Source organism: Cornus florida, unplaced genomic scaffold, assembly GCF_030987335.1.
Source record: "Cornus florida cultivar Cherokee Brave unplaced genomic scaffold, ASM3098733v1 CherokeeBrave_3.0.0_Hap2_Chr02, whole genome shotgun sequence".
NCBI classification, from domain to species: domain Eukaryota; kingdom Viridiplantae; phylum Streptophyta; class Magnoliopsida; order Cornales; family Cornaceae; genus Cornus; species Cornus florida.
In genome coordinates, this window is record NW_026775572.1 from 90,387,625 (window position 1) to 90,459,713 (window position 72,089).

The 72,089-nt window shown below is 35.6% G+C and overlaps 1 protein-coding gene and 1 long non-coding RNA gene across 2 annotated transcripts; both read right to left on the reverse strand.

The window, feature by feature from the left end:
- Positions 1-16,969: 16,969 nt before the first annotated feature.
- On the reverse strand, positions 16,970-18,942 carry LOC132295452 (uncharacterized). The gene is made up of 2 exons (XR_009478476.1): positions 17,635-18,942; positions 16,970-17,258 (listed from the first exon to the last, which is right to left on the reverse strand). It is a non-coding gene; the product is annotated as an uncharacterized LOC132295452 (long non-coding RNA).
- A 1,377-nt stretch (positions 18,943-20,319) lies between these two features.
- LOC132295453 (protein VAC14 homolog) lies at positions 20,320-51,643 on the reverse strand. The gene is made up of 20 exons (XM_059793721.1): positions 51,159-51,643; positions 50,935-51,048; positions 50,715-50,780; positions 33,616-33,705; positions 33,418-33,537; positions 33,284-33,312; positions 33,016-33,158; positions 32,810-32,904; positions 32,454-32,540; positions 32,123-32,230; positions 31,920-32,011; positions 31,584-31,665; positions 30,200-30,265; positions 27,964-28,079; positions 27,698-27,818; positions 24,861-25,022; positions 24,577-24,705; positions 21,791-21,859; positions 20,937-21,248; positions 20,320-20,777 (listed from the first exon to the last, which is right to left on the reverse strand). Exons 1-20 carry the CDS (start codon positions 51,246-51,248, stop codon positions 20,691-20,693), a joined length of 2,178 nt encoding a protein of 725 aa, XP_059649704.1. The 5' UTR covers positions 51,249-51,643; the 3' UTR covers positions 20,320-20,690.
- Between the last annotated feature and the right edge of the window lie 20,446 nt (positions 51,644-72,089).

Genomic DNA, 72,089 nt, shown 5'->3' on the forward strand with positions numbered 1-72,089 from the left:
AAGCACAAATTCTCAAAGTTAACATCTTGAAACTTAAAATGGGAAATCAAATAAGGAACAACAAGTTACAACATCATCTAGTTATCAACTTGGAATTGAAATGCAAAATCAAACAAGGTGGATACTTGGACATCACGCCGAATCAGACCGACACTATAGTTACTTTAGGGTTACTAGCCCATGGGTAACCGCCCTATGTGTGCACTAGACTCTAAGAGGACATTCCCCCGTACTAGAACAATGTCCTAACCGTAACCAAACAACGACATCCCAAGTTTCCAAAATCAACAAGTTGTGCAACAATGTATATATCAATATGTATATACAAGATAATCAACTATCAACTACGCACCACAAAATTTAGAAACACATACAATACATGCACTAAGTCCATAACTACTGTGGCATGAAAGATGTCAAAAACAAAGTGTGCAACTCATTACACAAGACAACAATATATTCCATAAAGAAAACATGTTCTTATGAATATAAATATAACAATAATGTTATCTAATGCTCAAAGCGTAACCAAGTAAGTATACAACAAATCCAAGTCCATGATTTATGGTCTAAGGTGAGTGGAAGGACCTCAAAAATCAAAGTCAAAGCTTAAGGCTTCAAGCTTCTCCAATGGTGGCTAGGGTTTGTGGTGAGGAAGAAAGTGATACAATGAGATAAAGTGTGAGTAGAGGAAATAGAAATCCTCCACTCACTATGTGATCCTACACCATAGTCAACACACACAACTTTGGTCAATAACACAAAAACCCCTCTTCAATGCCAAAATCCCAAAGTGACCGAAAAATATTTGGACAAAGGTCCACCTCTAAATATCTTGCAAACTTAATTACAAAATGGCCCTCAAGACAAAAATAATTACTTTAAGTAATTACACAAATATCCCAAAAGAAAGAAAAAATTCCAAAGAAGTGTGCATCCACACCCTTTACAAGAAAAGTAAACATCTTGCATGCTTTTCTACAAAAGTAAAAATGTAGATATCATGGAAATTAAATATCATGGATGTATGCAAACCCGGAATCAAATCTGAGCACAAAAAGTGAGGTTATGCAACGAAAAAGGAAACCGAGAAAAGACAAAATAGGGAAAAAGACAAAAAGTGAATAATGTCGAAAAATAAAAATAAAAATGTGAAAATGACTCGGTCCTTAAGGGTCCGTTTGGTTAGACAGAAATTTTGATGGAAAGTGAAAGTGAAAGAAAGTAAAAGAAAGGAAAAGGAAATTAAGTCTCCATCGTGCATTTGGTTAGCAAGAATTTTTTTCAAGAAAGTTGTGAGAAATCATTATTTTGTGAGTTTGGAAAGCATAAAAGTGAAAAGAAAGTGATTGTAGTTACCAAATCTACCCTTTTAGTTAGAAGATTACTTTGTACTCTTTTGAGACATTACTCTATCTTTTGAATTATGTACAAAATTAAAATTTTAAGTTCAAAATGAAACAATGAATATGATATTTAATAATTTGATATATGTGATTATAGGTACAAGTTAGAAAGAAAAAAAAAAGATTAAGTCTAAACAAAATATAGTGCTTCAACTAAATTAGTTTGATGCATCTAGTATATGTAGAATTAAAACTAAATTAGTTTGGTACATCTAGTTTACTTAGAATCCTAAAGTTGAGAGAAGTCTATGTATGAATTAAATTATAAATTGTAAACGTAGAGACACTAATCCTAGTTTTTCACCCTACATTCTGCTCCTAAATATTCAAATTTATATATATATATATATATATATATATATATATATATATATATATATCACTCTAAATCATTATTAATTATGATTGGAAAAAAATATAATAAAATTTTAATTTTATGAACACATATAAAACTATATACAATTAAATTAATATTATATTAATATATAAGCAATTTACAATAAAAGGGAACTGACTTATTAATGAAGTTTGTGGAGAAAGTACCATGGGCATAATAAGAAACTAAGATATGAAGGCACCACTTTTACGGGAAAGTAAAATTTCCTTGTGTTTTTTGCGAGAAATATTTTGAGGAAAATTAAGTGGTTGCGAGAATTTACTTTCCTAAAAATTTTCTTTTTCACGCTAACCAAACTATTAACAAATTTAAAAATTTTCTATTTCATTTCCTTTCTATCTACTTCATGCTAACCAAACGAACCCTAAAGAAAGTTGTCAATCCAAAGGAAAAAGTCTCGGAAACCATTTCTGAGCACTCAAGATGACATTAAGTGACGAGAAACCAAACACAGAAGAGAAAAGACAACGGAAAAAAAATTTATCCGTAAAAATCTGAGAAAAAGAAAAGGAAGAAAAATGATTGGGTCATTACAGCCTTCCCACCTTAAAGGGATTTCGTCCCCAAAATTCAGCCCCAACAAAACAAAAGGCGAAACTAGGGTAACTACGGAGTACATCTCTGAATATCCCACACAACATGCTACCAAAATTGAAGGAGAACCCACAAACCAATGTCATTGCACCACGTGCTCATGACAACCACTCCCATTGGATGATGACCACACGGCCACACGACAAGTCGAAACTCACACATGGAACCCAAGGTCAAACTAAGGAAAGGAATACAACAACCGTAAGCATCCCTCCTGACAAACCATTATACGGATCAGAAAATAACTACCAAAAAAAAAAAACTCCAAGATATCCATGTATCAAATCAAGGTACTGAACAAAGATGACATGGCAGTACGAATAGCGCCCAGAACCCGCTTACGACGTACTCAAATGTGTGGTAGCAATGACAGTGCCTAGTGCCCTCCCACACTTACTTGTCAGTAAGGTAGCATCAACGGCAACTAGTACCCGCCCACAGCATACAACTTGTACAGTAGCATGACAGTATAAGGCACCAGTTCATAACCTACCCCCACTAGGTCTACCCATGAAACCTCTCAATACAAATGACATCAATGTCGAAAATGATCATTACCAAAAGCACTACAAAGACCAACATTTTGTGAGAGTTGAGATATGGTCCAAAGATGTCCGATCGAACCATTCTGGCCAATCCCAAAACTCTGACAAAAATGCCATGGGTACCGCTACGCTTAAGGCCTTAAATCCTCAATACAACAAAACCAACAACTCCAACGTCTCAAAACATTACTATCAACAACATCAATCATGAATCCAAAGCCTGATAAGCAAAACAGCCTCTCCAAAATCCCAGATATCACCCTGAAACAGATCAAGTATAAGACTATTCACCTTAATCAAACAACGGATTAAAATCCCTATCTCTAATAACTAAATCCTCAAAATGCAAGTCCACCAAGTGACACACGCATCAAAATCCTGACAACTAAGATCACAAAACGAATCTCTCGAAACCATGCTTGGTAACACCAAGCTAAATCAAAATTCCTCAATTTCGATCCATAAACAATCACTAGAACTATATTTCCTCAAAACTATGCCTAGTCAAAACTATGATGAGAAAACTCCACAAACAAGCCATATCCAACAGCGATCCCCCAAAACTTCTCCTAAAAGTAAACCACATCTAGGTCTCCTAAATTGAAACAAGTCTCCAAAAGATATTCTCAAAAGAGCATCGAGCTCACCTCACGAATCAAACAAATCCTCAATGATATGGACACAAGTCCCCGTAAAATGATCTCACGCCATTCAACTCACTCTAAGCATATCAACTTCCGTCAACAACCACGGCAGAACTCCCCAAAGGAAGACACGAAAGAAAGGGAACCACCAGTTTTAATAAGGACAACACCATGACTTTGTCTCTAAAAGGAAAAATAATAAGGTCAAAGACTTCACCCCTACATAGAAGTAAGTCGACCAAAATCAATCAAATCCTCACCAAGGACTCAAGATAACAACAGTGATCCTCATGGACCGACTAACCCGAAAACCGTACACAAGGCGACGAAGAGAAGAGATTCACTCCTTATGAAGTCCCAAGCACGAACCAAGAAAAGGAGGAGAAACCCTATTCTCCCACAAGTGGCAACACAACGAATACGAAAATGGAGCATTCTTCCTACCTTAGGGAAGTAGACAACTCAAGACAAAACATATGTGACAACTCCTCTATAAGGAATTTCACAACGAAACCATTACAGAAACCCGTACACACACTACGTGCGACCGAGGGAAACAAAAGGAAGAACCAAACATGGAAGTCGTGCATATGACAAGGAATGCAACTACCAAATAAGCGAATCTACTCACATTGATAAAATTAAGGGTACATGCGGCACGTCTCCACGTAAACACAAAAGCATGTCATTAAAGCATGGTAACAACATGGCATCTCTAAGTATATAAATAAGGGATGCTAATACCACACAACCAGAAGACAAATGTGGATACACTTTCACCTATTCATGCATCGTAATAACATAAATCATACTACTAACATGGTAGTAAACAAAACTGCAAAAAATAAAATGATGCAACAATGAACCTTATGGACACCGTATTCTAGAGTGTCTAAATAAAAGAAAAGACCAGTCCTAGCCGTAAACTGACTCTAAAAACCAATGCGACCACAACCTGTCTCAAAGCAAATGTAAGCCCTCACTACAATGGTAAGACTCCAACAACCCATCTTCAAATTTAGAGGTGACACTATAAGTGACACTAATAGTGCAATGCTCTCTCTACTCGAAACATTAATCAATCAACTTGATCCCAAAAGCGTTATCATGCAAGGAAAACTCAAAAAAAAAATGGCAACTATAGCCATACCAACAACAATCAAATCAATCACCATGACTGATCCCCATCATCATCATCGATCAAAAGGATAACGCCTATCAAAACAAAACCAACATTTATTCCATCCGAACTGCACTTGTAGCTAGCCAGTACGGTAGCATGACAGTACCATGCACCCGCCCACAAACGTACCCGCCCATGAAAAACGCAATCCCAAAGGAATCTTCCATAACAACCAAGGATCCTAAGAGATCCATAACCTCATCATGGTCAAAAATTAATGAATCTAGCACTACAGCAACGCCAAATGACTCATCTCATGAGGAGCCTAAACAAACACAACCTATACTACCACAAAACTGTGACTACAATCACCAACAATCTCAAGGAAGAGTGCCTAAACAAAACCAAACACACCAACCATTGCACTAAGTGCAAACCCACCAAACAACTCAACCTCAACTCAAACATCCCATGACTAATCACAAGTCCTGCCAAAAATGCAAAACAAACATGCGTATACAAATCAAATCTAGTATACATCATATGCCATTCTCTTTACAATAGAATTAAATTATGCTAATTAAACGGCATACCACATATAGCACGTAAGCAAATAAACATGTTATCAAACCAAAATATGTTATCATGAAGTATATAAACACATAAACCATGGCAACACAAGCATGATATGCACCCAAAACCCGTCGTCCTAAGGTTTTTGAACGTATGAGCTTTGATACCACCTATAATGACCTGAGTTTTTATTCAACCCAATGCATTAGTGATAACCCGAAAGTTAACCTGATAATAGATCTAAAATGCGGAAGCAAAAGGTAAAATAATGGTCTTTAGAGACACAACGCGTCCCTAAGATGCCAATGCGACCCTCAATGAGGTCATGGAACCCAAAGAAAGCAAATGCAGAAGCGACATTTCAAAAACGGACAAGAATAAACCTAGGGGTAAAATGGTCATTTTTAAATAAAAGTGGGTGCTACCGACCACACCATTGGAAAAACAATGAAAAATTAATCAATACGGACTCAAGAATTGCATGATTCGGAGTCCGGACAAAGGAGAAACGGCAAGACGAAGAAAAACGAGCACTTAAGGCTAAAAGGGTAAATTGATAATTATCCAAGAATATCTAGGTATAAATTAGCACACCATTGGATAAACGACAAAAAATTAGTCAAGTTCAAAAAAAAGTTCACTCAATTTGGAGTCCGGACGAAGGAGATATAGCTAATGGAAGAATAAAGGGCAAAAAGGTCAAAAGGAGCCAACCCAAGAACATCTAACCGGTTACCAAACCTTCCTAACCAGTTAGGAGGCCAAAAATGATGACCACTACACTGCCCACACTCATGTAACTGGTTATGAGATTGAGCCCACCCGTACACTTGTACTTAAAGTCAGCAAAAAGCTGACAACATGGGTTTTTCAGGAAAAATGGCTTTTTGAGGCCCAGATGACATTTTTTTCAAACCCCCCCCCCCCCCCCCCCCCCCCCAAAATTGAGTTTTCTACTCGACATCATGGAAGGAAACGAAAAAAACTCACTGTGAAATGCCCAAAATGCCCTTCCATGAAATCAAGTCATGAGGGTCAAAAAGCTGCTAAAATGCAAAACTGAAAGCTGAACTACACGAGCGATTTCCGGTCAAGACGATATTTTTTGGAAAAACACGAAGAAGAAACCCCCCTTAAAATCACGTTTTCTAAGTGACTATGTCGAGAACTAAATTTCAAACGGCTGTGAAAAGTCTAGAATGCCCCTAGATCAGATTATGCATAATGCGCCAAAAATAAATCCATAGAGTACTCATTTTGTGAAATATGGCTCTAAACTTGAAAAACACGCACATATAACTTACCTTTTAGGATGGGCTACAATGGTCTATGGCTTAAAAATACTACTGATGCAAAATCCGACCCCCCAACGGCCAAAAAGGCGAAAATGCACATGAAATGATAAATTTGAAAACCAAAATTGACAAATGATTTCAAATTACCGTTTGGCCCTTGGCCACACTTCAAACATGATTAATGAGACCCTATGAAAGAATAAAAATGGAATTCCCACACCCGATGTAAGCATGGTGAAGCAATGACTTGGCATTTTTTAATATTTTCATAATATTTCATGAAGTTAAAAGTTATATAGGATACAAGATAATGGTCATTAGCCTCCGGCCTCATCTTATACATGTCAAATACATTGTAAAGAGTGTACTTATGTACATATTACATGTTTAGAATCAAATATACACATTTTGACATAAAAGACTACAAGTGGCATTTCAAGCCAACCTTTACAAGAGTCATGAACAAGATTACACTTAAAGAACTTCAATTCATCGAAACGATCCAAGGACATTGTGCATCCCAAATCAAGGCATCCGTACCTGACAAATCACCCGATAACTTTGGGGTGAGTAAACAAGTTTACTCGTAGGGAATGAGCATGCATAGACTCAACTTTTTACAGATTTTTACATTAACATGAAACAATTCAAAATGGACCATGCCACCTAACATCTATGTCAAAGTGAGACTCAGGGATCATCATAAGCTACTTCAAGGCATTTCTAGCATAAACTACAATATTTATGCAATCCAACAACATAGAAGAATGTTATACGAGGCAACAAGATATAGATTCTCAAAGCCATCAACTTGAAATCTAAAATATGAAAACCACTAAAGTGGGTCATGTCACCTAACGCCTATGTTCCAAATGAATCTATAGGATCATTCCTAAGCTACATTTGAACATTGAAAACACAATTCACCGTATCGATGCAACTTAACCAACATTAGAACTTTCAATACAACGCATAAAGCACAAATTCTCAAAGTTAACATCTTGAAGCTTAAAATGGGAAATAAAATAAGGAACAATAAGTTACAACATCATCTAGTTATTAACTTGGATTGAAATCTGAAATTAAACAAGGTGGATACTTGGACATCACGCTGGATTAGACCGACACCATAGTTACTTTAGGGTTACTAGCCCATCAGTAACCGCCCTATGTGCACACTAGACTATAGGAGGACATTCCCCCGTACTAGAACCATGTCCTAGCCGCAGCCAAACAACAACATCCCAAGTTTCCAAAATTAACAAGTTGTGCAATAACGTATATATCAACATATATATACAAGATAATCAACTATCAACCACGCACAACCAAATTTGGAAACACATACAATACATGCTCTAAGTCCACAACTACTATGGCATGAAAGATGTCAAAAACAAAGTGTACAACTCATTACACAAGACAATAATATATTCCATAAAGAAAACATGTTCTTATGAATATAAATATAACAACAATGTTATCTAATGCTTAAAGCGTAACCAAGTAAGTATACAACAAGTCCAAGTCCATGATTTAAATATAGAAACAACTTTTAAAATACAAATAGATCTATAAAGCTATTAGATAGAATTTAATTAAACAAAAGTAATTAAATTCTTTAGATTTCAAATAACCTCAAATTAATATATGTTAAACAACATAGCATACTCATTACATATATCAAATCAAAAGAGCAAAATGAGCAAGACATCATCATGTAGAATTTAATTAATTTAAATTAATTAGATCTTTAATTTTGAAAAGTTGTTCGAATGATCTCAATTTAATATAAAACAAGGACTAAGTCATGGCCATACCATATATCAAGTCTAAAATGGAATACGAACAATGTACCTTAAGTAGAATTTAAATCAATTCAAATTCATTAAATCTCTAGATTTGAAAACTCATTTAAATGGATCCAAATAATTATATAACAAAGATCAAGTCAAAGCCATACCATATACCAAGTCTAAAGTGAGTTACAAACAAGCCACAATTAATCACTAATTTCTCAAATTAATATAAAACATGCATGCAACTTGTATTTCATTATAAAAGCAAATAAAACCACTTATAAAATAAACTATAATACCCTCTATCTCACAAGAGGATTATTCCTCTTAAATTCAAAGCAAATCAACACAAAATGGCAAACCCTTCAAGGGCTATGTATAGGAGGATGAGGGGAATAAAAAGTATTCCAAGCTTTATGGTCTAAGGTGAGTGGAAGGGCCTCAAAAATCGAAGTCAAAGCTTAAGGCTTGAAGCTTCTCCAATGGTGGCTAGGGTTTGTGGTGAGGAAGAAAGTGATACAACGAGATAAAGTGTGAGTAGAGGAAATAGAAATCCTCCACTCACTATGTGATCCTACACCATAGTCAACACACACAACTTTGGTCAATTACACAAAAACCTCTCTTCAATGCCAAAATCCCAAAGTGACCGAAAAATATTTGCACAAAGGTCCTCCTCTAAATATCTTGCAAACTTAATTACAAAATGGCCCTCAAGACAAAAATAATTACTTTAAGTAATTACACAAATAACCCTAAAAGAAAGAAAAAATTCCAAAGAAGTGTGCATCCACACCCTTTACAAGAAAAGTAAACATCTTGCATGCTTTTCTACAAAAATAAAAATGTAGATATCATGGAAATTAAAAATCATGGATGTATGCAAAGCTGGAATCAAATCTGAGCACAAAAAGTGAGGCTATGCAACGAAAAAGGAAACCAAGAAAAGACAAAATAGGGAAAAAGACAAAAATTAAATAGTGTCGAAAAACAAAAAAAATGTGAAAATGACTCGGTCCTTAAAGGAAGTTGTCAATCCAAAGGAAAGAGTCTCGAAAACCATTTCTGAGCACTCAAGACAACATTAAGTGACGAGAAACCAAACACAGAAGAGAAAAGACAACGGAAAAAAATTTATCCGTAAAAATCTGGAAAAAAAAAAAAAAAGGAAAGGAAGAAAAATGACCGGGTCATTACAGTGGGTCAGGCACATGAATAAATTTTACTCTACTACATCCCAAACAGAGACCCGATACACATATACATCCTAGTCAACTCAACAATAACTGCATAGTCCGTATATATATAGATACACACTAAAGGACTCTCAATGGACTATAGGGCGGCCTCAACTTGAATAGTAAGCAACATGCAAAACGTACATATAATGGGCATGAGTGCCATGATCTATCAGGGCACATAACTATCTATTATATCCAGTTATGCATCCTAGGCAATATACACTCCCTAACCACTGATCCTGAGACTCAAGCTCATATTGTGGCACATATCCATATATATATAATTCATCATATCCAAAACATAAAATTAAACTATCAGCCATAATCTTTTAATGGCATATCATCCAACTAGTTCTGTGGCCTGACACGAATAGATTGGACTTAACTTAATAGTTAATCTATCCATAATATGCCCCCCCCCCCTTCTGACAATGGTGTATTAATCCATATAATTCAACAATTAATGCAATAATATAATTAAATATCAAATAATCCAGAAGTAAACATAATAATAATCATATATATACATGATCATATTATACTGCCAAAACATGATTAAAATCATATAAACATCTTTTGAAATTGCTAGAATAATTTTAAGCAATTAAATCATCTATTAACGTACAACTTATAAGTTAATAAAAATTACATATTGTCCAAGTCCTTAGCATATGAATGTATATTATGCATTCTAAGAGTTTATCCCCCAAGTCACATAATTCATCCAAAGTGGTCCCACTCTCAAGTTTCGCACGCGAATTTGCGATTTGGGAGCGAATTCACACAAAATTCGCAAATTCATTTTTTGCAATTCGCGAATTTGTTTTCCTAATTCGCGATTTTCATACGAATTCACTTTATATAGCTAAATTTGTTACAATCCAATGATATGGAACACCTATATTACCATATATACATTTATTAATTACACTATTACTCAATATATACATTAATTACTTAAATTGAACATGTGCCCAAGGCATTGCTATACTACGATATATATATATATACACTAATTATACATGTTTAGAAATATACCACTAAAAAACCTCGCAATTGGAGAATATTACAAATAAACCACACATCTATTTGTGAGAAAAATTAGCTTATTTATTACATACATATCATTAATGGAATAAATAATAATGAATATATTTGCATATGGATTTAAATAAATAAATTATATATATCATGAGTCTCATGACCTGATATAATTTTATTTAAACCTAATATACAGAAGTGATGACCCTGTGTGCGGGTGTGCCGTGAGCGGGTGCGAGACACTGACAGGCTACCACACTGGTGAGTTACGGGTGCACAATCCCACATAGCTTAGGAAAGGGAAAGGTGAAGTGTTTATATGTAGGTGTGTCACTTCAATTGGTACGAGGCCTTTTGGGGTAAAACCCAATAATAAAACCGTGCGGGCTCAGGCCCAAAGCGAACAATATCATACCATGTGGTGGAATGGGTTATTACAAATGGTATCAGAGCTTGACCCAGCCGGATGTGTGCCGACGGGGACGTCGGGCTTCTAAAGGGGGTGGATTATGATGACCCTGTGTGCGGGTGTGCCGTAGGCAGATGCGAGACACTGACAGGCTACCACATTGGCGAGTTACGGGTGTACAATCCCATATCACCTGAGAAAGGGAAAGGTGAAGTGCTTAAATGTAGGTGTGTCACTTTAATTGGTACGAGGCCTTTTGGGGTAAAGCCCAAGTGCAAAACCGTGCAGGCTTTGGCCCAAAGCGGACAATATCATATCATGTGATGGAATAGGTAGTTACAACAGACACTCTCGCTTTCAAATTTTTTAGACTTTGACACTTTCACGCTCTCGCTTTGACTCCCGCTCTTGCACTCGCTCCCGCTCTGTGTGACTTAGGTTTATCTAGTCTATATCAATTATTTAAATCACCTAATTCAATCTAAACAACCTTAGAAACTCCAAATATCAAAATCGAACCCCAAAAACCCATTATACACCTTTTCCACCGGCTCCCTTTTGGAGGGAGCCGACTTTCGCTACATGGAAGCCGGCTCCATCCCCAACGAAGTTGGCTCCATCCCCAACTGAGCCGGCTCTCGTCCTACTGGTCATATTTTTCTCTGTCTCTAGTGATCTTAAATCACTAACCACCTCCATTAAAGGTCCTAAACTTTTATACTAAATCCCAAACAATCCCAATTAATTATATAAAGCCATTGTGCATAATTTAGACAATTTAAAACAAGAAATCATGCATCAAGATTCAAAATCAAACAAATATGAATACATAAAAATTCTCTTTGTTTTTAATCCAATTAAGCATGCAATCATGTTCAATTTTACTATTTAATCATCCTAGAATCAACCTAGGCATGTATAGAACACGTGGTCAAAGGAGAAGAGTTAGAAGAAGAATTTGTCTTAAGGTTTCAGATTAAAAACCTTCTCTTTTTCTTCCTTAGCTTTTCTGGCGACCCCTTGGTTGCCTTCTCCGTCCTCTGTTGCTCTTGGTTCAACCCACAAGCAGACCTTCCTTCTCCTTCCTTGGTTCAGCCTTTTCCTTGGCCAAGACCCTCTCTTTCTCCCTCACGGTTCCTCTCTTTTTCCTCTCTGTTACTCTCTTTCTCTGCCTCTAATACTATGTACGTAATAATACTAAAGCTTCCCACATACTATACATATACATATATATAACCTATGTAACCCTAATCCTAGTTACATTATAACTCAAAGCAAAGGAGAATAAATAAATCTAATTATAGTAATATTAATAATAACTATAATCTGCCTACGTGTGGGTGTGTGTGTGTGTGTGCGCGTGGTGTGTGCGTAGTGTGTGCGTGCGTGGTGTGTGTGTGGTGTGTGTGTGTGTGTGTGTGTGTGTCTCACTAATATTCATGGGTCATAACCTTACCCATCTAGGCTTCCTATCTAAGTAATCCATGTGATCCATATGGTTGGTACATTACTACTATTCAAATCCTTCCCTTTTTTAAATTAAAATTTACAAATAAAATAACACAGACAATTAAACATTTAATTAACACTTAATTACAAACAATTACTCCATTAATCACATAGATTACATCACACAAATACACACCAATAATACACACAATACACATCAAACAATTAAATCAATTAAACACATAGCCACATAATCAAACGAAATGCAATTAAAATGAATAATTAAATCCAAATAATCCCAAATAAATCCCTTAAAAATTAGGGATATTACAAGTGGCCACTCGACTTTTGTGTTGCAATCCATAGTGTCATTTTTTATAAAACTTATAGTGCATGTATGTATATATATATATATATATATATATATATATCTCACTAATATCATGGGTCATAACCTTACCCATCTAGGCTTCCTATCCAAGTAATCCATGTGATCCATATGGTTGGTACATTACTACTATTCAAATTCTTTCATTTTTAAATTAAAATTTACAACACAGACAATTAAACATTTAATTAACACTTAATTACAAACAATTACTCCATTAATCACATTGATCACATCACACGAATACACACCAATAATACACACAATACAAATCAAACAATTAAATCAATTAAACATATAGTCACATAATCAAACGAAATGCAATTAAAATGAATAATTAAATCCAAATAATCCCAAATAAATCCCTTAAAAATTAGGGGTATTACAAGTGGCCAGTCGACTTTTGTGTTGCAATCCATAGTGTCATTTTTTATAAAACTTAGAGTGCGTGGACCAAGTGAGAGATTGTTGGAAATTTTTATATATAAATAATAAAAATTATTTTATAGTCTTATACACTACGTTTTCTAAAATAGGATTGCAATGCGATTATTAATACTTGATGGATTGGGTTGTACTTTCCAACTTGATGGTTTAATTGGGAGTATGATTTTATGCCGTTGGATTGCAATTTTTCAACTTATTTGGTACAATTTAATTCTAAGCATTGATATCTGAATTATCATGATAGGAAGGAAAAAATCATTACAAAACAATATGCTAAACCAATTACTAGTATAAAAATATATAAATACTTAGACCAATATTAGATTTAAAATATTGTTTGATAATACTTTCATTGAATATAGTTTTAGGTCCTTGTATTTTGAAAAGTTTTGGATGAAAATTACACCTACTATTACCTACAACATACGTTATACGTAAGTGCAAAAAGAAGAATTTTAAAAAGTAGGGGAAAAAAAATAAAGGAAATAAAAATGAGCACGGTTTGATCGAAGAATGAAAATTTTAATTTTATTATTATTATAATTTTTTTTTTTAATTTTTTTTTTTGGATAAGGAAATCAAAGGAATTTGAAGAGAAAAAAAAAAAAAAAAAAAGGGTAATTTTATAACTAAAAATTTTAGGAGGGCATTATATTAAATTTTATATATATGTGTGTGTGTGTAAAAATATAATAAAAATACATCATATATTATAATGAGCGGGTCAGGTCAAGGGAGGGGTACATGACCTCGTGCACACTGGCGTTGCCCTTGAGTATATTTTTTAACACTTTTATATATATATATTTATTTTTTAACATTTTTCTATATATTTATTTTAGATTCTTAACAGACACTGGTTAATTTTTTATACATATAATTAATTTAAAAAATTATAAAATAATAAACTTCTTAATTAAATAAAGTAAAACTAAAAAGTATCTATATAATTTATTTACAAATATTTTTGTGTCTATACACTCCGCGCACACAGCTTTTTTATTTGGAAAAGTATCACATGTTCTGCTTCATGAAGGATAGCTACAAACTAACGTTGCTTCAGTTATCGGAAATAATTTTGAGGTCATAAGGTCTAACACTCTTTTATTTATTTATTTATTTATTATTATTATTAGTAGTTTAACATAAAGAGGTTGTATTATTAAAAATTGGAAAATTTGTATTGATACCTACTCATTCGATTATTATTTTTCAAATGAATGCTTACTGATAAGAATGAGGAAAAACTTTTAACATGCTACAAGTAGTATGATATAGTGTCCCACGTCAATTAAACACTGATTTATGATCAGAGATTTATTGAAATATAAGCCCCTGAAAATTAAAATAAAAAAGAGTGTTTCATGGTCTTACATGTTGTAAAGGATAAATGTTGAAGCTTTATACAACTACCATTACCATTGTGCCATTCACAGACATTGGAACACAAAATTTTACACTATCACCACCATACAAAAACATTCAATATGCAAACACACCCCGCTTATTCTGAAGTTGGTTCTATATTTACTTGCAAACACCAGCCACATAAAAAATCATATACATAAATTATAGGGTTAATTACAACGACACTAGGTTTACCGTATTGATAGCCATATATAAGTTAGACGAACAACGAGACCCCCTAAAATTTGATAAAGTTGACAAAACACCCCCTGACACCATCTGGCACACTGACACATGAAAAATTAACCAATTTGCCCATTGACTTGTTTGTGGACCTTTATTACCTTACAATTGAATTAATTGGAATGGGTTAATTACAATGGAACTTGCTAAATATAACCAACATTTAACATTAATGGAACTTGTAATGGAACTTGCAATATATATTTGTCAAAATACAACCTGTGAAACAGAGGAGAAATAATATAGAAAATGGCAAGTGGAAGTTTCATGTCATTGTAAGTACAAAGCTTTGCACCAAAAAATAAAAATAAAAATGCAATGGAACTTAAGCTTCGCACGGGAAAAAAAAAAAAAAAAAATTCAAGCTTTGCAATTACAATGGAACTGAAGCTTTGCAAAAAAAAAAAAAAAAAAATATATATATATATATATATAGTAAGTACTTCAGTTGTCATTTGTATCATTGTAGCCAACAGAAGCTTTACACACAAAAATACAAAAATAAAAAAATAAAAATTGCAAGAACTTGAGTAGCCCACTAATACAAAATAGGTATAGAAATTGTAATGCAACATGTATACGATAGGATTGGTACTGACATAGAAAACTCTAACCCCAGATACACAGAACACACAAACACACATATACACACACAAAAGCTCACTCACACACACGTAATATAGAACAGAAGAACACACAAAGACAGATAGAAGAACACACACATACTGTGTGCTTCAGAAGCTGAGAAATCAGAGACGAAAAATAGGTTTTGCAGCCAAAAAATGCGAGATCCTCCCTATACCAACCACGAACAAGGGTCTCCGACGAAGAAGAGGAAAAAGTTCTATCCGTATGAGCAGATGGAGCAGGATTCGTCGAAGCAGAGGAAAAAGAGTAAAAAATTATTTTAGGGTTTTGAAAACAGGAAGTAAGGATCCAGGCAGTTCCTCCAAGTCGGGTGGGCTTGGATCCAGCTAATAATTGGGCCTATGACTGAAGCCCAATTGAGACACCATTGGATAATTTTGTTCAGGGCGCAGTATGCTATGCTAATCAAAGAATAGTGCACTATGGGCCTGTTGATGCTGCAGCCCAAGCATGTCAATTACTAAATTCTATGGCTGGGTTGGTTTTTAACTCTATAAACAGCTCTCAAGAATTCAGATAACAAAATATAGAACTTTAAAATTGTTTTCTATCTTCTGAAATTTTGAAAATTGTTTTCGGAGTTACAAACCAAACAAGTCCATATTTTCTTCTCTTCTCTTCTTCAACATAAAAGATATACATGTTTTACTCAAAATGTGAAACCTTATAGTTATAGAATCAGCGTTGTAATGTGTTCAAGCCTTTACAATGATGGATATATTTACTTGAAAATAAGAGGGTAGAAACACAACACAATACAATAGTTGGGGGATAAATGGAGGGAGGAACACTAGAAAAATATTTCAAAAACGATACCTAACCAATTGCATATAAATGCATACCATACTAACTTCACTTTTACTAATCTCAATTCCCATACTTTTTTATTTTACATAATTTCCACTAATATGATAAGTGCACACACACATATCATTATATGAAAAGACTAAATACAAAAAATTTAATTTATTTTCCACTAAGGTGCTAATTTGGCTGTAGAAGCATTTTTTGATAAATAAAATAAAATAAAATAAAAAAATAAAAAATAAATAAATAAAGAAAAGGATTATAGGAACGGAAGAAAATATGTATATTTATTATTTTAATTTAGGAACCTTTACGTAAAAGAAAAACGAGAAGTCCATCTCATCATCAATACAATAAACAAATGTTTATCTAAATATCAACTCCATTTAAGATAACTTTAATCTCACTATAATCACTTGTAACCTGAATATCTATAATTCATCAATTTTCTCATCCCACAGTTTTGTTTTACCTTTTCATGAATTGCTATTTAGTGATAAAAATACCTAAAAATGCAATGAATTACAAATATAAATAAATACAAAGTTCACAAATTAAAGAATAGAAAATCGAACATAACATAACTAAACAATTTACGTTCATATAGAAAAGTTTGAGAAAAAATTTAAATGAAAGTGGTTAGTTGTTACAAACGGTCTTTTGTCCCACATCCGATCAAGAAGGGAAAGTGATTAAATATAAATGGGTAAATAAACAACAATACCTGCAACTTAAACTTTTGAGTACTAAATGATCCCGGACTACTAAATAAGGCTCTTGCAGGTGCTTTAGAATTAATGCCCTGGTTTAAGAAGAGAAGGATTAATCACCTTCAAACTTAATTAAAACATGAATTTAAAAAGGTAATTAGATCTATCTCATACATAACTTAGTCATTGGACCCTTGAAATTTAATTGCTATTTTCAAAACAAATCCTTATTTATTGATACAAAATTATGTTTATAACGTGATGAGCAACTCATAAAAATTTAAAAACTGGATCTTACAATTAAGAGATCACACCTTCTTTCTTTATTTAATTAAGACTCCAACTCAAACATCAGTTTATGAAACCCCCAGATACACAGAACACACATATATACACAAAGGCTCACTCACACACACGTAATATAGAACAGAAGAACACACACAGACAGATAGAATAACACACACATACCGTGTGCTTCAGAAGCTGAGAAATCAGAGACGAAAACTGGGTTTTGCAGCCAAAAATGCGAGATCCTCGAACAAGGGTCTCCGTCGAAGGAGAGGAAAAAGTTCGATCCTCACTTGGAAAGAGCTTCTGCAGGGAAAAACCTTCAAATCACGTCCAGGGTCGGAGAGAAGGGTGAGAAACCTTTCCCAAATTGCTGTTTCTGCAATTTTACTTCTAATTCATCACATCGGGTACTTCGAATTCATACCAATGACTCTGAAATTTCCCTGACCTCGCATCAATCCTCTTGGTAGTGTCGCAACGCTTCGCATCGCAACCTCTGACATCGGCTCACATCGTCTGGTCCGTTCGCAACTGTTCTGTTCATCTTATCCCACCAAAAACACACATTAAGTCAGACATATCACGGCCACCATGAATTCGAAGACGCCGTTTTTATAGGTACGCTTGTACCTCGCGCCGATAGATCTTATTGCCTCGGCCTTCCACTTCTTACCACAAGTAAATAAAAAAGCTTCGTTGTAGAAAAGATGAACAGATCGCCCCCAACATTTTGGGAACGTAAAATGAATTTCATGATGGGAAAAAAATTCCATAAATTGAGACCTAAGCGACTTCTCGCAGGTGTAGCGCGACGCGTCTCACTTCAAAATCCGAATGTGGAAATTCCCCAATTTCGCTGATGACCCTTTTCTTACTAGCCTTCCACGTTGTCACCACTGCATGCATGAGTGGTAGATGCAAAAGATCACAATCCCCCAATTTCGCTGTCCCTTTCGCTATGAAAAGTGTCGAGATCCAGAAAGCCCTTGAGAGCTGAAAAGCGGTAACCCATTCCTTGAAGACGAATCCCAGGTCTGAGAGAAAAAAACTCACCAATATGGGACGGAAGAGAGCAAATCGGAAGAGGTTTACAGTAGAGAGAGAGAGAGAATGAAGAACAGAACGTACAACTCAGGTTTAGAAAGAGGACATACGGTTTGGGCTTAGGGCAAGAAGCTTATAAACGACAACTCGTTTAGGGATTTTTTTTTTTTTTTTTTTGATAAGCATACTCTCCCAGTTTTCTAAAAATTCTTTCTCAAAAACAAGTCCAAGCAATGCAAAAATGAGTTTTCTGATTTTTTTTTTCCTGTTTTCCGAGTGTCAATCCAAGCTGGGTCATATTTGCTTCTCTTTTTCAACATAAGAGATGTATATTTTACTCAAAATGTGGAACCTTATAATTATAGAATCAACGCTCTAATGTGTTCTAGCCTTTTCTTGAAAATAAGACGGTTAGAAACACAACACAATACAACTTTTGAGGGAGAAATGGAGGGAGGAGGAACACTAGAAAAATATTTAAAAAACGCATACCTAACCAGTTGCATATAAATGCCCCATTACTTCCGCTATACTATATACTAACTTCACTTTTACTAATCTCAATCCCCATACTTTTATATTTTACATAATTTCCACTAATATGATAAATGCACACATGCATATCATTATATGAAAAGACTAAATACAAAAAATTTAATTTATTTTCCAATAAGGTGTAATTTGGCTGTAGAAGCGTTTATGGATAAATACAAAAGAAGGAAAAGAAAGAGGACAACAATGGTTAGCAGAGTGAAGAAATGTATGATAAGAAAAAGGAAAAGGATTGTAGGAATTGAAGGAAAAATATATATATATATATTTATTATTTTATTTTAGGAACTTTTAGGTAAAAGAAAAAGATAAGTCCATCTCATCATCAATACAATAATCTAAGGTCTATTTGGCATGTATTTTGTTTTTGCTGTTTTTATTTTCGGACTGCTACAATATCGATTTTGATAATAAAAGCATGTTTGGTTAGACATTGTTTTATTTTACAAGATGCTAAAATACAGTGGTTCAAAACCAAAACACCAAAAAATTATTTTTTCTTGTTTTGACAACTGTTTATTGTCCAAAACCATAATTGGTCATGTTTTTATTTCCGATATTTTCATAGCAAAACATCGTTCCTTGACGTGTTTCCGATTTTTTTTCAAAACGCTTCTACATCAAAAACAATGTTTCTATTTTAGCCAGAAATAAGATGCCTAAAACAAAGAGCATGCCAAACGGACCCTAAATATCTAACTCCATAGTAACTCTATTCTAGATAACTTTAATCTTAGTATAATCATTTGTAACCTGAATATCTATAATTTCACCAATTTTCTCATCCCGCAGTTGGGTTTTACCTTTTCATGAATAGCTATTAAGTGATAAAAATACCTAAAAATGCAATGAATTACAAATATAAATAAATACAAAGTTCACAAATAAAAGAATGAAAGTGGTTAGTTGCTACAAAGGAGTAAACGTTAACATTAGTCCAATTAAATTGTTGATCACTCCACCAGTCAAAAGGAATTGTATTTGTAACTAGTTTATGATATGCAAATTCTTATTCTCTTTGTTAATACTAATTGCTTGATTAAGGATTAATATGAAAGCCGAAGCCGAGAAAAAAAAATTAAAAAAAGGAGGAGCTTTTTTATATACATATACATATAAACTATACTATATATTTAAAATATATAATTTTTGTTTTAATTTTCCCCGATTTGACAACTAAAACATAAACTATCATCCATTGGAAGATGAATACTGTCAAACAGATCCTAAGGGAACAAGAGGAACCGCGCAGTGTCCATTTGAAGATGAATACAGAAATACGACTATTCATTTATTTTAATTGTTATAACAGATGAACTAAAAACAAACTGCATTTCCTAAAAATAATGTCTAACCTCTGGACCATATGGTTTACAACAGAAAAAAATAAAATAATAGAACCGAATGAGCGCACCCAGTTCAAAAAGAAAGAATAGCCCGGGAAAACTCGAGCTCAATTTAAAAATCAATGCCCACAATCCCCTACACCTTTGTATGAATTTAACAAGACAAACTAATAGGAATATACAATTTACAAATTATACCAAATCTCATCAGGGCTTGCAAACACAGAGATTGGTGTATAATGACCCTCGATTAGGGGCATAAAGCAAAATAATTTAAACTTGTAATTGTCCTTAACCTCTATGCGACGATCTCGAAGGAGGCCTGCTCAGGTCTGGCACGGGTGAAAGTCGCCGTGGTTCTTCTGGTTTTTGAACCTCCTGCATAGACATCATATCACAAGCCTTCGATAAGGACCAACATAAGTCTTGTCTGGATTTGACCTAAAACCATATATCCTACAAGGAGTATTGAAACTAGAATGTACAATTCTCGAGGAGAACAGAAAAATAAAGTAGCCATATAGAAGCTCAACAAACCTTTGTTGTCGAACTAGAACTGATGCGTGACACTGCCAGTGATCTTGAATGTGCCAGTGATCTTGAATGCATTCGATGTTGCTGCTGTGTGTTCTCAAACTGATGCAGCCTGGAAGTGAAGTTTATTCCATTATTATTCTGTGAATCTCCATTCATGTCACCATCTTCATAGATTTGTGATCCACTTGACATGTGATGAATTTGTGAGTATGGGTTCCCTGAGGATGATGTCCACTTGAACTGCTCACTGTTGAAGGAGTATGAAGGTACGGTTTTCAATCGAGTCCGTAGAACCTTGAAGGCCTTACTTTGCTGGAGTAAAAACACCACATGGATGAGAAAATGGAAAAATAGTACACTAAAAGCACCATCAGTAGAATAATTGTGAGAAATATTAATTTGGAACTAAATTAAATCCTTGTCAGCAGAATACAAAACCCATCAATGTAAAACCATGGAAATTTCAGAACCCAAAAATTCCATCATATGAATATGACTGCAGACTAGGATTGGAAATCTAAGGTAAACCGGGCATACCACGTCATTGGTATTGCCCAACCAATCACAATGCACCATTCAAAGAAATTGATCCCACCAACATATAAAATCTGCCAACAACCAACTTGAATTGTGCATTTTGATTGGTTTGGCGTACCAATAACTTGGTATGCCTGGCGCCCCTTAGATCTATTCCAAGGATTGAAAGATAAGCACATGTCACAATTTTAAATAGTTTTAAATCCTTAGGTCAGAGAGAGATTTCCATAATCAGGTCATTTATTAAACAGAGCAAAGTAACAAATAATCCAGACTTGATTACCCAAAATACAATAAACCCAGAGTCCCAGACATACCTGGGGAAGCAGCATTAGAAGACCATATAAGGCTTTTAATAACCATATATACTTTCCAGGTTCGAGAAGCTGCAAGAAGCATAAAATGGCTGAGACACTTGACATAATCTTTAGATTGAGAAAAATATTGAATTCAGTGTAGATTGGAAGTTGGAACAATTATCACTCATCTAGTATGAATACAATAATAAATACTGTAGATTAATGATATAGCCATCAACCACCATTCAGCCCACTTACATCATTTTGCAAACAGAATGATCATATATCTGTGCAAGTGTTTAACCTTTGGTGGCATGAGATGATGAGATGATGTTCTATACACCCAAAAGAAATTTCAAGCACAATCAAAAAGTAAATCTGAATTATGAATAGATAATTATATGAATTTCTTGTCCAAGAAAAACAGCAGGTTGTATGCATATTCTGGAAAAGGAACAGGTGAGAATAACAACTAATTGGTAAGAGGAAATTATAGTTTTTGTGTGTGTAAAGAAAATATGTAAAAATAAATGAGGTTTTGCACTTCATGTTATTGGCTGGCTTAAAAGTTCAAAGGGACCAACATAGGTGAAATTGTTTTTAACAACCCAAAATAATTTGAAATATAACTCAATGGGTTTCATACAATCTTATCAGCTATTGCAGCTGGGGAAGTGGGTGGGGAGAAGGGCCACAGGCTCTCCCTTAAAAGCTGTGTTGGATCACGGAATTAGTGAAGAAAAGGAAAAACATATAAAGGGAAAACGAGTTTCTTCATAACTCCTCTCTAGCTTAAATAAGACAATATTTAAGATGATTAGGAATCCGGGGGGGGGGGGGGGGGGGGGATTGGGGTCCACTCCACTAATCACAGGAAACAAATTGGTGCTGTAAACTTGTAATAACAAACTGCCTTTAGCAGTTTCCTAGCAATATACTCATGCTAGAAGCAATTTTTTTTTTCTTTCCTAGTTGGTTCTCACACAACACCAGACCATAAACTCAATCACCTGACACTAACAGAGTTGTGAAAAGAAATTACAAAAACACATAAAGAGGGTAAAATCATGAAATCAATTCAGCTCGTGAGTAAGCTCAATTGAAGTGATAGCTGCATTGAAGAAAAATTCTAACTCCAAAATTGCCCTAAAATGGAAATTCCCCGCAGTTACAAATCCGAACCAAATTCGTTTCTAAAAGTTGTCTTAAATGCTTAAATGCTTTGTTGTGATGTCAATGCTCAAATAACCCCTCTATTTTTAGTTCAAGCCATGTTGCATATAGTAGTTGTAAAGATTGCTGATATAAAGGGTAGAGTAGAAACAACAAAGTACTAAAGAGTAGTTGCCTACTTGCATTATATTCTCACCTCATGTGGCCATCCTGTGGTTGGATGTTGTCTCACACTTCATACAGTTCAGTCTATTACTAATAATATGCTTTTGTTTTAATTAATTAATAGAAGACGACATCTAACTTGAGGCAGTGATTGGAAATAATTATAACAGCCAATACAAGAGTCATGGTGAAATTTGATCCCAAAACACACAAGTGAGATTTCTGGGTGTGAAAATAAAGGAAAAGGCAAGTGCTATGACTGATAAGAATTCATGAGGTAGGTCATATTGAGAATTCAGCTTACAGTCATAGAAACATCAGGAAGTAAACCGGAAGTCGATTAAGTAACTAGAGCATTTTATTTTCTTTCTTTAATGGATAAAGATTCTCATGCCCCAAAATTAATTGACAATTAATAGCCACTAAATGCATTGTGATTTTTTCCCTCAAAAATGCCTCTAATGACCTTCAAACCCTTGTAATGCATGATGCATCATATTTTACTTTCCATCAACCATTAATTACATACCCCAGGAAGATAAGTGCTTCAAGAAAAGAATGCGCAAGGAAGAGCAAGCAATGGCCAGAAGCTACAGGCTACAAGGTTAGACATACAAAACAACTTGCTTTTCTCCCGAAATGAAGGAAGTAAAACCCTATTCAGCCACTAGCATAGAGAGATCTGAAAAAGGACTTTCACCCACATGCTCATAGCTGACAAATGTTGCAACTTCCATACGTTAAAGGCAAGATGGAAAGTTTAACCAAATATATATGATCTCACTTTAAAATTAGAACTAGGTGAGTGGCATTTCTTTTAGGTCAGGCCTAAACATAGCAAGTAGATTTCAGCATGCAAAGATAAAAGAATCAGCTTCAGAATAACACAACTGAAGGAAGTAAAACCCTGGGCAAGTCGCATGGAAAAATTTTCAGGGGCAACCTTAAAACCACTCATCATACCCAATAGAAGAATTGAAAAAATCCTTGTTCCTTACAGCACTGGAATACCTATACATATAACTATAATATCCCATAAAAAAATTGGAAAAATTTAGTTCAAACAGGGAAATATAGAGCATCATAAAAACTAAGGTTTTCGAGTATCAATGCACTAATTCATCTAATAACCCGGAAGAATAATCTAGTTCAAACAACATATGCAAAGTTTGAGCATCAAGAATGAAGAAAATTATGTAAAATTAAGATCACAAGATAAGACAACTATATGAGAAAACAAATGCATGCAAGCAGACAAAATATTTGCTTCTCAAAAAAAAAAAAAAGTACTTGGAGAACACAGCAGTCATTAATCAATGTGTATATACGAAAAAGAATTAATACCATTTATATTTTTTCCCAGTGACAACAAACATATAATGGAAACAAACCAATACAAACTAAAATTTAACCATGTGGAAGTTTCAAGATAAAATACTAAATAAAGAGATAAGAAGTTAAAGCACCTGCAACCTAAGATAAGCAAAAATTGGAGTTTCCAGTAGGTGGATCAATTTGTCCAATTGGACCAAGAGTTTGACATTGATATCTTCCTCGACCAGAGATTGAATGACAGAACTTGCATGCTGGTAAGTCTGTCAAGAGAGATCACAAAAGGCAACAAAAGTTTAAGGACTGGGCAAATGCACATGAAACTTATCATACTTTAGTCATAAAGGGAGGGAGAGAGGGAAGGGGAGAGCTTCAAAAGATAAATTGGGCTACCATAACATAGTCGTTAGACTCTTGCCTGAGCTAAAAAGCAGAGACTTATTATTGCCATTGGTGAATGGCACCATGAAGCATACAAAGAAAGAAACAAATCTTTCCCAGCAGTGTTGACCAGTGATTGTTTCAAAAGATCTCGAAGCACAGATAACTCAGACGAAGTGAGCAAAATCAAATTTAAAGCCTGAAACAGAAAAGAGAAACATACAAAATGAGTTGCTACAATTGGAAAATAAGAACAAATTTACCATAAACTGGCATGGGTGATGGCTTTAAAAAATTACGAAAACGGATTTGCCTATTCTACAATGTCTCTGTGAGGTATTTGAGTAATATGTTGGCAATTTCCTACTCAAAACTTGTGTTGTAATGTGTCAAAGCGTCTTGAGTCATTCGAGTACATCTACTGAAGGCAACGCAGACAAAATTGTAAGGAACACAGCGTGAAATCCGCATCCCCAATCACAATTCAAGGGCACAGGTAATATGACCTTAGAAAGACCTAAAATGATCTAGATTTATCTTGGTGACGATCAATAAATTATTTTAAATGTGTTTTAGAAAATAGGTTTTCAGAATCAAGGTTTACAAATTTTTCAAAACTAGTTTAAATTGAACAGCAATATGCATCAATCAACAACTGTCTAGGGAGGTGAGTTTCCTACGGAAAGGGGGTGGGTGTTTCGAAAGCTTAATCACAAGGATTGGGATAAGTTCTCCAAACGAATTTGATTCAGGGTCAGGAGCGGGAGGCATGTCAGATTTTGGGAGGACCTGGTGTTGGGACATTGTTATGGCTCATAGGTTCCCACAGTTCTTCAGGATTGCTACAGATAAACACGCCTTGGTTGCTAATTGCTATTGGCTTGATAGCGGGAGGTTGACTTGGGACGTGCAGTTTCAGAGAGAGTTTAATGATTGGGAGCGTACAGTAGCAGAGTTGCTCGCACTGTTGTACAGTCAAGCGGTGAAGGGGAGGAGATGGATAAGATGGTTTGGACGGTTCCCCAAGAGGAGTCTTTGGAGTTCGATCATTCCATCAGAGCCTTTCGGAGATGCCAAAACCACCCTTTCCTTGGAAATCCATTTGGAGATCGAAAGCTCCCCTCAAGGTGGCTTTTTTTGCATGGTCAGCTGCCCTTGGGAGGATTCTCACCTTAGACAATCTCAGAAGGAGGCGGCAAATTATGGTGAATTGGTGTTGCATGTGCAAGAGGGCGGAGGAGGCGGTGAATCACCTTCTTTTGCATTATCTGGTGGCGAGGGATGTGTGGGCTATGTTTTTTGGTGATGTTTGGTATGCACTGGGTGTCTACCAGATCTACAGTAGGCAAGTTCGAGGCTTGGAAAGGGTGTACAGTGCATAGTCGAGTCAAAGATGCTAGGAGGGCCACTCACCTTTGTTTATAGAGGGGTTTGTGTCGAGAAAGAAATAGGAGATCCTTTGATGGAGAGGAGACTCCTATTTGGTCTCTTAACTATGTCATATTGAGTTTTTTATTCTTTTGGGAAAATGGGCGGAATTGTATATCTATGGGGGATTTTGTTGAAAGTCTGAAACTATAGTTGGTCGTTGCCGGCTTTCTGTGTATTCTCCTGTGAGCGCTCCCTCTTGAGCACTTCTAATCAAATCTTCCTTATAAAGAAAATGGGTGATTGATCGAAAATTGTGCAGCAGCCATCAATTAAACGATCGATCAAAAGTTTTGCAAGAAATTGTTTTAAAATCCACCAACGGGCTAGTGGCCCAGCAGTACCGAGCCCCTATTTCCCAAAGGAGGTCAGGGGTTCGAGCCGTGGAGGCATGGGTGTGTGAGAACCAACTAAGGTGTGTGTGTGTGTGTGTGTGTGTGTGTGTGTGTGTGTGTGTATATATTGTTTTAAAACCCAGTATGTAGTGATCGAATGGTTGATCTATCGAGGGCTGTCCAGAAGACTTCAACCCAAGGGTTGATCACTCGAACCTGACGAACATATTTGTTTAGAAACTCTCTCAAAACAAAATTTCACAAGGATTCTATATCTATATTGGCTATAAATATGGGGTATGGTTTTGGATTTTCTATTCTTCTAGAGAGAAAAGAATTCCCAAATTGCTTAATCTATGGTTTCCATGGATTTCACTGAATGTGATTAAGTGTCCACCTAGGAAGAATTTAACAATCCAATCAAATTCAACCAATCAATTGTTGGAGCAGAAGGGCAGACAATCACTAGAGAAGCAGATTCAGGAGGAGTGAAGTCTATTAACGAGCGGACAGCCGACCTGGAGACTTTTGTGGAAAGTTTAGACTTAAGAGTATGCTAACAGGTATCTAGGGTAGGGTGTCTACAGGTGTGGGAACTGTCAACCTGGTTATAACTTCTTTCTCGTATAATTGATTGTGCATGTCTAGACTAGGTCCCCTGATTTTTCCCATTTGGGTTTTTCACGTACAAATTTGTGTCTCTGCTCCATTTTTTTTTTTTTTTTTCTATTGATACATGATTGTAAATATGATTAATGGAAATTGAAGATCAACAAGCATAAAACTATAATTCAAATATCAATCATCACAGTTTTTCTTTTCGAAAGGCAATATCAATCAACACATTTAATTGACTGAATTTTGCACTAGGATTAACGGTAACATGAAATGTTAGTTATGTGGAAATAATTTTCAGAAGACTTATTCAACCCCCCTTTCTGTTTTCTAGGCTTATATTACAACTCATACTCTGGAAGTATCAGAGCCTTGGGTATCGGTCCTACGATTTATCAATCTCAATTAGGTTGTATCATGTAAGGAATGGCTATGGAGACTCCAGGAGTTTCACTATTTTATAACAAAACAAATGTTCACTTAAATGATACAAAACCTGAACCATAATAGATGCAAAATCCAGGTCAGCTTCACCCTCAAGTATGGTAGATAGCTCCCGATAGACTCTTTCAGCGTCTAAAAGAACACACAGTCTGCGGATTATCAAAGCCCCCCGCCTAAAAGAAAAAAAATAAGATAGTAATTTATTAAATCAAGATAATTAATGGACAACAAAACCATAATAATTCAAAAACATCAATTTAACCACAAGAAGGAAAAATTAAATAAATTCTAAAATAGTGGGTGGGGCTGAGGCCTCACTTCTCCAGGAGAGAGATGTCAACCCGGAAGTTATGTACTAAGAAAACAACAAGCTGGCGAAAGTGCTGATGGTCTTTGGCTATGCATGCATGCACTTCGAGCACCAATAGCACTACCTGAAAAAAGAAAAGAAAAAAAGAAGGGGGTATAACAAAATACTTAATTAAAGCACAGATAGGGCATCCCTCAAATAATTTTATCTCTTGTACGGTACAAAAGCGAGGTTACTCAAAAGATAAATATATAAGGATCAGGAAGAACGATTACATAAACTTGTGCCAAATACTTTGCATGATTCATGGACCAAAAGCCATCAGTATTTCCCTGGATTAGTAACGAGCTAGTAAAACTTAAATAAATGCTCTATTTCTGCACCTTCATTAGAGTTGCTAAAGGACTTAGAACTTGCTAAGGGCTACAACAATATCATTGGGACAGGAAATGGAACTGTTTGAAAGAGTTCTGTGAACCCAAAGCTTTAGTTCATAACAAATCAAAGTATAATGATTTAAAAGGGTAAATTACACTTACCTCCCTTCTAGTTTGGGTTTGTTAACACTGGCCTTCCGTGTTTTGGCATATTACATTTACCTCCCTCTAGTTTGCACGTTTGTAACAAATACCCCACTACAGTCAGTGACACTAATGGTGAACAATGGTCAATGATGACGTGGCCAAATTAGAAGATTTATATGTCGAAAATACCCTTAGATCTTTTTCAATTAAAGTCATGTTTATATAATAGTAAGGGCAAATGGAAATTTAACGTAAGACTTTAACGCCCATCACTCCAAAGGGGTAACTGTAATATGCCAAAACACTAGGCAAGTGTAACTAACCCAAACTAGATGCGAGGTATGTGTAATTTACCCTAATGAAAACAACCTTGGACAGTAGAAGTGAGGTGTCGATAAAGGTTAAGGGTCTCTGACAGCAAGTGGAAAATGTATTTATATTGTTCTGAAGCTTACTAAGTGCCTCCAGGAAGAATGATTGTCAGCATCACTTTTTGCAAGAATTTAAACCCAAAAAAAATAGGGGTCTCCTTCAATGATAGCCATCTTAAGAGGTTTGTGTCAGATGTATCATTCATTTTGCAGGACGACAGAACAAATAGCAGTGCCAAACTGACACACAACACAGAAAAATTGACAATGACCCCTTCGACTGTGCTAACGGAAACAACTAACATTTTTCTTCTTGTAAACAATAATGGAGTACATTATTAGAAGAAAAATTAGCAAACCAGGAAACCAAATCCGCATCTCCGCAGATGGGATGGCAACCATGCTTTTAAAAATCTTATAATCTCTTAGTTGATTTGCTTCCACTAGAGCATATACTCGATGCATTTTACACCACTATATATATGAATTCTGCACATGTCAAATACCACAGGTGCAACATATGTTGTTCCTCAATATGATTATAAGATTTTTCCTTGGATTTATTAACTTTTGTCTATGAAACACCATCCACATTAACTGGAGACAATAGCCTGATCTATGAATATGCAAACCCCAATATCATCTGACACCCCATCGGCTCATCACATATCAGAAAAGGATATAAGATATCAATCTCATTAGAAAGGATATAAGATATCAGTCTCATTACCTCTCTTCAACTCTTCAAGAAAATAATTAACTCATCTGCCGAAAAAATTAAGCAAAACAGAGACAAAAACCAAGTCAAGTTCTTTGCTCCTACAGTCGATCAAACAGGCTTATTCACTTTATTTGAACAATAAAGACCCTAGCCCTGACATTTCTTAAAACTTTTGATCCACTTTAATGCAAGATGAGCATTCCACAATCAAACTAGCTTGGATGTTACATTTTCATACCAATTCAGGTTGCAAAAAACACACATGTTTAAGTAAATATTGATAAGTAATAATATCCAACCATAATTAATATTGAAAATCTTCATGAATTTAGTATCAAATTCACTCACAATTACAACATAATTAATATTTAAAGTAGTAAGTCAACCCCTATGAAACGAAAAAGAGTATAAAGGCCATCTCCTAAACCCATAAAAATAAATAAATAAAAATAATAAAAACAGCATCAACGACAAAAAAAAAAATGCTATTAAATAATTTTCTGCCAAATATACATAAATTGAGAAGGAAAAACAAAGTAACAGCTTTGATGAAAATAATACTCAAAACGAAAATGGAGCATCGTGAAACAATCAGAAAGGCAAATAATCACCAGGAAAAGAACATTACCTCATCAGAAGGATCTGATAGTGCCTTTAGGAGAGTGTCAAAAATATCATTCAGAAATGACAAAACCTGTTTTAAGTAGAAAAATGAAATATAAGCACCTTCCTCATGAAAGCAATACCACAATCAGAACTAGAATTAGCCAACATTTGCCATAAATTACAATATTAGGCATTCACTACAATTAGCCAGTATAGAAGTACAGATTTGGGTGGTGGGTGTTTTTACAAAAAAGGTATTATGAGATAAGAAGCACGGATACAGATAAGGGACACGGACACGACGCACATATGCTGACACGTCAAATTCTAAAAAAGTAGGATACACACACGTCAGCACGACTAACATAAATATAAATATAAATTATTTATATATCTATTGAATGATACAATCAAAGAACTTTAATTAATTATAAATTCTATGCTAGATATACATAAGTTAGAGGGTGACGCTATCCCAATATCAAAAAGAATATGTTATATTGTATATGATATTGCTATCCTATCTTGTCATTATTGTGACGTTTTTGTTTCTTAGAGGTTGGACACTTTAATGTATGTTCATAATTTTGTTTCTGGGACTGTTGTGAGTACAAGACAGAGTGCAGAATATGTTGGTCAAGTGTCCGGAATGTGTCGACCAAGTGTCCGAGATGTGTCGACCAAGTGTCCGAAATAGTAAAATTTATTTTTAAATGATGGACACGGCCGTGAAGTGTTAGACACATATCTAGGAGTGTCCATGGAGTGTCAGTGTCCGACACGGACATGGCACCACATAGAAGTGTCTGTGCTTCTTAGATTTTGAGACTTGTAAATACAAATTATTTGGGAATTGGACAAAGATGGAGAGACATCTCTGCAGGGAAACTGAAAGAGAGAGACAAGTTGAAGGAGGTACGAATCATAAAACTTAAATGTTCAAACATGAGTCCATTTTCCGTTTTTTTTTTCATAAATCCTTCTTCAGACCCTAGATTGATTGTTAACTTGGTCCTTTAAATGTAAAGAATTGTTCAGCTGGCAAGTAGCAACTGCATCACCAAACTCTAAGTCTGTACACTTTCCAGAGGGGTTGAGGGAAGCTGTGGTGGATGTGCTACATAGCCATAATTCCTTTACATTAATTAGTTGCACCAAGTGCCATGTGTGCACTACATAGCGATTGGAACTTTACGAGAAGAAATTATCTATGAATTCCCACAAATGAGCATGACTTGCAAGTAGGTGAACCATTTAACAAAAGAAAGACAAAACTGTTTGGCTAAGCCTCAAAGTTTTTCTCCAAACACAATTTTTTGCTTCAGAATCTCAGAGAGATCATATTCACGCATATATAAAATAACACAATAATCAGACAGCTAACTGATTCATCATTCCCTGATTACCTCAGCACGATGTCTATTTAGAAGGATTGAAATCCAGTGCAATGCTTCAATTCGAGTGGTGTCCCATTCACTAGACAACTGCCTGATAAACAGAAGAAATCGGCAATTATAACATCAAATTAATTTAAGCAGTTCCAACCCTTCAATATAAATATCGTAAAATACAATGAACCTTCTGATAATTACTTCAATATATAATAACCAAAAGAAAAAACCATTTTATGCAGCTATTTTAACTATTCAAGAAGCCAAAAGCCACATCAACCCATGAGATTGAAAATTCTCAGTATTTTAAAACCAATTTAGCTTTCTTTTCCCAGGTTACAAGAACTACACCTCCTTGCTATAGAGAGGATTGCTCCTACATCAAATCCTTCAGCTGGATCAGCCTTGATTGCTTGAAGTTCTTCATTGGTTTCACGAGCAACCTGATAAGTTATTCACCAAAAACAAATATTACTAAAAAAATTGTTTCAAGAAGCATCATTACCATTATGGAGGTCGGGCATAAAGAAGCAGGCAGTAGCAAATCAACTTACAACTCTTATTTTCTCTTCTTTATCAGATATGCAGGGTAAAATGGCTCCCAGAATATCAGCATAATAAGGAACAAGCTGATCCCCACCAAGTTTAACAAATTCATTTATCTGCAAAAAAAAAAAAAAAAAAAAAAAAATAGTCTCAACAAATTTATCCAAAAATTAGGGAGCTATTCTCGAAAAATAAATAAAATTTGTCCAACTATATTTAATGACTAGGAGGAAAAAAAGAAAAAAACAAGACTTGAACAAGACTAGATCAGCGAAAAACCACACCAATATGGAAAAGAAAACTCCATGCACTTGTGATCTTATGCATCGACAACCTTACCCAAGTGATAGCAGTCAGCCGTGTAAATTCATCCGGGGAACCCGCCCTTTGTACCAGTATTTCAGCCATTCGACCATAATCTACAGACTTCAAGAGTACCACTGCTCGAGTCAGGAAATTGCTTATGAACAATAAAATTTATTTTTGACTTAAAATACTTCAATCCATGATGAATTAATATGAAATTCTTTGTTCAAAATTATAAGTTAACATATCCATAATCAAACTCCTCCAATGAAGGAAAAGAGTTGCCACAGGGTGTTGCAGTTCTTCCAAAAGGAAGGCAACAAACCAACCAGCAAAATATAGGTATATCAGTAAAAAGTTCTAACATTCTACATCAGCAGAAATCTCACTGGGGAGTTCTTGATCTCTTGAAGAAACTCTGAAAGTGCAGAATCAGCTTGTTGCCGAATTTCATGGCTAGAATCGCTTAACATGTTAAATAAACCTGAAATTTCATCACATCATGGAAGTTCAGATGTATTTACTGCAAAAGTACTTGAACATATTATTGATCATCATGGAAGTTCAGATGTTCTTTCAAATTAAGAACATTTACCATCAAGAAAATCAGGAAGAAAACCCAGCATATCAATATCTGGAACACTGTCTAATACAGTTATCCACCCTACCAAAAATTGGCGGACGTAAGGATTTAGAACATTCATACGCTCTCTCAGCAATGGTATAAATTCTTCAATGCTGAGAAGGAAAACCATGAACAAAGTTATACAAGGAAATTACATAACTCTTGTGACAAATTTTTAGATTCTGATCCCACAACAGACAGATATGAAAGTAGATTAAAAAAAAAATTAATTGAACACCTGAATTGATCACTCTCTGTGACAATGTCCTGTTTTCCAACAATGAAAAAGCAATATATTAATTTTTTTAAAAGCATAATCATCAGGTACAGCACGAACAAGCCCCAATATATGGCAGAAAAGCAATTGTTCACCTTGACAAGTCTATCTAAAAGATGAGCAGCACTCTGTACGTTGGCATCAGAGTCTGCAGAAAGCTTACATAAGGCATCAAAGATCTGATTGAAAAAAACAATTAAGTCTCCTCTCACAACCTGCAAAGAAGAAAGGAGATGAGCCGTAAATATATTTGCAAATGAACCATATAATGTAAGCCCTCAATTAATTCTCACCTTTGCAATGTTATACAGCGCTTCACAAGCATAATAACGAACTCTGCTGTCTTGGTCGGAAAAAGAATTAAGCACAGGCGGAACAATTTGCTGGCAGATTGCATCACAAGAGGAAAAGTCTTTGAATAAAACATCCCAAAATAATAAATCAAAATAAAAAAGTAACTTTTATCAACATATAAGCTGTTTAAATATAATCACAAGCAAACAGAATCTGGAATGCTCTTTGATGCTCCAAACAAGGAAATGGGTTGACAACATTGAATACAATTGCTCAAAGCTCCTTATCAGTGCTGTAGGTCCGGACCAACAGGTTAGAATGGACAATGGAAAAGTTATACATTAGAGAGGCACTATATTCAGAAAGAGATTTCTGTTTTAAAGCTACCAAAGAGAGAGAGAGAGTTTAGTTTTTATAGTTCTCAAAACGAGTTTCCAAGATATTGAGTAAAAATGTTCTAGTTTTATCAAAGCAGCAATGATGCTTTCTGTTCTCTCTTCTTCTTGTTCCAGTCAAAATTAAATCAATACTTAAAAAAACATGTCCTCAGCTTTCACTATTTAAAATTATCATGCTTCAGAGAATCCATTTATGAACACTGCACTAGACATACCTTAACCATGTTATTTTTTTCTGATAAGTTTTTTGATAAGTAAAAATAACATTAAAAAAGGCATTCAAGAGAGGAACGCGTCCCAATTACAAAAATGGAACAAGGACTAAGGCCCCAAAAAATCCAAGAAAGGAATTAAATCTTCAAAAGAGGAGCAAAAGCTCCTCTTCACATAATTGAAAAGAGAACGAAGAATGTAAAGTTTGACCATTGCCGTAGGCGACTCTTTCCCTTCGAACATTCTGCTATTTCTCTCCTTCCAAATACACCACCAAACACAATGTGGGACAATTCTCCAGAAATCGCGTACATCTCTTCTCACACGACATCCTCTCCAAACATGGATTAATTCCTTAGTGGATCATGGCATTACCCAACACATGCCAAACAACCTAACAATAAGATTCCAACAGTCGTTCGACACAGGGCAATGCATAAGGAGGTGATCAACTAACTCCTCATCATCCTTGCATAGACAACACCGATTAACAATACAATTGCCCATTTTCCTCAAGTTATCAATTGTTAGAATCTTTCCCCACACAATGGTCCAAACAAAGAAAGCCACCCTAGTTGGAGCCATGGTCCGCCAAATAGTTTTCCACGAGAAGTCTCAATTAACAAAATTAGAGAAACATAAGAACAAAGATCTTACTTTGAAACGACCGTGGGAAGAAGGAACCCAAATCAAATTGTCATTATCTCTGCTAACACCCTCCTGCCTATACAGAAGATCCAGAAAAATACATACCTTGTCCATCTCCCAATCCTAAAAAGAGCACCGAAAATGCACATCCCATATAATCCCACTACTATCAAGCCGATAACAGTCAACTACGTAGGCGAGTTTATCAACAGCAATACTGAATAATCTAAGAAATGTACGAGATAGTGGCTGATCACCACACCAAAGATCTTCCCAAAACCGAATGCGACGTCCATCACGGACTTTGAATCTGATATGAGCAGAAAAGGCATCCCAACCCTTCCGAATAGCCTTCCACATCCCTACTCCTCCCACAAGGGTAACCGGACGTGTAGACCAACCTCCAGCGTCTTCCCCAAACCGACAAGAGAATAACCTGCGCCATGGACGATGTCTTTCCCTCCCATATCTCCTTAACCATTTACCCAAGAGAGACGTCTTATTCCAAGTCCACCCAATTAATTTCTCATAAGTAAAATTAATTAAAAGCGCTCAAGAGGGGAGCGAGCCCAAAAGGATACACAAGATGCCAAAGGAGACAACTAAAGCTTCAAGCTATCAACAAAGTCCAAAAGATGCCCCCAAAGATTTACAATTATTCCCATTCACCCCAAAAAAATTAAAGTATACAGTATACTATATTTGAGAGTCCAAATAGGAATCAACAACCCTTCAAAGGATCTCCTATTTTTCTCACACCACAAACCCCACCACAAGTCGCCACTGGGCAGTGAAGAAGAAGGTGATTCACTGTTTCCTCTGTCCTCTTGCACATAGTACATACAACACCAGTTGACCATGATATGACGTCTCTTCCTTAGATTGTCAAGAGTAAGAATGCTACCGTGAACGGCACACCATACAAAGAAGGCCACCTTCAAGGGAGCTTTGGACTTCCAAATCTCCTTCCACGGGAAGGAATGACCAGGGGTATCCGCAAGACTCTAATAAAAAGATCTAACCTCAAACACCCCTCTAGGTGTGCCCACCCAAACCATCTCATCCATCCCTGTACAATAAAGCTAATAAGCACTTAGCTACCTCCGTAAGCTCCCAATCATGAAATTCTCTATGAAACTGCACAATCCCAAGTCAACCTCCCGCTATCAAGCAAAGTCAGCAATCCAAGCGCGTGGGCTCGAAAAAATCCTGAACAGACAAGGAAACATAAGAGCCAAAACAAAGTCTCCACACCAGCGATTCTCCCAAGACCTGGTTTAAGTACATAACCAAGAGAGAAAAATTCTGCAGAGCACCATCTGTCTCCTAAAATTAATCTCAAAACAATGCCCATTTCAATAAATATGCTAAAGCTAGAAATCCCCATGGCAACTTAACAACAATCACACAAATAGACATCTAACTTGTAACAAAAGTTCCCATGGCCCATGCCTACTTAGCGAACTGTTCCCACTTCCTATAATCAATTCAATTTGTGAAACAGTTAATTTAACTAGTGAAATTTATAAGAAGGGTTTATATTTTCCACACAAGTATTGTACTCGTTAATCCAAAGCATTGTACTTTTATAATGGGTTTTTGCATCGTTGTTCATCCTATTTACCCCCAAAATCATTGATTGGAAAGCTTTCTCATTTATTTTGCTAGCTTAGTGTCACGGATGCATAGATATGCATAGATATATTCTGTACCACATCCCATCGGATGAGTGTTGGGTGATCCTGCGGTTAATAAATGGGTGCAGGAACCCCACGGGTGATTAGTATTTGATGCAAATCATTAAGGGTACTTTAGTTAGGATTGAGCCAGTCAATGATGCCTTGAAAAGTGCCTTGAAGAAAAAGTCGAAGAGTCATCGTAGTTTTTGGGTAGTAATTAATTAAGTTTTGGAACTACTAAGTGTTTATAATTAATTAAGTATTCGAACTACTATGTGTTTATTTAGGAAAGTGATAAAATGCTATTAAAGCTGTGTGGGAATTCAATAAGTCATTCTAAGAAAAGTCAAGTTTTTTTAATGGTAGTATTATATAAGGAACAATCTCTTATATTTGTTGTAATCAAGTCATAATCAATATCAATTTGAGTTATTATCAGTTTATAAACAGTTCTTTAGGCTTTTCCCAGATTTCCCTTTAGAAATCTAGGCTACGATGGTTATTGGAGTATTTCTAGTCTTCCTTACTGTTGTAAGAAGACTTGTGTTCATTTTCTGTTTGCTTCAGTATTTTTGGGTGTGGAAACGGCCAATTGAGGCAGTGGTATTAAAGCCAACCCCAGAGGTATTACAATATGGGTTGAATTAACAATTGCATGGGTCCCACGCGGAGGTGCAGGCCCATTACGAGGGCGGAAGAGTCGGGAGAGACTCTCACGAATGTGTGGAACCAGCCCATTGTGATAGTAGACTGACTATTCAGTTCAGCTGCTCTTATTTTTCTTGCTTTCTCCTTCTAATTAGTACCCATCTTCATTATCCGACAACATGACAAGCTAGATTGCACAATTATTACACTAGGGTGGGCCACATTGAGGTAAGTTTGGACATTGGACACTGCAGTCTCACACATCGTTTGACAAACCAAACCCAGCATATTTTGAATTTGGATGGCCCTAAACCAAAGTCATTGTTACTTGTCAAAAAAAAAAAGTCATTGTCAAATCATTGTTTCTTTCGGTTCTAAAGCATAAATTAAGCATGTTCCTTTTACAATATTTTCAAAACATAGCACCAATATCACATTATCCTTATTTGCATGTGACTCTGATGTGAAGCCTGATGCAGAATTAATAATGACTATTTTTATTTAGTATTAAGCTCTCAAAGAGATTAGAGTTATAAACTTTTAGATAAACAAAGAGTAATGGCGTGAAGAAAGAGCAAGGAGAAAACCCCAAGGGGTAGGCTCAGGGGGATAAGAAATTGGTCCTGCCGTCCTGGTGCCTCAGGTTGCCTCAGGTTTAAGGTTCGAATCCTCTTGGATGCAAACAATTCTTTGAAGGGGGTATGTGTGAGTATCAACTAGGAGAAAAAGAGAGAGCAAGGAGAAAACAAGTAGGAACGATGGGCCAGGAGTATGACATGGTCTATATTTGGATGGTCACTACCTCAATTAAATTTAATTTTAAATGAAAATTTTCAGAAAATATTTGCACAAGGGGAGATTTTTTTTTTAGGGAAACAAAATCACCCCATGTTTCTCATTTAAATAAAAAAGATTCTTTCGGTTCTAAAGCATAAATTAAGCATGTTCCTTTTACAATATTTTCAAACCATAGCACCAATATCACATTATCCTTATTTGCATGTGACTCCGGTGTGAAGCCTGATGCAAAATTAATAATGATTATTTTTATTTAGAATTAAGCTCTCAAAGAGATTAGAGTTTTAAACTTCTAGAGAAACAAAGAGTACTGGCGTGAAGAAAGAGCAAGGAGAAAACCCCAAGGGATTGGCTCAGGTGGATAAGAACATGGTCCTGGTGCCTCAGGAAGCCTCAGGTCTAAGGTTCGAATCCTCTTGGGTGCAAACAATTCCTTAGGGGGGTGTGTGTGAGTATCAACTAGGAAAAAAAGAAATAGCAAGGAGAAAACAAGTAGGAACGATGGGGCGGTTAAAGAAAAAGAGTATGACATGGTCTATTTTTGGATGGTCACTACCTCAATTAAATTTAATTTTAAATGAAAATTTTCAAAAAAATATTTGTAGAACAAGGGAAGAATTTTTGTTAGGGAAACAAAATCACCCCATGTTTCTGATAAGTGATGAATATTGCATATTCGAGCCCTTAAATGTGCATATGATAATGTCTTAGTGATACTTTTATCCGGCCCTTATGTTTATTTGCTTTTCATAGGTTTTTACCCAGAAAGATGGTCAATTTCATGTATTGAGCATATTACAATGTTCCCAATGTTTAGAGACATGTTCGGGGCCTTCCGGATCAATTCGGGACTCAAACGAGTAAGATTTGTGGAAATTTGGGAATTAGTGCTCGAGCACACCCTTAGAGCGCTCGAGCATTGTTTAGTGCTCGAGCACTGATTAAGAAAAATCAAGAAAAAAACTAACTGTTGAATAAAAAGATGCTTCAGAACGTTTTGGGCAAAAATCTGGCTAAGTGTCAAGTTAGGGCTCGAGCACTATTTTTAGTGCTCAAGCACTAAAAATTAGGCTCGAGCACTGTTGACAGTGCTCGGACACTAAAATCAAGGCTCGAGCACTAACACCCTGCTGGAAGTTGTAAATTGATGCAGGAAAGTTGTAAAGTCACTCCTTTTTGGTTCCATAGGGGCCTAATTGTCCCCAAAAGCTATAAAGCCCATCCAAAGGGGATTAGGACTTGTTCTCCACTACAAAAAAAGATAAGAAGACACAGTGAAGATCTCTCTCTCTCTCTCTCAGTTCTCCTACCTTGTGGCGGCTTTTAGGGTTTTGAAGATTGAAAATTCCAATTGGTGGTTCATGGAGATGGTTTCTACAACATCAATGAAGACATCCTCCAGCTCCATGAGTAGCTAAATTCCATCTTAGGGCATTGATGTTACCCTAGTCCGAGTATCATGGTTTGATTTTTCTTAATTTTGGGAATTTTTATAGTTTATGCATATTGATTGCATGATTGTGAGCAATTGACTTAGTATTCTTAAGCAATTGGGTTTTTAATGAATATAATTGGTTTTTGAAGAAATTAATCTCTTGTCATATAATTAATTTTGCTATAATCAAACTCAAACTATTTTTATTGTGAGAGATTAGCGGCTAAGGGCTTCTCTTAACGGTTTAAGTAGTGATCATGCAATGGTGCTTAATTGAATTGTGAATGAATGTTTTGATAATTTATGCTTGGGGAAGATGAGTTATACTGCACATTAGTTTATAGTAGTTAGGTAGATAATTCGTGCCAACCAAAGATAGATTATTGCTTGATGTTGATTCATCAATTATCTTCTTGAATTGAATTAAAATGTAATTGTAGTCATTCAATTCCTGAGTATACATAAAAGTGAATTCCCCATAGTTGAAGCAATTGACCATGTTACGAGGCTATCGGTGAGGTCAATCATTAAGTTCTTCTTCCTTTGATCTCAATACTTGTTAATTTAGTTTATTTTCAATTTTATTGCACTTGAGACATAGCTAAACACAAAATCATCTTTCTTCTTGAGGACCAACGTGTGACCTTCAGGGTTAATCTGATAGAGGAAATCACACCTCGTATCCTTCCGAAATCCTATTACGGTCTTGGAGAAAGCCCTCTTATCCTGGCTGTTGCAACAGCAAGTAGTCGTCGGAAACCACAAAACCACCAAGGCGTTGAAGGAAAGAGACGACTGCCTTTTCACGCGCCAGAAGCGCGTAGACGAGATAGATCCAAGACTCGTGTCAATCAATCCCTCCGTCATCGCCTTTTGTTCCCTCGTAATATCCGCGCCAACGGATACCAACCACGTGGCCATAATCACGGCATTGAAGATGATCTTTATGTTGCGGATTCAGCTGGGCCAAAACGTGGATCTACAAAGGTCTATGGGCCAACAAGTGGGCCGCTAGTTAATCATGGCCCACAGGAAGTTAAGAGGGCTGTTCATCGGGGGCCTGTTTCCTTTCAAAACAAGCCCAGCCCACATTCTTTAAGCAATTTGAAGAGAAAGGTTTTACGGGGGCCAATAATAAAATCTTAGTTTCTCTTATTAACTCCAACCCCAGCCCACTTCAGCTTCACATTCTCGGAGCTTTAATAATCCATCCTCTTCTTCTACCCCTTCTAGTGAGGTGTTGAGGAGTGTCGGCGTTGTGACTAAAGTGGGAAAGACGTGTGGGCTATCGGTAATGGACAGTGGAAATGGCCTTATGCATGGGCTGAATACATAAGGAAAAGAAGATAGTGTTTCTGGTGTTTCTAGGCAGCTGGAAATCACTGATTGTGCAGACAAGAAATTTTATGAAGGGGTTACAGTCTGTGTGGGCAGAGATTTGCATTTTCAGTTATCTAATGATGAGGCTGTAGCTCTGTTCAATGAGCTTCGATATAATGCAACTTTAAAAAGGACTTAACTGCATGCCTTCTGCAACGGTTGAGGGGAATGATTTTGCTACAGATTCTAATTCTTTTTATGAGAATGACAGAGAGTTTACAGAGAAGGCGGTTGATGATTCCGGTCTTCTCCAACAGGTTAGTTCCAAAGAGCTAGCACCCTGGATGGAGAATGGTTCTGAAATTTTAGAGGAGGAACCACTGGCCATGGTGCGACCTGATGAAGAGGTTGCTGATTTGGGAAAAGATTGGGTTGTTGACAATATTGGAGTCACTAGTGAGCTGTTGGGAGTCTCTTCAGAAGGTAATGAAGATCAGATATTATCTATCCTTCAAGCGATTGTGGAAGGGAGAGAGGTCGCAGTGACCAACGAAGTTATGAACACGAGGCCTTTATCGTCTTGGAAAGGGGCAAGGGAGATAAAGAGTCTTATTTTTGAAGTCAACTATGAAGGGATAAGAGGAGTGGTGAAGGAAAGGGGAAGGACCAGGAGTAGGAGTCTTAAGAAGGGTGGAGGGGAGATAATTTTATCAGGTTCTTAATGAAGCTACAAATTATTATATGGAATGTTCGAGGTCTCAACGATCCGAACAAGAGAAGGGTGGTGAAGGTAGCTTTAAGGAAGTGGGGTGCCCAGGTTGTTTGTTTACAAGAAACCAAGCTGGCATCCATTTCTGACAGGGTGGTTAGGAGTTTGTGGGGAGGTAGGTTTGTGGAATGGGAGGCTTGGAATGCCATAGGTACTTCAGGTGGGATCTTAATCATGTGGGACAGCAGATGGTTATCTAGAACGAACATGTGGATGGGGAGATTTTCTGTGTCTTATCTGTTTAATACAGAAGAGGACAATTTCAGATGGGTTTTTACTGGAGTCTATGGACCGGTTATTGATAATGAGCGACCCATCTTTTGGGAGGAGCTTAGTTATGTTCAACGATTGTGGTCTCTCCCTTGGTGCTTGGGAGGAGATTTCAACTCTGTCAGGTCCCCGTCAGAGAGGTCTACAGGGGGAATAAGGTCACTGGAAATGGATCAATTTTCTGATTTTATTGATGAGCATCTTCTAGCTGATTTACCAATGGAAGGTGTAGCATATACTTGGTCGAATGGTAGGGATCCCATCACTCTTTCAAGACTAGATAGATTTCTAATTTCTGGGGCGTGGGAAGATAAATTCCCGGATGTCGTCTTGGATTGTGGGGGCTTGTGTACTCGAAGAACCCCGTTTAGATTTGAGAATATGTGGCTACGTGTAGAGGATTTCCAAGAGCAAGTCAGATCTTGGTGGGAGGGAGTCCTTGTTTCAGGATCGCCCAGTTTCATAATAACAAAGAAGTTATGAGCTCTCAAATTCGCTCTTAAGCAGTGGAACAAGAATGTTTTCGGGAATTTGGAATGGAGGAAGAACAGAGTCCTTGCTGATTTTTCCGAGATTGACCGTCTTGAGGAGGCTGGTGGGGATGTGGAGTCTCTACGTTCTAGGAGAGTCTCTTGTCAGGCGGTTTTTGCTGAGATTGCTTGTATGGAGGAGATCTCGTGGAGACAAAAATCTCAAGCTCTTTGGCAAAAAGAAGGGGTTAGGAACACAAAATTCTTCAACAGATTAGCTAACGCTCATAGGAGGAGTAATCATATTAGAAGAATACGGGTGGAAGGTGTGGAGCTGTGGAGAGAGGAGGAGGTGTGTAACGGGATTGCTTCTTTTTATCAAAAGCTTTACACCGAGCCTTTAGCTTGGAGACCTAAACTTGATGGTCTCCATTTTAAGGCTTTATCTGAGCTGGATAGAGATAGGATTGAGAATCTTTTTACTGGAAAAGAACTTCTAAAGGTTTTATCAAGTTGTAATGGGGACAAAGCTCCGGGGCCTGATGGTTTTACTATGCGTTTTTTGTTGGAAAGCTGGGCAATAGTAAAACATGAGGTAATGGGTACTTTTCAGGAATTTCATTCTTCTGGCGTCTTTGAGAAGTCGCTTAATGCTTCATTAATTGCCCTTATCCCCAAGAAGGGCGGCGCTTCTGACATTAAGGATTTCCGTCCAATTAATTTGGTGGGTTGTATTTACAAACTTATTGCTAAGGTGCTTGCTCTAAGGATGAGGGAAGTAATGGATGGGATTATTTTGGACTCCGAATGCCTTTGTTGGAGGACGATAAATTCTTGATTCAGTTCTTATTGCTGGCAAATGTGTGGATTCTAGGTTGCGAAGCGGTATTCCTGGAGTTTTATGCAAACTTGATATTGAGAAAGCATACGATCATATGAATTGGAATTTCCTACTCTATTTGTTACAAAGAATGAGTTAGAAGCAAATGGAGGAAGTGGATCAAGTCTTGTCTTTCATCTGTCAAGTTTTCTATTCTTGTGAATGGCTCTCCTGCTGGTTTCTTTGGTTGCACCCGGGGCATAAGACAAGGCAATTCGTTGTCATCTTTCCTCTTTCTTGTTGTTATGGAGGGATTAAGCAAACTTATGCGCAGGGCAGAGGACCTTGGCTTTATTAAGGGTTTCAGAGTGGGTAGACTTAGCCCATCAGATGGAGATTTCTCATTTACTTTTCGCAGAAGATACCCTGATTTTCTGTGATGCTGATGTGTCTCAACTTCGTTATTTGATATGCATCCTAACTTGTTTTCAGGCGGTCTTCGGGCTAAAGGTCAATGTGGCTAAGAGTGTGCTTGTCCCAGTAAGGATTGTTCAGGATATCTCCTCCTTAGCTGCAGTTCTTGGATGTAGGGTGGGTTCTTTTCCTATTCCTTATTTGGGGTTGCCCTTAGGGGTCTCTTCAAGGATAGTGAGGAGTTAGGATTCAGTGATTGACAGGTATGCGAAGAGATTAGCAGGATGGAAAAAGCAATATTTGTCCAAGGGGGGTAAAGCTACTCTTATTAAGAGTACGTTATCGAGTCTTCCCACTTATTTTCTTTCTATGTTCCAAATCCCTTGTTCCATTGCGGATAGGATTGAAAAAATTCAAAGGGATTTTCTATGGGAGGAAGGGGAGATGAGTTCAAGTATCACCTTGTCAGAAGGGAACAAGTTTGCAAGCCTATGAAATTGGGTGGACTTGGCATAAGAATAGTTCCTTTCAATCAAGCCCTCCTAGGTAAATGGTTATGGAGATAGGGAAGGGAAAGACACCGTCCTTGGCGCAGGCTGTCGGTTTGGGGAAGAAGATGGAGGCTGGTCTACACGTCCGGTTACTCTTGTGGGAGGAGTAGGGATGTGGAAGTCTATTCGGAAGGGTTGGGACGCCTTTTCTGCTCATATCAGATTCAAAGTTCATGATGGACGTCGCGTTCGGTTTTGGGAAGATCTTTGGTGTGGTGATCAACCACTATCTCGTTCATTTCCTAGATTATTTAGTATTGCAGTTGATAAACACGCCTTTGTAGCTGATTGTTATCGTCTTAATAGCAGTGGGATTACGTGGGATGTGCACTTTCGGCGCTCTTTTCAGGATTGGGAGATAGATGAGGTATGTGTTTCTTTGGATCTTCTGTAACGGCAGGAGGGTGTTGGCAGAGGAAATGATGATTTGATTTGGGTTCCTTCTTCCCACGGTCGTTTCGAAGTAAGATCCCTGTTCTTATGTCTTGTCTCATTTTGTTAATTATGTTTTCCCGTGGAAAACTATTTGGCAATCCATGGCTCCAACTAGGGTGGCTTTCTTTGTTTGGACTGCTGTTTGGGGAAAGATTTTGACAATTGATAATTTAAGGTAAAGGGGCAATTGTATTGTTAATCAGTGTTGTCTATGCAAGAAAGATGAGGAGTCTGTTAACCACTTCCTTATGTATTACCCTGTGGCGAATGACTGTTGGAATCTTATTTTTGGGTTGTTTGGCATGTGTTGGGTAATGCCACGATCTACTAAGGAATTGATTCATGTATGGAGAGGTTGTCGCGCGAGAAGGGATATACGCGATTTTTGGAGAGTTTTCCCACATTGTGTCTGGTGGTGTATTTGGAAGGAGAGAAATAGTAGAATGTTTGAAGATAAAGAGTCGTCTACAGCAATGATGAAACATCACATTCTTTGTTCTCTATTCAATTATGTGAAGAGGAGTTCTTGTTCTTCTTTTGATGATTTAATTATTTTTTTGGATTCTTTGGGGCCTTAATCCAGGTTCCATTTTTGTAAAAGGGACGCGTTGCCCTTTTGAACGCCTTTTTATGTTATTATTACTTATCAAAAAAAAAAAAAAAAGGCATAATTTTATACTTGACAATTCAATTCCATCACAGTCCTTGAGGTTCGACACAATCAATATAGCCCTATCCTACAAGGATTCATTCTATTATGAGAGGTCTTTTATGACACACATCATTTATCATTTAAATAAAAAAAGATTGTACTATCTTGAAGATGGTGTTGGAAATCTACTTTGATGTAGTACGAAAGCAACCTTAAATAGCTAAGAACTCGAAGAATTAAGAGTCTGAAAGTTCTAATAACTAGGGCTGATATTTGGAGGTTTGATAGTAGAAATGTAGGAAATCAAGGAGAATAGAATAAGAGCTGTCTCTTGGCATCACACCAACAAGGTCAGAGAAACAAATTGTGGTTCAAGAGAGAGAGAGGATTTGAAAATAAGAAAAAGCCTATTGGCATCACACCAATAGAAAACAAAAACCTATCGGAATCACTCCAACAGGGCCTAGGTATCACACCCAGAGAAGGCCTCACACCCTCAAAATTTGTGAATTACTCACAAAGAAATCTGAAAGGATATTTTTTATTCATTCATTGACTGAGTAATTAGAGTTGCATAGTATCCTTTTTATAAGGACTGATGACCCTTGGATTACCTTACAATTAAAGTAATTAAAAGTTGACTCTAGCATAATAAAAGTAACAAATAACTTAAATGATGCAATTTGATCTAATTGATGCAATTTACCATAATAATGCAATTTCACCATAATTGATGCAATTTGAACCAATCCCCCTAATTATGCAAGATTGCAAGTGGACCCCACTTCACCTAACATGTGCCAAATCAAGGATTGAGCTCTAGAATCCTCTTTCCCACACCTTTTATACATTTTAAAAGGGTGCTGCCATTGTCCTCTACTTGCTGTCACTGTTCTCTACCATACTTCTGCAAGGTCATACATTTGTAGTAAAGAAGGAATGAGGACAAACTTTTCTCTTTCACCAATAATAAAGTTAACACATGTTTCTGATGCCTTTACATTTTCTAGATGCTGCCAGCTTGTAAATCAATGCTTCCCATTTTTATGAGTATACATCAATGTTACCTCCAGAGTACGTATATTTGCAGTATATTGGGTAATCTGACACTCCTGCATTCGTTTCCTAAAAGTTCCTAGAGGCAAATTTCATAACTAGGAACCATCTTCCAATCATTCTTCCTAATCTCTAAACACAAACACCGAAGTAAGACAAACCATCTTTCCACTTATGACAGTGTCAACTATGTACGGTATTCTTAATTTCAATAAACAAGATGAAACTTATTTCCTTGTTTGCAAACTAAACTTATTTCCTTGATTTGTCCAACAGTGCCATCAGAAGAAACTTATTTCCTTGTTTGCAAACTAATCAAACCAAAACCACTTCCAAGAAATTCATCAAAACATGTCTCCCAATCAATGTTATCAAAAGCCCAAGGCACAGTAAAGCGCTAGAGGTCCTTCGGAGTCTAGGTGCAAGGCAAGGTGCGTGCTTGACTAAAGCGAGGCGCACAATTGAAAAAATTAAATAACTATTAAATCATTGATATTCCATATTAAAAGCGCAAGTTATGTCAAAGGCACGCCTGGGCACACAACAGACGCAAGTGTTGCGCCTCTATGAGCCTGGAGCCTAGGCGCGCCTTTGACAACCCTGCTCACAATTCACAAAAAAGGGGCTCAGAAAGCAATAGTAACAAATCTGATTACAAATTCATATTAATTTGACCCACAGTCACCGCTCACAAATATCATCCTGAATTAGTTGAACTAACTAATTTCAGTTTCTCCTAAAGAGAGATAACAAATGCAACTGCTACTCATAAAATTTCTACTGAAATCAACTGCAAACAAGCACCATTGACTTCACCACCGCACTTACATATGACTATATAGTTTTGAACTATATATTCATCCTAAATACCGAGCATGATAATGAACAAAGTGATCCAAAGAAAACTGTTGCCTCCTTTCCAACTCTAGATATAAGCTAAACCCACACGTTACTGAAAAGACCAACTCCAACACGCTTGAAGTAATGTCTGAACACAAGACAAAAAAAGCCACTGTTTCAACTCATCTGATCTGTTGTATTGAAGTTTCTCCTTGACTGATAATTTTTGTACAAGAATCCAGGCAATGATAACACATCATCACACGCTAAGTAAATGAGTATCTCAAAAGTCGCAAGGTACCCATGACAACATCAGAACATCAATCAAAATATGCATCAACTGGTATATAATTTTTTTCTTCCCTTTAATATCCAATATTTAGCTGAGATGAAGAAAATTTGCTAGAACTTCTCTAAATAAGTGGTCAGTTCCAGCGAGAAATGGACAATCAATAAATTTGAACTAACCATGTTAAACTCCGTTTAATACATACACTTCTTTTTTCTCAACAGTACGTTGGAAACCTCCAAACCACAGGCATTTTCCTTACCCAAACTTCGAAAGGGATCAAACACCTACACACACCCTGAAACCCAACCCATGTTTTCAAAGTAAATATATCATAAAACACATTTTATCGGTTCTCATAAAAACTGATTTTTTATCAACAGTAAGAATCAAACACATATCTCACCAATCCCTCTTAGAAACCATGACAGCATTTAACCACTTGTTACAATGGCTTTGGCAATTCACATGAGGGCTATTCATTGCATAGACTTTATACTAGCCAGATCAACACCTAGAGTCCTAGACTAACCCTGGAGGCGAACACAAATATCTAAGTCCATGTTGCATAAGAATTCTCATGAGGACTATGAATCCTCAGTAAAATAATGCATTTAAAACAGCTTCTCCAACAGCTTCAACTAGAAAAGCTATCAATGGTCCGCATCAAATTTCCAGAACCAGGAAACTCAAGTCTAAAGTCGGTGAAGTTCATCAAGAAACAATTGAACCTTCTCTACGGCTCTGAATAAACTTCTTCAGCATTGCATTATTCAACGTAGCTGTGTAACAAATCTCAATAAGAAGTCACGGTTACATCCTATCTCAGATAAACATGAGATTCACCCCAAAAAAAAATCATAATCAAAGGGAAAAAAAAAAAAAAAAGAGAGAGATTACTCCGTCAATGCAAAAGATTTAGAGGTTATATCATATTGTAGTTCGTCTCAAATCTTATACTGCTTTGAAATCTCTAAAAAATATAATAAAGTAATTTAGTAAAAGATAAAAAGCAAATACAAGAATATTATCTAAGAAAGAAGCACAAGCAACTGTTAACCCATATAACCATCCAAATATCATATTGCAGTTCGTCTCAAATCTTATACTGCTTTGAAATCTCTAAGACTATCATAAAGTAATTTAGTAAAAAGATAAAAAGCAAATACAAGAATATTATCTAAGAAAGAAGCACAAGCGACTCTTAACCCAAATAACCATCCAAATTCAGCCTCAAGTTAGGAGCATGAAAAACAATTATTACACAATAGCAAAAGCAAAGGAGCTCCATCAGCAAGTCCAATGAACAAATACCTTAACTAAGTTAATTATGACTAAACTGCTAGAGTTTTCTAGAATTACAATTTGAGACATGCCATGCAATTGGTTCACGTGGACTGTCACAATCTAAAATCCTCGAAGCAATAACAAGCTGTCTGCAACAACTTTATGCAACTTGATATTACAAGCCTTTGACCAATCAACTGGAATTTAGTAGAACCCACAAGAAGACAGCGCAGCTCTTAGGCAAAATTGAGTTGTAATAATAAGTTAAAATTTGGAGCTGCCGATGCCGTATTTGTTTATAGAAGTTTTAGTAAAATCGCTGTAGATTTTTCTTTATTGAAGGTTTTGACATGAACATCTATGTCATAATTGTGATCATAATCGATAAAAAGAGATTTTAAACTAAGTCTATATTTTGGGGTTCCACAAGACCTATAAAAAGAGCTCATAACTGTGAAACAAAATTAGCCCCTACTAGATATAAAATATGCTTGTAAGGAAAATAATAACCCCCACCTCTGTTCTTATATTATTGGAAGAGTTGGAAGTCACTATCCACCCTCACCCACTTTTTCTCATAAATACAACATACAAATCTGTGTTCCAACTAAAACTTGAACCTTGCACCTCCCTGTTAGGGATAACAAGAGAGACACACTCAAGCTAACAATTGACATTGTCTCTATTACTTTCATTCCTGTCATATGTTCACTCACACTCAAGCTAACAATTGACATTGTCTCTATTACTTTCATTCCTGTCATGTTTTCACTCTCCTCTTTCTTTATATACTTTATCCTCATGTATCCCGCTTTTTTATTCTTTTATGGTAAAAGCATACCATTAAAGAGCACAAAATGATGCACAACACGTCTACATGCATCTTAGACCCAAAAAAAACTGTATCGCGTGTAAAGAAACAAAAGTATCCAAATTCTCTCCAACATACAAAAAAAAAATCTAACGGGACGATTCACCTTTCCTCTCGATGTTAAAATTCCTCTTTCTTAAATAAAAAATTATGCGATATAGTTGTACCTTTTCTTGGTGCTTAACTGCTTATAAAGTTCTACAGATCTTCATATATGTAAAATGAAAATAGCCCCATACATACGTATTAGGAGGCTTTCAAGTCACATTTATGCTCTCTCTCTAATCTTCTCCTCTCTCAATTTGTCTTCCCTCCTCTCCCAGAAAACCCTTTTCTTCTCCTATTTCTCTCTTCCTATTACTGTCTTCTGAATTCCTCACTCTTCAATTTTAAAATGAAAAAAGCCATACGTATTAGGAGGCTTTCAAGTCACATTTATGCTATCTCTCTCTAATCTTCTACTCTCTCCCTTTGTCTTCCCTCCTCTCCCAGAAAACCCTTTTCTTCTCCTATTTCTCTCTTCCTATTACTGTCTTCTGAATTCCTCACTCTTCAATTTTAAAATGAAAAAAGCCATACGTATTAGGAGGCTTTCAAGTCACATTTATGCTATCTCTCTCTAATCTTCTACTCTCTCCCTTTGTCTTCCCTCCTCTCCCAGAAAACCCTTTTCTCCTCCTATTTCTCTCTTCCTATTACTGTCTTCTGAATTCCTCTCTTCAATTTTCTCTTTCTTCTTTATAGCAGACACCTATTTCCTTTCCTTTAAGGGTACTAAAAGTTAGATAACTTACATCCACTATATCAGCAACACTTATCAATGTCCTTTCAGGTTGGAGGTAATAAATTTCAAACATCAGTAGTCTCCTGTTAAACATACATAATAATGATCTACATGTAGAAGCAACTATTACAACACAACATATACCATTGTCTATGGTCATAATAATAAAGTCAGTGCCATTACCCCTGCAGAGTTGGCATTTGTCAGGTCAGTTCCATGTAAATCATTGAATTAGATTGCAGTAAACAAGTCTGATCATGTTTCAACTTAGCTCACCTAATCCATGTCAATGTTTGAAAATAGCCCGTGTTACTCCACTTACAACAAAATTCTCACACTTCCCATTGACCCACAACCAAAATTTTAAGCAGTTATACCAAAGAATGCACCATGTGTACAAAAAAAAAAAAAAAATCTATACTTAAAAATGAAGCATGAATTCAATTCCTACCTCAAGATGCTGTGCCGCTTCAGCAGTCAAACCAACAGTTGCAGCAGCTAATCCAATCAATCCTCCCTAAACAAAATTGCAACAAAGCTAATCAAAATTCAAAGCATCAATACCTAAGCAAAGGTTCATACCAATTTATATGATCCGCCAATACACATATATAAAGAAAATGAAATCAGGTAAGCATCTAAACACTCCCATTCCATTCTCATCAACTAACCTTCCTGTGATTCGCTTGCGGCGAGTACGTGAACTCATTAGTCAACAAGTTGATCACAGCCATGATTTTATCATGATCTCCAGCCGCCGCTAGCTGCTTCACGATTCCTTCCACCTGCACAATACTCTTCCAACATCAAGATCCGGTGAAACAGAGAAGAACTACTCAAAAAAACCCATTTCTGCACAGTAGAGAGAGAAAGTTGTAGTGAGAGAAAGAGAGACCTCAAGGGCAGCATTCTTCCGCTTCTCGTACAGCTTGTCGGAGAGGTTTCGGAGAACGGACGCGGAAATCACAGAGAGCGCGTCGGCCATAACAAAAACCCTAAATTTCTCTGAATCGGTTGAGAAATATGTATGTATATATTTAGATATATTTGTCAAAGTAGCCGTTTTCTGATCTTCTCTTGCTCGAATCGGAACATCTCTGATGGATACATATACATATATTTATATATAGATATCTATATATATATGTAAAGTTGTATAAATTATATCGAAAAATACGTTTTCTGATTTGCCCTAAGAATGAATCGACAGATCTGATGAAATTGGAAATCGAGACCTAGTTCGGTTGCGAAGGTGTTTCCTTTTAGGGGTGTTTGGTTTTTATTTTGGACTCGCCGTCGCTGGGTTTAACGGTTAGATGGTCTCGGCCACAGTGCGCTGAAACTTTGGAGATGATTACAGAAACTGCCATTGGGAGTTTTGATGTATCGTTTTATTTTTAGTATTTGCTTTAATTTTCGGCGGTATATGAGGTAAAAACCTCATCTTACAAGAGTAACAAAGTCAACAAAGTCGTGCTTAGTACTGACCAAAACCCAAAACCAGAAAAGTATATATAAGTAAAAGTCAACAATGTCCAATTTTGAGCTATTGGATAAATTTTTGTTTTTATAATTTTTTATCGGATAAATTTTGGTTAATATGATAATCTCTTAACCATCCAAATCTATAATCAATTAGTCATTAATACATAACATATATTATTTTTATATATATTATATGCCCTTCAATTGGTATCTAATTGTGTTAAAAAAAAATTTGGCATGTAATTGATGGAAAATTAATTTAAAATATTGTTTGCATAATATTTAATATGTAGTATAATATTAAACTTTTGAGTTAATCAATTTTACTTCATTTCACTCTTAATTTTCTCCTTTTTTTATACATATTTTGGCTGTTTTCTCTCTTTTTTTTAATTTTTTATTACATTTTAAAATTTTAACAAAAACATTACCTCTTAACATATCTTATTATTATATTAGATTTGACAAACCACAAAATGAGATATGATTCAATAAGAGATAATCTTTTTATTATTAGATAAAATCGGAATAAAATTAGATTTAAAGTAAATTCATTCGATTCACAAGTCTACTTATACCTACATTAAAAACACATGTCATGACATGTATTGTCTTATTATTTCAATTAAATTTATATATTCTCTTACAATTAATTTTCAATTAAAACCATAGATGTCCACATTATCCGTACAATACTTATCACCATTATCCGGAAATCACAATGATAATCCACATTGAATAAAAAATAATATCTAAATATATATTAAAGGTTTATTTTTTCTTGTAGTACCGTAAAAGTTTTAGACTTACAAAAGGAAAATTTTGGATCGGACATGAGAATTGAGAACAGCGAGGGCTAGTTTTTTCATCCCAATATCAACATGATCAAGGATTATCATTTTTTAAAAAATTATCCTTGAAAAGAGAGATTAACACTACTTTCCTCTCCTTTCCTTTCTTGTAATTTAATCATTTCCATAATTTTTTACCCTATCCAAAATTCCAAATGTTGTAGAGATAACAAATAAATAATAATAAGATAATTTTCTGACAATATTTTGAAAAAAAGAAAAGAAAAAAAAAAAAAAAAAAAAAAAAAGTTACTTCTCTTTATTCACATTCATCAATCAAGGTTTCTTTATTTGCATTCATCAATCAAGGTTTTATCATTCGTGTGGCCCCGAAGCATAAGTAGACTACCACACTAGGCGATTTTACAGGTGCATAATCTCACATTGTTCGAGTATGAAAAAGAAAAGTGTTATACATAAATTTAATATTCTTCTATGACATAATGCGTCTTACAACCGTGATAGCATTGGTCAATAACCAAAACAATCCATTGAAATACATTATTAAAAACATCAAAAGTCTAAGAAAATTTTCACAATTTGAAAATTCATTATTGTTCAATGTGTCAAAATAGAAAGGAAATCTATTTGTCAAAAACATCATCAATTCTATTAATTTCTTTGAAATTCTGTTCAATTATCATTCAATTAAAAAATCTAGCTCTTAAGTTTCAGTATGCGCTTGTCAAAAACACCACCTCATTCTCCATGGTACAAAATCCAAGTAAGTAGTTGCATCACACACGTCTCCAATTTAGTGTGCTAACAAGAATATAGGAAAGTGGATAGGGTAGGGGTCCAGTTCTTTATGGTTTGTGAAGTTGCCTTTCGGTAAAAGCAGGGTAATCTTAAGAACTTATAGTGAAAAAAAACAAAAACGAAAACGAAAAAACAAAAAATTGAATATCATGTTATATAAATATTGAATATTCACAATACCATCCCTAAACTAGAGATAAAATGAAAATCGTTTTCCTCTAGGACATTTTCTCTAAAATTTATAGGAAATCTATACCTAGTTTTAGTAACTTTACCCGCATAACAGGAGATTGAAGATCAAGTTACCACTGCATAAAATAGAACAACTTCCCACAATAATGAGCATTGCTAGCTGGTTAAATCATCTTCCCTATTGTAGGTGCAAAAATTCACTTAACTAAAAGAGTTAAAAGAATAAATACAACTCACTCAAGATAAAATAACAATTAACAAGAATTATTCAGAGAAAAGAGTATATTGCTCGATGATCTTTATTAGAGATCTCTGCCTCTATTTATACACAAAAAGATAGTGATATTATGGTAGGATTCGTCTTGTTTGTCCTCCAATTCATTCCATATACAATTCTTTACTTACAAACTTATTTCCTTCTATAATTCTTTCCTTGCAAGACTCTTCTTACGCAGGATTTCCTTATATGAAGAATCCTTGATGAAGGAGGACTCAATTAACCTGATTGGGCTGGATATTTATATTAATTAGGGCGAACAAATCCTTGGCGGGCTAAGGGGTTACTATTAGCTATTTTGGACTATTACTAACCTTGCCTGGGCTTGGTCATAGTTAGGCTTCGATAGGTTATGAGATTATGCCTTTTCTTTTTAAGTGACGTAGATGATTTTCATTGGAGGGGTATTTTTCCCTCCACACTTTGCCCCTAATTCTCTTCTTAATTGAACTACGGCTCCTAATTAGAGGGAATTGAAGTTACACAGTTGCCAATTTTGTAAGAGAGGGTTCAAGAAGTGACCATTGACATTCTGACCAAAGGGCTTCTTCAAAAATCACTTTCGTCTTCTCTACACTCACTGCGTTTCATTGCTTCGTCATGATTCTAGGTTGGTTTCTCATCTACCTCTCGTATTTCATATCATGAGTACTTCATCCTCCCACGACCACATAGAGATTATGGACTCCGAATCCACGCCTTCGTCTTCTCTCGTTCTTCTTAGAGTTCCTCCTCCTAGGGTTTCTATTCTGAATCTGCAAATGATTCTGTCGAGAGAGTGGATGATTCTCTACCCCAAGCAGAAGTATCCACTTCCAGATCAGATAGTATTTTCTTAAAAAAAAAGAATGAGAAATGATTCTGTTTGTCTGGCATATCAAGTTCACCATTGATTCTGTTGATCAAATTACCCTAATCCATTTATTTTGATGATAACAAATCATTTAAAGAGGTTTTATATACTAATGTTTCAACTGAGTTTAAATGCAAGGAAAATGAATGTTTCTTTATAGAAGGGAAGAAAGGAACTTCATGTCATCATATGGACTCGGATGCACATACTTAAAGCATCTAAAGGCATCAAGAAGAAGGGTAGATAGGATGGAGAACTATAGGAAATGATGGAATTAATTTAAGCTCAATCTCACTAAAATCATGCATACCAGGTGTACTCAATAATATTCAAAGTATCAAAATATAATATTGACAAAGTACAACAGAAAATGGCTCAAAACAGCACGATCAAGCAATTCACGTCAGCTGGTTTAATGCATATGTCAACTGGTATCTAGGCAGTAGCAAAATTCAAGGAGGAGCTCATATACATCGACTGGTTTGATGCATATGTCGACCGGTATCTAGGCAATAATAAATTTCAAGAAGAGACATTTTCATGTCGACTGGCTCAAACATACATCAACCGGTTCATGAAAGAATACGTCGACCGATTTGCAGCTAACATCGACCGGTTCATGCCAAAATGTCAACCGATTTATGCCACATGTCAACCGGTTTGGTCGCAGCTCTGCAGATTCGAATCTCAAACGGCTAAAATTTCATTTAATGCTCCCAACCACCTGCAACAGCTATATTGGGCTCGAAATCTCTACAAATACAAAAGGTTGGTCTGAAGATAAATATACTACTTGAGAGAGAATTCAATAAGATCATCCAAGTGCATTCAAGAGCATCCAAAAAAAAAGCCCAATATTCTGATTTGAGCATTTACTTCTCATTTCTTCTCTCATATCAGTTTAGAGACTTGAGCTTCATTTATTTCATCCATTTACTCTAGTGTGAGATTGATTCATGTAACATTTTCTAGAGAGAGAGAGAGAGAAAAAAACAATCTTGTAACTTTCATTTTTATCTCTACAATCTTGTAGGGGTTGGTGTGACCCAAAAGGAAAGCCTAGGAGAAGGGTATTCACTTAGCAAGGAAGAGAAGCAAGGTCTTGCTTCAATTGAATGTTTGCTCTCCATCATTTAAGGAAAAGCTCTAATGACTTTGGAAAGTCTCAAGGGGGACCTTGAGCCGAGGAATAGGAGTTTTCGAACCTCGCTAAATCGCCGAATCATTGTTTGCAATTTCCTATCTCTATCTCTTTTTACTTATGCTTATATTGCTTGAATATTTCAATTGATTATTGCATAATAGTTAGTTGGAAATAAATTTTATAAATTGCAAAAATTGGCCATTGACTCTATTCACCCCCCCCCTCTAGAGTCAATTAGTGGTTAACAATTGATATCAGAGCTTAATCTCTAGAAAAAGATTTAATCATCTTACAGAACGATCATGGCAATACAAATTTTCATCAAGAATGTCAATCTAACAATAGACTTCCTTGGTTTGACGGAAATGATTACAATTATTGGAAAATCAAAATAAAAGCATTCCTAAGAGGCTTAGATATAGATGTTTGGAAAGCCACCGAACAAAGAGACTAAATTCCAACCAAAATAGTAGATGGTGAAAAAGTTCCTATAACTGATATTGAATGGACCCTCAATGACCGTAGGTTTGTACAATGTAATGTCAAGGCCATCACTAATCTCTATTGTGCCTTAAGCAAAGACGAATTCAATAGAGTTTTGGATTGTGAAACGGCCAAAGAAATTTAGGATAAACTTGAGGTTACCTATGTAGGTACTAGTTACATTAAGGAATCTAAAATGAATATGTTCGTCCATAAATATGAACTTTTTACCATGAACAACAAAGAAACTATTAGTGAAATGTACTCTCGTTTTACTAACATTGTGAATCCTTTGAAGGCTCTTCGAAGATCATATACATCATCTGACAATGTGAGAAAAATTCTTATGTCCTTGCCCAAAAATTGGGAAGCCAAGAAGACCGCCATCCAAGAGGCCAAAGATCTCAACAAACTCCCCATAGATAAACTCATTGGTTCGTTGATGGCTTATGAGCTAAAAATGAATGATAGAGATGAAGACAAAGAAACTCAAAAGAATGATCTAGCTCTTCAAGCTACTACCAAAGAAGTTGTAATTGATAAGGCTCCTAATGATTAAGAAGAAATTGCTCTCATTACCAAAATCATGAGAAGAGTCTTTCAAATGAAGAAGTACCAAAAGAGTAACAACATCAAAAGAAATGGTTCACCAAGCGAGCAAGGAAAAAGAGAAGCACTTACTTGTTTTCATTGTGGGAAACCGAGACATTTCAAATCCAATTGTTATGCTTACAAAAATGAAAAAGAAAGGAAAAAGAAAGGTAAAGCAGCAATGCAAGCTACATGGGAGGATGATAATTCAAATGGATCCAAAAGTGACGATGAACTTAATAAATTGGTCAATCTTTGTCTCATGGCTGATGAAGATGAGGTAAATTCTAATCATGACTCATTTGGTTTAGAAACCACTTATGATGAATTGGTTGATGCACATAACTACTTACTAGATGCTTTTAAAGAATTGCATGATAAATTAAGCTAAATGGTTAAAAAATGTGCTAATCTTAAAAGAGAAAAGTATATCATCTCTCAAAACCTTGAAAAATCCCAACTAGAAAATGAAGCCTTGAAAAAGGAAAAAGAATTAGCTAAGGAATCGGCCTCAATTGACTTAATTTCTGAAAATGAATCATTGAAAGTTATTATTGAGGATCAAATTGAGATTTTAGCCAAATGCACAAAAGGTAGAGAGAATTTAAGTCTCATACTTGGAAAGCAAATAAATGCGTATGCTAAGGTTGGGCTTGGATATGATCTTCACAATAAAGATTCTTGTTTATTGAAAAAGAGAAAACCTTTGAACAATTATTTTGTTAAAAATTCCTCTTTTAGTCCAAAATGTAATTATTGTAAAAAGTTAGGACATAAGATCAATCATTGTCCTATTAGGCCATGTATGACAAAAGAAATTGGGCTATTAAAGGGACATACATGCCTCTTCCTAACTCTCATAGACCCAAGAAATAGTGGGTACCAAAAGAAGATTTCTTAAATTCCTTTTGTAGGTTTGCTTGAAGCCTCCATATTCATCCAAGGACAAATGGTTCCTTGATAGTGGATGCTCAAGACATATGATGGGAGATCGATCAAAATTTCTCTCTATCAAGTCTCACAAAGGAGGAAGCGTTACGTTTGGAGATAATTCAAAAGGCAAGGTCATGGGCATCGGAACTATTGGTATCTCCTTTTCCTTATCTATTAACGATGTTTTACTTGTTAAAGGCTTAAAACATAACTTGTTTAGTATTAGCCAGTTATGTGATAAAGGATATGATGCGTTGTTTAAATCAGATAAATGCACTGTTAAAAAGGATAATAATAAAGTATTTCATGCTCTTAGAAATGGTAATATGTATACTTTGCTTTTGTGTGAATTACATGATTAAGATGTTAAGTGCTTTGTATCTTCAAATGAAAATAGTTGGTTATGGCATAAAAGGTTAGGTCATGCTAGCATGGATTTTATCTCAAAATTATCTAAAAATGAATTAGTCAAAGGCTTCCCAAAGACTAATTTTTCAAAAGATAAAACTTGTAGTGCATGCCAAATAGGCAAACAAATCAAATCATCATTTAAAAGGAAAAAGGACATAACGACTACAAGCCCACTTGAATTAATTCATATAGACTTATTTGGTCCGGAGAGAATTGCTAGTCTTGGTGGAAAACTCTATGCATTTGTCATTGTTGATGATTACTCTAGATTCACTTGAGTATTTTTCCTTACACACAAAAATGAGGCTCATATAATCTTTACTAAATTTTGTAAAAGAGTTGAGAACGAAAAAAAGCGTAAGATTAAAACCATAACAAGTGATAGAGGAAGAGAGTTTGAAAACCAAGATGTTAAAGATTTTGTAATGAAAATGGATACAACAATAATCTTTCAGCTCCTAGAACTCCTCAACAAAATGGAGTTGTTGAAAGGAAGAATATGTCTCTCTAAGAAATGGCTAGGACTATGTTGAATGAACATAAATCTCCTAGGACTTTATAGGCCGAAGCCGTTAGTACCTCAGGCTATGTCATAAATAGAGTCATTATTAGAAAACTTCTCAACAAGACTCCTTATGAGCTTTAGAACAAAAGGAAGCCAAACATTGGTTATTTTAAAGTTTTCAGGTGTAAATGATTTGTATTAAATGATAAAGATAACTTAGGGAAATTTGAACCTAAATCGGATGAAGGTATTTTCCTAGGGTATTCAACTCGTAGCAAAACATTTAGAGTGTTCAACAAAAGAACACTTGTGGTTGTAGAATCCATACATGTTGTATTTGATAAATCACCACTACCCCCTCTTAGATGCTCTTTAGATGATAATGAGGATATGATTGAGATTGAAAAGGACCTTGAAAATCTTGATTTAAATGCTTTGTATTAAATGATAAAGATAACTTAGGGAAATTTGAACCTGAATCGGATGAAGGTATTTTCCTAGGGTATTTAACTCGTAGCAAAACATTTAGAGTGTTCAACAAAAGAACACTTGTGGTTGTAGAATCCATACATGTTGTATTTAATAAATCACCACTACCCCTTCTTAGATGCTCTTTGGATGATAATGAGGATATGATTGAGATTGAAAAGGACCTTGAAAATCTTGATTTAAATGATCCATCTCTTGAAGATCTCTCCAAAGATAATCCAAAAGAAAGCCATTCTCATAAGGATACACTTCCTAAGACTTGGAAGCAAGTGCCTCATCATCCGATCAATCAAATTATTGGCGATCCATTCAAAGGAGTAAGCACTAGATCTTAAATGAGCAATATATGCAATTATGTTGCCTTTGTTTTACAACTTGAACCGAAAAATATTCATAAAGCTGAAAATGATGAGTCTTGGCTCTTGGCAGTGCAAGAAGAACTCAACCAATTTGAAATAAATGAAACTTGGCAATTAGTTCAAAGACCTAAAAATAAAATCATCATTGGCACAAAACGGGTATTTAGAAACAAAAAGGATGAATCAGAAACAATTGTGAGAAACAAGGCAAGGCTTGTTGCTCAAGATTATAATCAAGAAGAAGGAATTGATTATGAGAAAACATTTGCTCCCGTAGCTAGACTTAAAGCTATAAGAATGCTCTTTGCATTTGCATCCCATAAGAACTTTAAATTATAGCAAATGGATGTAAAAAGTGCCTTCTTGAATGACTTCATTGATGAAGAAGTGTTCGTAGAACAACCACCGGGTTTTGAAAGTTATGATTGTCTAAATCATGTTTTTAAATTCTCAAAAGCTTTATATGGTTTGAAGCAAGCTCCAAGAGCTTGGTACGAAAGACTAAGTGGATTTCTATTTGAAAATGGTTTTCTAGAGGAAAAATTGACAATACTCTATTTACTAAAACTATTGATAACAATTTATTGATCGTTCAAATTTACGTTGATGATATTATCTTTGGATCAACCAATAAAATGTTATGTGAAAAGTTTGCTTCTAGCATGCAAAATGAGTTTGAAATGAGTATGATGGGTGAACTCACTTTCTTCTTAGGGTTACAACTTAAACAAATATTTGATGGCATTTTCATTTGCCAATCAAAGTCTGTTAAAGATTTGCTAAAGAAATTTGGCTCGGAGGAAGTCAAACATGACAATACTCCTATAAGCTTATCTTTGAAACTAGATAAAGATGAAAAAGGCATTAATATAGACATTAAAAAATATAGAGGTATGATTGGTAGTGTTTTGTATCTAACCGTAAGTAGACCGGACATCATGTTTAGTGTATGCTTATATGCTCATTTTCAATCTTATCCTAAGGAATCTCACTTATGCGCTGTTAAACGAATTTTTCGTTACTTAAGTAAAACAATGAATTTAGGTCTTTGGTATCCTAGGCACACCTCATTTGAACTTGTTAGATACTCGGATGTAGATTTTGGCGGGTGCAAAGTTGATAGAAAAAACACTAGTGGAACATGTCACTTTCTTGGACAATCCCTTTTGTCTTGGTCATGCAAGAAACAAAATTCCGTGGCTCTATCTACGGCCGAAGCCAAATATATTACAGCCGGAAATAGCTGTGCTCAAATTCTATATATTAAGCAACAACTTAAAGATTTTGGACTTCACTATGATCATATCCCTATTATGTGCAATAACACAAGCGCAATATGCATTTCTAAAAATCCCATTCAACATTCAAGAATAAAGCATATTGAAATTAGATATCATTTTCTAAGGGATCGCGTGTCAAAAGGCGATATCGTGCTCACATACATAAGCACCGAGAAGCAATTAGTGGATATATTCACTAAACCTATTCAAGAAGATCAGTTTTGTTCTCTTAGAAGGGATTTAGGAATGGCTTGTGCAAGTGAAGTAGTCCAATCTTAAAAACAGACCTGGGTCAGTATCTTAGTCCTAACCGGTCGATGTTTCCACACCTTACGTCAACCGAATTAAGTGAACCGGTCGACGCTTGGAATTTTTACGTCGACCGACTCCTGTGACGGTTTAATTTTACTGAAGGGCTATTACTTGAACTGTGCCCTTATTTATTTATTTTTTTTTACGTTTCACTTTTGCACTTTTCATATTCTCTCTCATCCTTTTCTCTCTTCAAGGCGCTTTAGGGTTTTTCAAGCCTCCTCTATTCCTACATCATTCGAAGTAAGTAATTTCCAATCCTTTTGTTCATGATTCTATTTGCATCATGATTCATATGCTCACCGTATGTATTGAAGCTCTAATATTCTTCTTGGTAAGTCCTTATCTAGGGTTCAAAGATTAATTGATGTATTCACTCTTATATTTAGAAAATTCAATCCTTACTACTGACTTTAGTTGATCATTGGGTTCCATAATCTTCAATTTTATGATCAAATCATGTCATATATTCATAGGTATTGAAGTCTATAACTCTCTGTATGGATTTTTAAAATTCCTGATGCGTCAATTAGGGGTTTCATTGATTTCAACTAAATCAATCCTTCTAATATATATAATCTTTAACCCTCTCATCTATGCCATATCTCACACATCAAACCCCAACTTTAAAATTCAATGGGTCCTAGGAGAAACCCTCCCCGTTCTACCCAAACCCGAGAGAAGAGAACCAAGGGCTCTCATGATCATGAAGCCAACGCTTCAATCCCACCTCCTCCTCACAACCTTAGGCTCTTTGAATCTCTTGAATATAAGGAATTATTTGAAACCAAATTTCTTCAAAAGAGAGTTGCTTATGGGAAAGCTCTCTCCAGTGCCGATTGTATTACCAACAACCTCAATTCCTATAATCTTTTCCAAGTTGTAGGCTTAGCTAATTTTGTCTCAATGGAAGTTCCATTTTATCCAAAATTAGTACGCCTATCTATACTCATCTCAAGAAAATTGATGGAATCAACAACTTTCACTCATATGTCCTGGGTGTTGAAATTTCTCTTCACAAGAGTGATTTGAGATATTTACTAAATCTTCCCGAGGGTGGTCTCTGACACTATGAAACATATTCTTGGTATGAAGGTGATGATTTTGATCCTCTTACGGTTGTTCGTGATATCAGTCATGATAAAACTACCGAAGACATCGATATCATTAAATCCAGTGATCTCACCACTGAAGCCCGTTTAATCTATCAAGTCATTGTTCATTCCATCATTCCCAAGTCCGGCGGTTATTCCGATGTTTCCTTTATGGAAGCACTTCTGACTTGGTGTGTGCTTAAGGGATGCAAAATTGATGTGGCTCACTTAATATACCATCACATGATGGATTGTGTCAACCGCCAGAAAACCCACCTATTCTACGCAATGCCTCTCACTAAAATCTTTCGGGCAAAAGGGGTTGTGATTGCTGGACAGCCTCAGATGAAGCTTCTATCTCAACATCGCTTTGACAAATCGGCTCTTCTTCGTATGAGATTAAAAAGAGATGATGATGGAAATTGGTATGACCCCAAAATTAAAGGTCATCCTACACAAAATGAAAGCGAAACTAAAGAATCGAATGCGAAAGAAATAGGGGGCAACCACAGTGATAATTGTGATACCCCCAGATTTCCAGATGCGGGTTGGCCAGGCCTACGCCCGAATAGCCGAGGATATCAAAACAAATGGCAATAAACAAACACAGAATACAAATATGATAAAATAAATAAATAAATAAAACTTGTTGAAAGAAAACTAAAACAATAATCCAATAATGAAATCCTCAGAATAAATTTTTATAAGTAAGAAAACATTCTGGTACATCCAATCCTCCATTACTAATACAACTTGGGAATCCATACTATGTGGACCCCTACTCCTGACGAAAACCTGAAAAATGAGGGTGGGTCAAGCCCACATGCAAGTTCTATTCTACTACAGTCCAAGCAGAGACTTGATATACAGATACATCCTAGATAACTCAACAATAGCTAAATAGTCCATATATGTATAAATACACACTGTAGGACGCTCGCTAGTCCAGAGGGCTGTCTCAACCTTAATAGAAGGTAACATGTAACGCGCACTTTACAGTGCCCATGTATACCTACACCTACCAAGGAACATCAACTATGTCTAGTTACTCATCCTAGGTAATATATGCACCCTAACCATCGACTTTGAGACTCAAGCTCATATCGCGGTACCATAATCATATATATATATAAAATCCTTCCTAATACAGAATATAAGACAAACATCTAATATATTGTTCAACTGTTTTAGTTGACAAGAAATGAATCCATGTAGGATTTAACTGTTTTAGTTAATCTATTCCATATGTATGAATAGGTAGGAATTAACGATTTAATCTAATCCATCCCTAATATGCTACCGTCTCATACCGGTGCATATAATGCACATGATCCATAAATGATGCAACACGTAAAACAGTACATCAAATTAAATCCACGAAATCCATATAATTGATAGAAACAGAATTTAATGTTTCATCAATTTAAAATCTAGAATACCATCCCTGTAATTGATAAAACATAATTTAATGGTTCATCAATTAAAATCCAGAATCACATCCATGTAATTGATAAAACAGAACTTAATGGTTCATAAATTAAAAATTCAGAATAACCATAATAAAATCTAATAAGTATATGACCCTATTATGCATCCACATCAGGGTTTAAAATCATGTCATAGTCCGTTACATTGCTAAAATAAAATTAAGCAATTAAATCCCTTATATCCGTTAACAACATGCAAAATTATTTAAACTTTTATACTGTTAGATCCATTAGCATATAGACATTAATTATGTAATATGGGTTTTAATATAACATAAAATAATGTTTAGAATCCTCCACAATAATCCAGAACAGTCCAAGAACCTCAAAAATACCAAAACAGTGCTTTAAAACATTCTAGTAAGTCACTATGCGCTAGAGCTTGCTCTCAAAAGTTGAGAGCAAGCTCTTAACTAATGGGAGCCGGCTCCCCTACCTTAGGAGCCGGCTCTATGACCTAGGGAGCCAGCTCCCTCAATCCATGGAGCCGACTTTCTCTTTCACAAAGGGCCATGGTTTAAAATCTTATGCAGCCGGCTCTATTCCTTTGGGAGCCAGCTCTGTCCCTGCTTCCTGTCATCATCCCCACCTCTAACAATGCTATAAACACTATGTAATGTCTTATTTAAGTTCCCATAAATCCGTCTATGTCCCAAAGTTACCCAGAAAACATATAAACTCCAGTATGCATCATTAATAGAAATTTAAAACAAAATTCAAACAAGTTATTCAGAGAATCAATTTCAATCATTCATCACGTATATTACAATTTAAAATCTGAATTAACATGCATACTTAATCAATTTTAATACCCGTTTAGTTCCTGGAGACTACCTAGGCATGCACAGAACACAGGTTAAAGAAAGAGAGCAAGAAATAGAACTTGCCTCTAGGTTTCGAATTGAAACCTTTAACCGTCCTCTGTCTAGACTTTCCGGCGACCTTTGATTGTCGTCAACTCCTTTTTTGCCCTAGGTTTAACCCACGAGCAAGCGTCCAATATCCCTCCTCGGTTCAGCCCTTGTTCTTGGCCAAACCTTAACTCGTTCTCTCTGTTTTCTGTAATGACCCGGTCATTTGTTTCCCTTTCTTTTTTCTGAAAATTTTACTGATAAATTTTTTTCCGTTTAATTTTCCTTTCTGAGTTATGTTTCTCTTCGTTTAGTGTCATCTCAAGTGCTCAGAAATGGTTTCTGAGACTCTTTCGTTTGGATTGACAACTTCCTTTGAGGACCGAGTCATTTCCACATTTTCACTTTTCGGACATTATTCACTTTTTGTCCTTTTCCTTATTTTGTCTTTTTCCCTATTCTGTCTTTTCTCCATTTGTCACTTTGTTGGCAAAACCTCACTTTTCATGCTTGGAGTTAGTTTTTGACTTCACGTGTCTTCATTTGAGGTGGTTTCACGAAATACGTATCTTTACTTTTGTAAGAAAGTACTCTGGTTGCTCCCAGTATCCATAGGGGCATGGATGCATATTTCTTTGAAACTATTTTCTTTTCTTTGCGTGTTTTTCGTAAATATATTTTGAAGATATTTTATTTCAGGGGTATTTAAGAAAATATTTTTGGAAGATATTTTCATTCTGGGGCATTAGTGTAGTTAACCCTTTTTGTAGGGGTTATTGTGCAATTAACGAAAGTTATTGCAAAAATACCTCGTCTGGAGCCTGGATCCTCGTACGGGATTCATTTTCATATTTTGTCGAGTCGTGTACTCTTAGAATTCTGTTCTGGTCGTTTTTTTCCAGTTTCTGACCCCGGTTACCGTCAAACTTGTTCGGGGCATATCTCTCTGCTTGGGACTCGGTTTTTGACGCCGTTTCTTCCATTGTTCATATTTTCTCATTTTGAATCTTTTTTCGTTCATGGAGTTTTTCCATTTGAGCGCGTTTGCTCAAAATCCACTTTTTTAGACCCGGCGGAGCCCTTTCGGTGCACTTTCTGAGATTTTCTATAAGTAGGGGACTTAAAGAGAAAAAGTCAAATTTTCTTCTCTCTCTCCTCTCTGTTGGCCTGCAGCCATGGCTGCCAAGGGGCTGCCATGCTTCTTCTTCTTTTTCTGACCACTTCCCTCGAGCGAAACATCGTCGTGCCTTCGTATTTATTGCTCGCCTTGACGACGTGTACCTTTCACCCTTATTAAAACCCATTTCTGACCAAATTTTGAGTTCGGGTTTGAAGTCAAGTTGTGATTTTCATGGGGCTTCTTGGGGATTTTTGTTCATCGTGTTGTCCCCGACAAAACCCTTCGGTATCGTCGGATTCGGAGCACTTTTATTTCGGTGGGCTTTTGAAATTTTTATCTCAAATTGAGGTAGGGGGTGTTATAATTTATTTTCTTGTTATATAGCATGCTTGTGATGCTTATATACTTCATTTACATGTCTTTGTATCAAATCTAGAAACTTTGATTTATAATTTCTTTGTGTAAGATTTAATTTTCCCGGTTGTCCATAATTTGTTTTCAATATGTGGTATGATAGAATATTACCCCTTGATATGTTCATTGACATATATTAAATTGAGAGCTTTTGGACAAGTATTAAAGATTTTATTTAATATTTATCTTGGGTAAATATTTAATTCAAGTGGCCTTAACTAGTTTGAAATCAATGTGTGTTAACATATTATATTAGGCCTTAGCATGCTCTTCAACATAGGTGAATTTGAGAGTAATCGGAGGTGTTTTAAAATCTAGAGAATATTTAATTAATTTATTCCATGTGTATTATTCATCTCATTTGAATTCCGACTTGATATTCTTGATATGTATGCTATATAGTTTCATATATATTAAATCTAGAATATTTGATTTGGTTTTGAAACCTTTCATTTATTATTTTTCTTGTATTAATTTTAATACTTATGGCCGTGTCTTGCTTGAAATTCACTTGTATCATGTTTTTAAATCAAGTCTTGACATGTAGTATGACATCTATTAAATTGAGATCATTTAGATGAATTTCAAAATCTGGAGATTTTAATTAAATGAATTAATTAAAATTCAGTCAATGGCTCATTGGTCTTGATTAAGTTTCTAACTTGGTAATCATGCTTTCCTTGACAAGTTCCCTCACGTGTATCAATTTGAGAATAACCGGATAAGTTTTGAAACTTATATTTAATTATTTGCCTTTGTATGGAATTAAATTCACATGGTCGTGTCTTGTATGGAATGAACTTGTAACTTGACATTGAACTTGCCTTTGACATGACCATTGACTTGTCTTGTCATCTTGACAATTTAATCCCTTAAGTAGATTAAATTTCCTTATATGCTTCCATCGCGTTAATCATGCTTTGATATTGAACTCGTGTTAACTTATGAATCGGACTTGTATTTTATGTACTTTCATCTTTTTATCAAACATCGTGACTCCTTGTATCTAGGTTTTATTAATGTACTTAATGAACATGCACATTTGTCTTGGAATGGTTTAATTACACACGTGTTATTTAGTGAGTAATTGAACCATGTATCTTATACTTGTGGTATATTTACTTCAATAGATTTTATGTGCTATATATCTTAGTTCTAGTCTATGTAGATGTACACTATGATTTCTTGACATTTCACATGCCATCATAGTTAATGAACTTAGGGCATGACTTGTATGTTCCAAAATCTTGGTTGTGCATGAAACGTGGTTAATGTATTTATTGTATTTTGATACTATCTTGGTTTGTACAACTTGTTGATTTTGGGACTTGGGATATCAATTAAGAATTGACATGGCTATGACTTGGTTCTAGTATGGGGGAATGTCCTCCTACACTATAGTGCGCACTAAGGGAAAGGTACCCATGGGTTAGTAACCTTAAAGTGATCTCAAGAGTATGGTTTTAATCCGGGCAATATCCGAGTTTTCCACATTGGTTGATTTTACTCTTTAAATTTCAAGTTACTATTCCTTGAAAATTTAAACTTGTTGTGTATGTGAAATGCTCCAATCTTATTTACTTGCATAGAATTATGCATTGTTCTTGATTTCATATATATATCTTTTTCGCGTTTCATGGAATGTTCCTTCCTTGTTTAATTACATAGATATTATGCATTGTTCTTGATTTCGTGTATTACTCCTATCGTGTTAATTGGAATGCTCCAATCATGTTAATTGCATTGATAATGTAATTCTTGTTAACTCATATCCATGTATACTTCTTGTCTTGTCAATTGGAATGCTCCAAACATGTTAATTGCATTGATAATGTAACTCTTGTTAACTTGTATCTGAGTATGTTTCTTGTCGTATTGTATAGAGTATTCTAAACCTTGCTTAATTGTATTGATAATGCAATTCATGTAAATCTATGTTCAAGCATTCTTTTTGTCGTGTTCTTTGGATTATCCCAATTTTGACTTGTTTCATATATGTAGATATATCATGATTCTTGTTGCTTTTACTCTAAGGTAGCTTAGGATGCTCCCTGAGTCTCATCTTGACGTAGACATTAGGTCGCATGACACTTTTGAACTGTATCATGTAAGTCTAAAAATCTGAAAGAAATTGAGTCGATGCATACTCATTCTCTACGAGTAAACTTGTTTACTCACCCCGAAGTTACTGGGGGATTTGATCAGGTACGAAGACTTGGTTCGTGATGCTTGCCGTTCATTGGGATGGCTTGTAGTTTCAAGTTTCCATTTCATGTAAGTGTTAGTACAAAATATCATTTGGTAGCCTTATGTATCAAAATTGTATTCTTTGATTCCATTTATGTAATGTGTACATAAGTACACTCTTTTCATTGTATTCAACATATATAATATGAGGCCAAGGGCCAAGCATGTTTATATTTGCACTTGCACTCATTTGGTGCCACATTTTGTTTTGAAATATATTGTTATCAACCTTGGAGGTTTGGCATGTCAAATCTTGTAAATGGAATGTAATGAGGCCGTAGGCCATTGTAACATGTTTAAAATGTCATATTACACTTGCGTGTATGTTCACATCATCACACAATAGCATATAATGTAAATTGATCATGCCATAGGGGATTCAAATAAAACTTAAAGTCTTTTCTTCATTTTGATGCATAACAGGTTCATATGCACATTCTCGAGCCATTTCGGCCGATCGAAATGCCACTTCGGTCCACCGTAACCTTTTTGGGTTTCATTGTTCAGCAAAAACTCCAATTCCAGGCTATTTCACTGTTCGAGGCTCATTTCGGTCGACCGGTTCTCTATTTCGGTCGACCGAAGCACTATCTTTCATCTCGAGCCACAAACCGGTTGACCGGTTTGTTATTTCGGTCAACCAAACTGAAGGCTCATTCCCCCTTCTTTTCTCGGCTCATTTCGGCAGACCGAAGCTCTATTTTGGTCGACCGAAATGGAGTTGTCTTGTTAGTCTTGCCTGGTTGTTTCCTAGACGGGTTAACCTTGTTTCATTCATTCCCACTTGACCATGTTGATCTTGTTTAAGCTATTTAATGGCGTACATGGTCTAGTTTGGACTAGATCTCGTTCCTTCGGTTGTCATTGGTGTCATAGGGTACCATTTAACCTTTTTATCCTGGTTTCCGCTTCCGGTTATTTCCTTGGGATCCGTGACTTCATGGAAGGTCACATTTACGTTTGAGAGATGATCTATATCTCTTAAGACTTTGGTTTATCTTTTACTTCCGCATATACTTTCTTTGAGTTCCGTGACCTCATGGAAGGCCATCTTAGGGTCTTAGAGGTGTGTTATGTCTTGGGAGACCGTTGTCTTGTTTCTTGCTTCCACATTTGGATCCATTAACGGGTCAATCTTCGATTCATCACTGACCCACCGGGTTGAATAAAAACCCGAGTCGTTACATTTTCTCTCAAACCTCACTGTACGTGAATAGGGTTTGCGTTTTAAACCCTAAGCAGACATAATATATATATATATATATATATATATATATATATATATATATATAGGCATAATAGTTTTTAACCTAATTCTATTCATGTGAGGAGTCGGCAAGGCCAACACAGAAATAAACTATAAAATACATACATGTATATAAGTCGACAATTTTAATGAATATATCTAAAACCCTAAAACCTAATATTTCAAATATATATAAAAAATATATAATGAAGCTAATTTAATTATTAACAATTACTAATAATTAAACTAACCCAAAATACATATATACCCATATATACATGTATATCCATTCATGGGTAAAAACTGTACCCATTTACACCATCCAAATAGTCCATTGATCATATCCAAGTCCAACTCCGTTTAAAAAAAATATAAAAATAATATAAATATGTACTTTCAATTAAACAAATAAAGCAATTTAAACAATTACAAAATAATTTCAATTTAAAACAAGTAAACCAAACTAAACAATTATACAAAGAAACAATTAAATAATTAATATTAATTAAACACATACCATCAAACCACATACCCACATAGCCACATAAACAACTAAAAATGCAAAAGAAATAAAATTTAAATTCGAATTATATCCTTTTGAAAACTAGGGGTATTACATTCTCCCCCCCCTAACCAAAGGAATTCTGTCCTCGAAATTCACGAAACTCTGAATTGTTTTCATTTTCTTTCCGTTGTGGACGCTGCCTCTGTGTATGGGCTCCACTAAATCCCCACTCCTCCTAGAAACTTAATGGTTCCTATATTTAAGAAACACACAATATATATATATATATATATATATGACACGTAGGTTGTAAGTAACAACAACTCATCCATCCCCAATATTTATACTAGGGTACAAATCCATATTCTCCAAGTTTCATACACTGTACGCACAAAATTCCTATGCATCCAGCAAGAACAATTTGGTAACACTAATCGATATGCTACTGCCTTAATTAATGAACACAATTCGTGAAAAGTCAATCTAATATGTAAAAACTGACCTTCTTCCAAAATATTGCTCCCCATATGGAAGATATCCCAAACAACCATTTCCTGATAGAAAACTCTAGTGTATGAGTGTAACGATTGACCAAAATCGTACTGCCGCCGCCAAACCGCGCGCAATCCATTACAAATGAGAGTATTTCTCTCTGATGTATCCTTTTATGAAGCCAAGGTCTTATTATACAACCCTCGCTACTATTTCAAACCAACAGGTAAGAGGTCTGCACTATATAATATACAAAACCTCAAACGTTGTCATACTAACCTCCTTGTGCCAACAATATGAGAAGTGAAGTAAGCACTTCCAATTTTTCATAAAAACCTAGGATATATATCCCAAGTATCTCCTTCATGATCAAATTTACATTCTCGATCAAATCATCTGTCTAGAGATGTGAAGCACAGCTGCTGCTCCAACATCTTCAAAAAGTTCATTCGTCATAGTACTTTTTATCTACTATAATGGATAACCACATGCTATAACTCCGTTATCAGTGCAATGTAGAATTGATATGAAGTTCTATCCATTAGCAAATTTGCTCAATCCACCACTCTTAATCCATATGGAATTAAAATTCCAATAAATGTTGATAATTTTTACCAACCATCCACTCCTGACTAGTCTTACTCCCATTTTGATTTAGGAAGTGGCAAAAATCTCTAATGATATCTGCTTATTCGTCTTCCACATTTCTAACAAGTGTTACTCTTATAAACAGTTATATACCTGTCTCTTCCCAAACCTGTTCACTAGAATTGACATTTGATGTCTTGATGTTCTTTATAACCATCTGAGTGCATCGAGAAAAATTTACAAATTTTACATCTCAGTCACTCCGACATCATTCTCAGAATCAACGAATCCTCCTCCAGTACCTTAAGCTCTTTCTGAGTAAGGTAACACTGCCTCTAGGGTCAGCTCCGATATTTGAAGTTGACCTCCTTAATTTCCTTGGTAATAGCAAGTGTTATTATTACACAAGCTAAAAACTTCAACTGGTAACTCAATAACTAACCAAAAGATTTAAATATCATATCGGTTGTTGAGAGCGTCCACCCTATATTCCCGTCCACTAGACAGAACTTAATGCAAAGTGTGCATCACCACTTTGATTCATTTAAGTCGTCTAATAATCCATTATATTCATATGAACTGATGTCCTACCAGTTCGAAATAGACAAGAATTGAGCTGGTTTAATTTATCAATCCACCAATAACCCAACCAGCATCTTGATCCTTTGGTAAAATCAGCAATCCCTCATCTAAACCTGCAGAAAATGCTTTCTCATTTCTACTTCGGTATAGGGAATGGCTGCAAAGGATCTGGTGATCTCTGACGGTCCATCTCGACTATCTAATAATATTAGACTTGGAGACCTAATCACTATGTCCCTCATCTTGCTTATCTTCCAAACATCTGCTTCATACTGT

Coding starts and splice junctions, on each gene's coding strand:
- LOC132295453 (XM_059793721.1), bottom strand. CDS start 51,248: ATGGCCGACGCGCTCTCTGTGATTTCCGCGTCCGTTCTCCGAAACCTC. Junction 31,666..31,919: donor ATCCTCTCTATAGCAAGGAG/GTGTAGTTCTTG, acceptor TCTGTTTATCAG/GCAGTTGTCTAGTGAATGGG. Junction 20,778..20,936: donor GTTCTAGTTCGACAACAAAG/GTTTGTTGAGCT, acceptor ATGTCTATGCAG/GAGGTTCAAAAACCAGAAGA.